The sequence below is a fragment of the Anser anser genome (genome assembly GCF_964211835.1).
Source record: "Anser anser genome assembly, chromosome: 6".
Taxonomy (NCBI): domain Eukaryota; kingdom Metazoa; phylum Chordata; class Aves; order Anseriformes; family Anatidae; genus Anser; species Anser anser.
The window spans coordinates 2,241,809-2,312,443 of record NC_139726.1 but is presented as its reverse complement, the minus strand read 5'-3'; the positions used below and the strand labels follow the sequence as shown (position 1 = coordinate 2,312,443).

Below are 70,635 nucleotides of genomic sequence, written 5' to 3'. Positions count from 1 at the left end.
CAAAGGACACCGCAAAGCTTTCCGTCTTCTGTCCAAAGCGTAATCTTAAAAATTAAGCAAGGATTAAAATGCAAATATTGGTTTTGGTGCTGGGTGATTTAAGGGCCCGGGCAGGGTTTGGGAAGCAGCCTGTGCGCTTCATTTCCTTTTCGCTAGGACAGCACATTGCTGTCAGCGTTGCTTTTATTTGCACATCTGGAACCAGTAAAAGCGCACAGCTGGGAAGAGCTGCTAGCCACGAGCGATGTTTTGCTTCCCTCTGGGGAGCTCAGAAAACGGCCCTGGCATAGGAGTAATTAGGCAGGATAGTTAATAAAGCCACGCCGAGACGAAACGCGAGCCGCGGTGCCACCAGCCTGGGCACACAGGAACCGCTGCCCACTGGGCTGCATTTCCAGCAGCGGCGATGTTTGCGTGAAGCAATCCAGCCAGCCGAGGCACCCCGTGTTGTGAACACGCAGCTTGAGCCGCTTCTTAGCAGCACAACACGATGCTGAGGCTGCAAAGCCACGCAGTAAAAGGGTGCCCACCAGAAGCCACCCCAAACACCTATGGGCGATGCATTTTGTTGCCTACGGGTGCTCTGAAACACGTGAGCGTGTTGCGGGTTGCAGCACATCGTGCGTGGTGTGCTGGGCTCCAGCTTTTAGTTTTCCCACTTATTTGTGCTCCCGTGACACTCTGTTATACAAGGTACAGGGCTCACGGAGAGGCTTCCTTGCCATTAGCAAACCCCAAATCCCTCCAGTAGCTGCGCTTTCAGCCGCAGTTCGGTTGTGGCTGTCCAAATACCAGCTCGAAAAGGAAAATTCTCCTCTCACCTCTCAACCTCATGTTAGACTGACTTGGGGACCATCCCGATATTGAATCCTGGCGGTGTGTGACCTGATGTGGCTGACGGTGCCCATGCTGGCGCTGGGCAGCACGTGGGGTGAAGCGGGGCTCTGGGACGCTCTGAGCACCGGGTGCCCAGCCAGCCCCCTGCCAAAAATGCTCCCCGAGAGCGTAATTGTCTCCTGTGTGAGACCCAGCCCCTTCCCAAAGAGGCTCTAAGGGTGCTTCAACCAGCCAGGCTCTGAATCACGCCCTGGCAATGCAGAAAGCCGGTAAATACGGACCCGAGGAGCGCTGCCAAACGGAGCCTGACGGACGGCTGGTGCCTGAGCACCGCTGCCTGTGAGCACAGCCCGGGGAACGGCCCAGCCTCGGGTCCTTCGAAAAGCCGGGGTTATAAATACCAGGAGATGTCAAATTCAGGAGGGTTCGGTGGCCTGAGAGCTCGTAAATCCATGTTTATGCAGGGAAACTTTCCTCAGGGCAGAGCCCCGACCAGTAACAGAAATACCCACACGAGCAACACCCAGGGGAGCCGGGAGAGGATTTGGCTCAACGGGGAAAAAAAAAAAAAGACAAATAAATAAATAAATAAATAAAACATCACAATAGCCAGGCAAGTAAGCAAAGAAGAAAACCAAGGTTAAAATATAGCCACACAAACCAATACCTATAAAACAGAAGTGCTGGGAAAGGATTTTTTCTGGTGGATTGGGAAATGTATTTTTGCGAGGCAATGCCTGCTCCTAGCACTGTTTTTTTAATTATTTTTTTTTATCATTTTTGTTTGTTTGTGTGTTTTTAAATATCTGCCTGGTGCAATGCTGGGCAATTAGCACTGATGAGCAGATCACAGCCGTCGTCAGCTGTGCTGCTCCTGCACCACGTCTGGGCTCGTATCTGCAGCGAGAGGGACAGCGCTAGGTTGCCAACCGAGCACCGAGTCATGAGGGACTGAAGCAGGATTAAGCAATGCAGCTAATTAATTGTAACAGCTGACTTCAGCAGGGCCTGGAGGGCTGCGCTGGGCTAACTCCCCGGCTCAGCATCCTGGGGCCCGCAGGAGGCTACCAAAGGTGCTCTCCGGGTGGCCAAACACGTCTTGGATCACCAAACTGCAGAAAATGCAGGTCGGGAGCATGCCAGCGAGGACGGCTGTGGTCATCCCGTGCAGATTTTGGGAACTTTCAACCCCGAAAGGGGCAGTGGGAGAAGGCTGAAGGAAAGCGTGGTGTTTAAGCACCTCCTGCTCTCAGTGCTGTTGTCGTTGGAGCTATTCCTGGCATCCTCTGCCTGTGTTTTTCAGCTCTCAGCTCCGGGTATTATTTTCATAGCTTCACCCAGGGCTGTGCTGCTCGGGGCACAGCCTGTCCCACGTCCCTGTGATTTCCCCCAGACCTCTGCAGCGTGACAACGGGCTTCAGCTCTTGTCCCTGGCTCAAAGCCACGCTCGAGAGGGCTGGGGAAAGTCATCCCAGGAGGAAGTTATTGCTCAGCATCTATCAGGAAACCAGAACTTGCTCCTAAGTCAACAAAAAGATGCTGGAACGTAACTGGGCATAGCTGCAGTGGATCGGGGGAGGTGATCGTTTCAGCTGGTGATTCCTTCCCAAACGGGACGCAGCACTCAGAGAGTGTCTGTGCGAGGTGGCGGGGTGGGCAAGAGGCTTTTTGGGGGGTGTCTTAAAGGTAGGAGTGACATAGGGTGGAAAAAGTATGAAAATAAGAGTCTGAGTGAACCCAGCACAAGATCTGCACACACGGCCTATTCATATCTGTGTTTTTAAGGGATTTATTAAATTTCTGGCAAATGCATTGTTTTTGTGAAGAACCACATGATATCTCCCACCTTTCATTAGCTGGAAAAGAATGACAAGCACAAACACGGTACCACCTTAAACACAAATAAACCTACATCCGCCAACACATCTCACATTGCTTTACAACCAAAAAAAAAACCCTGGAATTGGGCTCCAAACTTCTATTAGATAAATCCTGCTGGAGAGAAAACAGCTCTATGAGAAGCTTAAGCAGCTGACTGAGATGTATTTTGTTTTGTTTTGTTTTTTTAATAAAAAAATAAATTCCTCCTCTCCCAGGTCAGAGACTTCCCTGCATTACTGTTAGCCTTCACAGCCATTTCCATCAAGAGGAAAAAAAAGAAAAAAAAAAAAAGGAAGGAAGGAAGGAAGGAAGGAAGGAAGGAAGGCTCGGACCCTCCTGCCGGGGATGCTGATGGCCACGGCAGCCCCCGCATGCTGTGGGACACAGGGTGCCCTCTGCACCCTGCCATGGTGCCCCGGCTGTTCATCACCGATATTTGTGCTCAGACGCTGTGATTTGTTTTTTTAGCTCTGCCTGAGCAACAGGAAGCAGTTTGATGAAGTCTGTAGCGAACTCTCTTGGGGAAAATAAGCAAACAGCTACCTTCGCCCAGACGTGGAGAAACACTGTCGGATGGATTTTAATAATTTACCTCCGGCACTTGCCATTTCTCCAGGTACACACAAGGCACCAGGATGGGGAAGCTGCTCGCCTGGTCACTGCCCTGCGGTGAGGCTGTCGGGGCACCGTGTGTGTCCAGCAGGTCTGCAAGCCTGGGGGATGTCAGGGGTCCTGTGCCCATGTCACCTTCAGTCTGCACGAGTCCAGGAACAATTCCCCCTAAGGACAATTGCAATTCCAGTTTCTTTCACCCACAGGGACTCCAGGATGTTTGCTGCTCGCAGGTTATTTTAACCCCCGCTGGTGCGCGTGCTGTAATTTCCTTTACCACCACGCCGGGTTTGCCCATTGCCTATTGTCTGCCGAAGCCCCCAGGTGTCCTGAAACCCCACAGGGCAGCTGCTGGGGCTGAGGCCTGCAGGGCTGCAGTGGGATGCCTCTTTCCAGCAAGGAGGGAAGGTTTCCGTCTTGCAAAGTGCTCCCACGCACGATGCCATTTCTTGCCCCTTCCTCCTGCTTGCCTGGGCACACGTGCTGGTTGCACCAGCACCACGCTGCACGGCACCAGGAGCTCGCTGCCAAACTGCTCACTCATTGCAGAGCAGCCGGATCAGGGCAGCAGCACCATGGGGCTGGCACAGGGACCCCCCACAACCCCCCCCAGGGGCACAGGCATGAGGCCCCGCACCGCCTTCGGTACCCGATTCAGCCAGGCGACATTTTGTTCCCGAACTTCAACACACACACACACAAAAGAGAGAAAGATCTCAGATAAGAACACAAATGTTTTTCTTCCCCCGGCTCTGAGCGAAGAAGTGTTTTATAAATCATTTTGGATAAATAGACACAATCAAATCTTTGTTTCCAGTTCACGCTGGAGATACTGTGCAGGCACTGATAGCTGCGGCCTGCTTCACGCCGTGCCAATAAATCTGCCATTTGCAGCATGGGGTCTGCCAAGAAAATCCCCGTAGGCCTGGTCTGGTTTCAGCAGAGGATATATGAAAGAGACTGTATAAATAGTGCAGCTTTAGCCCGCTCCTTCTCTCACGGCTTTTGCAAACTCCAGCAAGTTTCCCCTCGGCACTATTTACACCAGACACGGGTGGTGGTTGCTGTTTGTCCATGCAGCCCACATTTCAGGTGTCTGTGCCGGTACCTCGTTGCTTTCCAGGCACCGGTGGGAGACGGGGAGAGGGGAGGATGGCACGGCACCGCCTCGTAGCTCCTGGGGACCCCCAGCCCTATTACAAGCACACCCACGGCGGTGGAGCCCCCCCAGCACAGCCCCTTAATGCTGCTTGGTCGCGTCCTGGCTGTGGATCCGAGGGAGTTATTGCAGTTATTGCACGCCCCGTGAAGTTATGCACACCCCATGCAGGTATTGCACACCCTGCAGCACCGTGCATCCATCCGTCCATCCATCTGTCCATCTGTCCATCCATCCATCCACCCACCCACCCACCCATCTGTCCATCAATGCCATGGCACCCTGGGGAAACCCAAGTTACTGCAGCAGGGGCCGACACGCAGGGATGGAGGACTCCTGTCAAATAAAGCCCCAAACACCCATTCACCACGTAACAGAGGCAGAAAGAAGGGAAACAACCACCGGGCTCAGAGCCGAGCTCTGTGTAATGCTCTGCAAGGCTCAGCACAGCCTCTCACACCGGTGGGGAGCCTGAGGGAACTGCTACCCCCCACCAGCCCTTGGGACAGGAACAAAACCTATTTTTTTTCCCCTTGAATTTCAGGAAATTAGCCGTTTTTGCTGCAGCCTTCCTGGAGAAACACCTGCTCTGGGAAACGTGCATAGCAGCTGCAATCCAGCTCCCCGGGATGCTCCCTTTTCATCGTGCACGGGCTGGGTATTTCGGTGGGAACTGGGGATATTTGGCACAGGGCTTTGTTGAGCTGCTTGACTTGGGAATGTGACCCCCCAGGGAAGGACGGGCTGAAGTTGGGTGAAATGTTTCCATCGTTCCCCTGGGAGCAGCAGCCGGGCAGCCCGCGACCACCTCCCGCTTCTTGCACCATCACACACCTGAGCACAGCCACCCAAACTGCAGACAGGGCAGGTCGGTCCTAAAACACTGCCGGGGAAAGGGCAGGGCTCGAGCCAGCTGGAACAGGGCAGGAAGGCACGGAGGTCGGCCTCTCTCCCCTTGCAGGCTTTGTTTTCACTGTGTTTCTACTTCTGCTGTTTGCGCCGGGCTGGTAAAGTCTTCTAGGATTGCGAGGGTAATAAAGTAATTTATTATTAATTGGAGCCTTCAGTTTTTAGTGTCTCTTTGGAGGGATTTGTAGCTCTGAATTGCAGGGTCTGGGGGCAGACAGGACCTGGGCAGCATCACCCTTCAGAGCTGTATCAGAAAAATGAGCAAAAAAAAAGCACTTGAGCCTCAAATTCAGATTTTTGTAGGGGATATCCCACAGTAAAAAAAAAATAAGAAGACAACACCGGACAGAGAAGTTGCAGCCCCTCTGTAGCGTGCAGGAGCGAGAAGCACAGCACCACCCCGGGGGGCCAAAGCTGCCGAAACACGTGCGCGACCGAGGTGCAATGTGCCATTATGTGCAATTTCCTTTTCAGGTTTCCTTTCTTAATAATTATTCCTATTATGTAGGTGGACAGTCTCTTAATACAGATAAAGACCTTCGCAGCTGCTCCACCGTCGCCGGCCTGGTGTTTAATATGCGCTCTGTAATTAGCCGGAGGGGGGGAGGCTCGGGAGCGTGGTCGCCCCTTTTTCTCCCCGACCATTTTTAATCTGCGCCGCGCTCAGCTGGGGAGGGCTGATAAGCGTTTCTGCACGTGCCAAAAGGGGCTTTCATCTCGCCTTTCGATTTCTAGTGCCCTCCTTGCACAGCTTTGCCCCCGAAGGACCCCAGTGCATTACAGTTATCCTCCCTGGGTGTCATTTTGGTGCCTTACGATGCTCAGCTGGCCGTGTGGGAAGGTGCCGTGTGCCAGTGCAGGGGGGCACCCGCTCCCCAATGGGGCAAGCACAAGGCCACCCCCAGAAGATGGCACGGGGACACCTCCCATGGCCATGGCCACAAGGACCACACTGCCCCGGTGTCACTGCTGGCTGCAGAAGAGAAGCAGGGATGATAAAAGGCACAGCTAATCAGCCCTTAACTCATTATAGTGGAAAAGGGGGGAAAGAGGATATGGGAATGGGTCTGAACTTTCTAACGAGGAAGGGAAAAATGTTGTTTGCTTCTGGAGAGAAAGGTGAGTGGGAGTAAAAGGGGTGTCATTGGTCCAAGCAAAAATTTTAATAAATATACCATTGGTGAAGAACTAACGAGGCACTGTGATGCCCGCTGACGGTTTCTTGTGGGTTTTTATCCATGGTGCCAGCAGCGCCTGGGCACTGCAGCCCGGGTAAGTCAGATTTGGTGATGGAGAAATACACATCAAGAAGCGTGCAAGGTGCAGCTGCAATAAAGGTGTCTTGGTGTGCCTGTGAAAGCGTCCCCCAAAAATGCCGCTTTAAATCACGATTTCCTTTGTTTCCAGCACAGCAATTTCCACTTTAATACTTACTGAAGAGAAATGGCATGGAAATGTAACAAAAAAGCACCAGTGGGCTCTTGCGAAATGCCAGTTTTGTGCAGTTTAATACCGACAGCCTTTAACAACAAATACTGCCGGTGCTTTTTATCCGGAGATTCGCAGAGCACCACGGACCATGCACACACCCTCACAGCCCAAGCGGACAGGAAAGCCCAAACATCGAAAAATTTGGGCAGTGCATGCGTGCAGCATCCTCCCGGCCTCACAGCTCAGTGGCTCTCCTCAGTGACCACGAGTGATGGTTTGCACGCATCCGCAGACTCCTGCTTTGACCAACCAGCACAGCACGATGCTGTAGATAAAAGCCAAGCGCAAATGGCCGCGTTGACATCTCCTGCAGGAAAAAAATATATAAGGATTAGGCTAGAAGTGATATTTTCCCGAGAGACGCCCTTGCTATTCAAGAAACCATATGTTCTGGAGGAACCCTCCGCGCACAGATTTTGACCCGCTCACCTCTCCGTGGAGATAAAGCCGTCGAGAGGGAATCCACTTCTGTTTGGTTTTAATTTACCGGGAATCAGGGTGCCTGCCAGCGCCCGACCAGCTGCAAACAGAGACGCCCGTGTCATCGCTCGCAGGAGTTTGTGACCGGGCACTCGGCGCTGAGCGGCTCTCGTCTGCTGTGCTGCCCTCAGCGGAGCTCTGCAGCCCAGGAAATGAACGTGATCTCACCGAGAGTTGCTCAACAGCACAAAGCCTTCAATTCAGAGAGTTTCAAGGAAACAATCCAAGAAAATGTTCCTTTCGAAACTCTTCTGTACAAGTACGGTCAGACAGTTTCGTGAACTCGCAACCGGCTACAGCAGTCATTTATTTCTGCATTTGCTCAGAAACATTTATCTGTTCATGCAAAACCGATAAAGGGAGACACTGCGGGGATGCCTTGAGTGGGATGATACAGCGTGGCGTTATCAGTAGCTCTTGTATAACCCGTTCCAATTTTAAATTTTACCCTTAAAATCCTTTTTCTTGCATGTTTCCAGAAGCAGCTGTTTTTTAACAGGAAGACAACTGCCGTCCTCTGCTTGCATTTGTCCTTGAGGAGACGTGTAGCAATCACGTGCGCTGAAGTGAGGGAAAACAAAGCTCTTCACCGAGGCTCTCATGGCCTGGGCAGCATCAGCATCTACACCGCAGTCATTCGTGCTCTGCTATCTGCACAACATTTCTGCATTCCTCAGACTACCAGGCCTCCGTCCGAAAACAAGGCATCCCCGGAGATCTGTTTTCTTCAGCCAGAGGTCACGTCCAAACCAGAGGCTCTGCTGAAATAATGGAAATAATCCCTCTCTTTGGGAAGTCTTGTGACTAAATGATTCAATCTGTTTTCTGAGCGAGCGCTTCCAAGCCTCCGGGTTTAACAACGCGCGGGGGCAGGAGCCCGATGAGATGCTCCTCCAAGGGGGAGAGCGCACCGTGCCCGTGCGGCGGGACGTCACGGAGAAATAAGCGACGCGGAAGATGAACGGAAAATAGAAAATAAATACTTGCAGTTGCAAACATGACTCGAAGGCCAAAATAAAATAAAAACATCTTATGATTCAACGCAAGCCTGGTTAACAAAAGCAGCGTTAGCTTACAATTGCCTTGATTGCTGCATGTGCTATTCTTGGAACAACAGACACTCGCGAACCAGGAGCTACCACGGCTCAGCTCAGCAGCATTACCGATATTCCCCAAAAACTCACTGGAGGTAATGAGCAGGTTGAAACAATCTGACGAGAATAATGCCAGCCTTCCTGCGGAGATAATGTGTCCCCACCGCGCCGTGCGCAGCCCCCCGCGGCCCTCGGCAGCGTTCAGCGGTGAGAAATTTCTGCCGGGGAAACCTGAATCCATCCCCGGCAGCTTCCTGCAAGGCGTCCCCAAAAGTGCCCCGTGGGACGGGTGTAGGTCCTGCACCCGTGTGCTGCACCCAGCTCCTTACTGCCTGCGGTCCCTCAGGACCACGATGCGCGCGTTTGTTTGCTTTTAAAATTAAATTAAAATGTCGTAGACAGTTGTCCCAGGCCGTTTTCTCTGAGGAAGCTTTGCGAGTATCTTGCTTCGTGGGTAAACGCCGCTCAGGTCATCTGGTCGGAGGCAAATTGCTTGCCTTTGACTCTGCCCTTGCTGGAAGATTTCTGTGTCATTAGCACAGTGTTAATGAGGCCAGGCGTTAAGGCGGGTGCTGAGCGCCAGCAGAGCAGCTCTATTAGGCCACAAATTGCCTCGTGCAGAGGGCGGCACCAGGCGGGTCCGTGCCCAGTTAACCTTTGCCCGCGTGTGCGGCGCGGCTGATGAAGCAGCGATGGCTAATGGCATTCACTGGGGCGTCTCCAGAGGTGGCGTTTCTGTCCCGAATGTAAATCTTGGTGGGCTCGTCACCTCCCCCATGCAGGGACGCAGAGTCGTGGTAAGTCAGAGGATCACAGAATGAAAGTCATGCAACGTCGTGCTACGGCAAGGAGCTAATCTACCAGCGCTAAGCAGGTATTTTGAAGGCAGTCGGAGATCGGGATGTAGGGTGGCTGTGTTAAAAGGAGGAGTTGGCAATGGGTTTCTGAGGATTCAGAGCGATGCCTGGTGCCCACGCGGGGCCGGCCGTGCTGCAGCAGGACCAGCCCTGCCTTGTGAACACACAAACTCCATCGCCCTGCCTTTGGGAGACGGCGGTGACTCAGTGCAACGCAATTTTGCGCTGAAGCAGTAGCACGGACACATACGAGCTGTAAAACGTGGACACGAGCTGCAGTGTAGACACACGAGAGCTGTAGGAACGTATTAGATAGGCGAACCTGGGGTGAAGGAAGAGGAAAGAAGAGGAGGAGCTGGAAACAACCCAGGGACACAAGAGCTGAACCTGAGCGTAAGGCTTAGAAGTGATCCCACTTTCCTTCTTGCAATCGTGAGACAAAAGTACTTGGGGGAAGAAAACGCCAACGGTGTGGATGCGGTGCATAGGCACCTGCTAAAGTCACCTTGCACGTTGACCCTGAAATTAGGCCTGGGGTCCTGCTGGACCTCTGCCGCAGCCCCCCTTTGCTCCGGCAGTGGAACCAAGTGCAGGTGACAGAGGTGTCCCCAGCCTCGGGGAGAAAGGGTGTGGGGAAGCATTTCTTCCCTGGGATCGTGAGAAAGTGCCACGTTTTGCAGACTTCCATCAGCCAAATATAAGAAAGGGAAGACAAAACAGCAGTAGGTGTGGGACAGGCATCGCTGCCTGGGGAAGCTAAACCACTGCCCCAATTGCTTTGAGCTTCTCTTCTCTGCTGATGGCTTTGTCCCCAGGACATCCAGGGGGACATCACTGCCCCGCAGGGCTGCAAACAGGGCAGCAGCTGAAGGAAAATCCCACTCCGACGGCAGGAACGTGCAGCTGTTTGTAACACTCCGTAAAACCCCAGCATCCCGTCCTTGGGAACACCGAGGGAAGTGAAGAGGGGGGAGGCTGTGCAGAAACCCACACCTTGGGGTCACCGGTTCAAAGCAATACATGCTCCAAACATCCATGGACAATTTTATTTCGTGTCTTTTGATGGGCTGCATCGGGTCGGGGATTTGCTGCTCGGGGGTCGGGCTGGCCACAAGGCAGCGGCTCCTGCTGCTCCTGGCCGCACTGACAGCAGCGGGGTTTCCCCAGGCTCCATTTGTCTCTGCTTTTCCACTTGCTCTCTCTCACGACGATGAGTGTGCTGTTCCCACCACCCTCCGCTCATTTTCACTGCTTTTTCTTTTTTTTTTTTTTTGGAAACACTTCTTATTTGGCAAGCCCTGCAACAGGGCAGCCTGTGATAAGAAGCAATCCCAGCGCCGTGCCCTCGGGGCTGCCACAACCTCGCCCTTCCCCATGGGGTTGTCCAGAAACCTCCCCAAAATGGTGAATTTTGGAGCTGCCAAAGGCAGGGGGCACCGGGCACAGCCCCCGTGGGGGGCCCGACACCAGCCCTGCAATAGGGTCCGAGATGCGGATCTGCGAGCTCCGCCTGCAGAAGTGATGGCGCACCTCGGCTCTCATTTAATCCCCTCAGCTAACAACTGATGTAGCAGCACCCAGCGAAGATACAAAATTCAAAACCAAACTCAGAACACTTTCAAGACTCCCCTGCGGTTTCATATGAGTGAGCCGGAGCAAACAGCGTGATGAGGAAGCAGCAAGAAGTTCAGCCGCAGGCAGGGCCGGGCTGCGGCCGCGTCCCAAGAGAGCCACCAGCCCTGCGGAGCTGCCTCCAAACTCACGTGCAGCTCTGCAAACCCCCCTTATCTTCTGTCTTCCAGGAAAAAAAAAAGAATTGCTCGGGGTTGTTTTCCCAAGGACCGTGAGCGCAGCAGCAGCAGTTTCCTATCCGTAAGCTGCAGTCACTGCATCTCTTCAGGTTTGCGCCGCACGTCCCAGCGGCTGGTATTTAATCTGTTGGAGGATGGCTCACGGGGAAATGCCATCCTCAGCTGCGGGGAATTTTAAACAGAGCCTTCTTTAGCACGCGGGATTCAGGAATTCAGCCCTCTGCCTGCAGGAAAACGTGCTGCTCAGTCCTTTCCCATCTGGTGCTAGGGGGAAATAACTCCCCCCTTAGCCTCGTGCCTGACCCCGGGTGAAAACCCTTGGGTTGGGGAAGGGCACGGGCCAATTCTAGGGGGCACAAGAGCTGGTGAGAGCAGAGGAGCCCCTTCCCCAGGGGCAGCTGAGAGCCCACGCGCTGGGTGGATTGGAAAGCTGACATTGCCCCTCACACCCCGTGCACGCGGGGGGCTGGGGCATGCAGTGCAGGACAGGAATGCTCGAGCAGCAGGGGGACGGTGGCAGCACGATGCCTTTGGTGCTACGTAAATTACCAGCTCCCTGTGAGCTCTCTGACAAGGAAATTACCAGAGGCAATAACACTGATGGAAACACGGTGACAAAGGAGCAGCAACTGAGCCCCACCGAGGGGGTGCAAGCCCCCCAAAGAGCCCCTCCCTTTAAAAATGCTTAAATATCGGTTAGGCTGAGCAAAAACAGTTCTCCTGGCACTTTTTGCAATGTTTTGACAAAAGTCCTTTGGCGGTGCAGGGCATGCGGAGGCTCCTGGGTGCTGAGAACTGACATTCAGGGGCTGCAGCGTGGGCAGAGCACAGCCCAGGAAGGGTTTATAGCTTAATGTAAAATAAATAGCGTAATATATTAAATAGCTTAATATAGCTTAATGTTTTTGACGAGAAACCCCAACAATTGGCAATCTGCTCTCAGCTAGCTCACGGAGAGGAGGAGGAGCCCACGTATGTTACATTCTGCAGTAGTGCTCCCCAGCTCCAGTTAAAAGGGACAATTTTCTGTACCGTGGGGTTCCCTAAAAAGGAGTTGCTTGCACATTTGTGTGCGTGTGTGTGTGCGTGTGTGTGCTGGGATGCACAGCCAGGTGGGATGGATGCTCAGCGCTGCCCTCCTGCTTGTCTAGGTGCCAAGTGGAGTCTTGCTGGAGACCTTTCCAACCCAAGCCTATAGCATTGTTCTCTCCCAATCACCAAAGACAGACAATTCTTCCCCTCTGGTCTCTGCTTTCGATGTATTCACCACTTGGAAATGTGTCCGGCTTCCCCTCTTGTCCCTGGGGCAGCCAAGCTCCCCGCTGGATGCAGCTGCACTTTCTGCAGCATTGCTCTGCTTTGAGCCCCTGACCATTGTCATGTAAATCCAGTGCTTCTGCTCCTAGTAAAGAGGATTAGAAAAAAAAAATCCTGATTTCAATTTGTAAAGCTGCTCTTTTCTTTAGGGTGGGGAGGTTCTTTTTTTTTTTCTTTTTTTTTCCCAGAAAACCAGGAACTTCTGAGGCCAAAGAGCCCCTCCAGAAACTTCAGCAACATGGCCTGGGCCTTTTGCGTTTGCCCTGCAACCACCTGCTGGGTGCCTAAGGACCACTCTGCTCTCCCTTGGAGCTACTCTGGGCAAAATGAATTGGAGAAGATGACTAAAAACATAAAACCCATCATGCAACCTTTCCCATCTGGGCCAGAGCAGCAAGGGAAGGCTTTTTTCTTCACTGTTAGCCCACCTATTTTCCGGCACCAGCCCCATTCGTCTCACTGTAGCTCAGCAGGTGCTTGTGATCTCTGGCCATAAATAATCTCAGCTCCCTGCAGGGCTGAAAAAAAAATATAAAAAATGTGAATGAAGTGCAACTGTGATAGATATCATCTCCTATACATAGAGATAAAATATGTACCGCCCCGAAAACCAAGGAGGTGTTGCTGCTGAAAAGCAGCAACAAATTTATTCATTTTTCTTTCCTTCCATTTCTGTGATTAAATATATTTAGGTAAGATATAGTGAGGCGGCTTGTAATACCCCCACGTGCCGGAGGTGCGAATGCCTTGAAAACTCCTTGAAAAGACTGGAAGCGATCCAGCAACGGAGCACAAAACTTCACGATCCAACCCACAGCAAGGATTCCCGAAAGCAACTGCTCGGGGCTGTAGCCATGGTGAACAGCCTGAGAAACCAGAGCGTGCTTGGGCGAAAAAAACAGGTGGGAGAAGGCAGATAATGCGGGCCTTTCGGCTCACCCCCATCCCTGGGGCCTGCTCCCCGGCTCGAGGAGAGGTTTGGATGCCGAAGGCTTGGCGGGGGGATGCTGGGGAACGACGCAGTGACTGGGGACAGATCGGTGGCATGGAGGATGATGGAGATACCGTGTGACATGGTGCTAGGATGACATGAACAATGCAGGAGACGCATCGAGGTGAGCGGTGTCCATCTGCGGGGATGCTCCTCGTCTCCTTCCCGCTGGACACTGGGCAGCAAAGCCCCCAGTGACTGCAGACGCATCCCCACCTGCCCCAGCTTGCAGGAGGAGCAGCGCCAGCGCTCCCTGGGGAGCCGCACGCAGGGAAACGGCCGTGGGCAGCGATGCCGACCTTTAGCGTCGAGACCACGGAAAAATAAAGAAACCAACCCAAACCATTACCAGGACCATTGTAGCATGAAACACAAAACCTTCCTCCCCAAGCAACACAAAGCTGTGTGTAGCACACCAGAGTAATTAATAAAATGAAAGCCCCCTTTCTTGCAGATGGATGTGTGGGGAATAAAGGAGCTACACTGCGCTGGGCTGTCATGCATCGCATGCTACATCTGTTATGGAAATCAGTGGTAGTGGGGCCTTTTGTTCAGGCGAAAGCCCTCCCAACAGGGATTTGGCTGAAGTAGATTTTCTTGTTATTAAACATGATTTCGAGCTAGTTGAGAGCAGATGCTCCCGCAGCATTTGGAACTAATAACCAGCCTTCAAGTGTGCAGCATCCCTTAAAAAGTCTGGGATCGCCTGAAAGAGCGATTCCAGCCCGGAGATAATGCGCTGCCCTGGGTCCCTGCTTTGCACATGAATGCTGCTGACACCAGATGAGCCTCCTGGCTCCCCGCAGCCCCCAGCCCCTGCACAAACACACACACACACACACTCGGTGCTCCCACGCTCAGCACACACCGAAGCCCCCTCCGGCCAGGCCTCGCGTTAAGCGGGAAAGGAGCAGCCCGGCTCTTTGTTCCCACACGTGCCAAAGCCCCTGGAATTATGGATGTAAGCGCATGAGGGAGGGACAAAGAGCGTCAGTCCTGGCCAGGACCCCCACGCTTTCAGCTGTGTGCAGAGGAGGACATAGTTCAGCAGTGTTACCCCAAACCTAGATGGAGACACACGTCCCCATGTGCTCGTGCACCCCTGGGTGTTTGCAGGAGGCGATGAGCTTGAGCTCATGGGGGCGGATAAATCTTCAGAGAAGGGGCATTTCCAAAGGAGAGTTTCTGATAGCTGACACCCTGTACAAAAATAGGAGCAGCAAAAACCCCACAAAGGGGCCGGCCGCAGGCCCCAGCGCCGTGCTTCTGCCCAGGCCCTGTCACTGCCACCTGAACAGCCGACGAAGGACACTTCCCTAAGCGCTGGGCATGCTCTGGAATAACTGACTCACTGCCTAGCTCATGGCAAGCCCTAAATCTAATTTGGAGCAATTATAACCAGGATACAGTTAGCGGCTCTGCTTTGAGGAGCTGCAAAGCAGCAGAGGGCCCTACACCTCCAAGTCCCCTCCTGCGGCTGGGGGGGGGTCTGCTTTTGGCCCCCACTTCAACGCACTGAATCGTCCCCTCGAAGCAAGCAAGAGAGCTGCCTGGCAGGGCCTACGGGCGTTCAGACAACGCGACCCGCACCGCTCGGGCCCGGCAGAGAAAGGTTTCCAGGCCGCAGCCCAGCAGCGGGGTTTTGGGCAAGCAAGGCCGGCAGCACCCAGCGGGCACAAGTCAATGGTTTCTGCAGCAAATTCACACCAACTCCATCAGCGATTCGCAGGAGAAAGCGATTTCTGGGCTTTGGGAGAGCTTTGCAGAACTCGTGCTGTGCGTAACGGCGAGGAGCTGGTTCAATGTTGTTGCAGCGCGCCGATCCGTGGGCCCAGAAACTATTTCCTGTTTGACGGCTGTGGGAGTGCTTCCCTTCTCACAGATCCCTTTTAGAATTGGATGAAATCTTTTCTTCTCGGATTGCTTCTCATCCCTAATCCTCCCAACTAATCTAGGGAGGAGTGAAAAGAGCCACTTGGCAGAACATTTCTCCTCGACGCTGAGCAACTCCCGCCTTCGCTGGCTCTCATGCAAGCCCATGGGGACGGGATCGGGGCCCTGAGTTGCCCCTCACAGGTTGTGAGGGTCTCAGGGGAACTGCAGGAGCTGGTCCAGCCATGGGGAGGTACAGGAGCTGCTTCAGCTTCCACCACATCGCCAGCACCTTCGGCACTCGGGGGCTGCGGCACGGCTCTTCTTCAGCGCCAGCGCCTCGGTGGCTTTTGCGGAAAGGCTGGCAGTCAGGAGAGATTTGAATGATGGAAAGACAGGGGAAAGGTTAGTGGCTTGTTTTGTAAGAAAGGAGTTTGGTAGGGAGAAGCCCAATGAGCTGGGAATTTGTAATTATTTGCTTTTATGCAACTAATCCCTCCCTTAGGAGGGCCAGCGCTGGTACGTGAGGATTAGACAACAAAATGCCACACTGACAACATCAAACTCCTAATTAGCCAGGCTTTTCTCCTTTCTCACCACAGAGCAGCTGCAAGAAGCATTCCAGGAGGCGAGGAAGGAGCTCAGGCTGTGCCTCGAGCTCTCCTCCTTCCCAGCTAGGGGGTCTGGGGGCCCCCCAACTGCACCCACATGCCTGGGACACAGCACTGCAGGTGTCAGGGCAGGCAGAGGCACCTGCACATCTCCATCAGCATCACTGAGGCACTTTAAACATCTCACTGAGGAATTTGTGGCGGTTTTGCTGCTGTTGTCCCCCTCCTTCCCACTGGGAAGGGCTGTGCTCTGGAGCCTTGTTCGCCCCGAGCGCTCCACCACCACGTCTCAGCGAGGCGAGGAGTTTCAGCTCTGCCGGAGCCCTGCGCCCCTTCACTTCTGCACCACAGCTCGCCCCACCGAGCTCAGCATTGCTCTGCTGGGGATGCTCGGGGTTGTCTGCAGGGGCTGGGTTGTTGCGACCGCCTCAGTTACAGTAAGTGGTTGCACAACCCCGTTGTGCAATTAAAAAAAAAAACAAAACACTGAAGTTAAATGTCTTTTTTTTGTTGGTTTTTTTTTTTTTGGGAAGTAGACTGAGTCATGGCAACCTGCCAGATTTATTTTCCAGGGATCAGATGGTACTCGAGAGAAACATCTGACCAAACCGCAGCCTACACACGAAAGCGCTTCCGATCCAGCACCTCGCTCGCGCAGCGATAGCGCTGAGGGGGTGACAATCCCCCAGGCACCAGCTCCTCGGAGGGCAAACCAAGCTGCGCTGTTTAAGCCAAGGATGTCACCTCAGTGCCGGCTTCAGCCACAGCCTCCTGGTTTTAGAGAGGTAAAGCCATCTCCTCTGGCTCACAGGTTTCAAATGCCACCAGCCAAAGCCGGTCAGGGACGTTTCACAAAAAACAGAGCGGTAAATCCGACCTAAAGGAAATGGTAAAACTCACAGCAATCACAGAAAAAGAGAGTTGGACTCTTTGGTGAGAACTCCTGCTCTGCAGCTGGGAAAAAAAAAAAAAAGATTATTTCTAATCATGTGATGAAGAAACACTTTCTGTTCCAAAGACACTCGGTTTATGCCCAAGCACTGGCTGAGCAGCTCTGGGATTTATGAACGCTCACTTCCCAGATGTGCTGGAACACAGGCAAGGCTAGCGGCTGCGAGAGAGCTGCCAACAGGCTTGTTTATTTTTGTAATGCTAAAAGGAAAACGTAGATAAATCAGGACACCTCCATCTTCCACCCATCTAGAGCAAAATAAATGACTTGAGTAAGGGGAATTTGAAAAGGGTAACGGGCAACTGGTGGTCAGCTGATGATCCAAGTGATTTAACTGGAAATGGATCTCTTTTCTGTAGGTCTGGTTTAGCAGTGCCTTTTGTAGCACCCTCCTAATCCCCACCATTTGGCCTGTGACCACACAGCATTTAGGTCCACAGCAGGAGTGACACTAAACCAAGGCTGCGGGCATTAAATGGAATGAAAAATCAGTTACAAACTTTGATGGCTCTCAGAAGCACAACGTGGCATTGGCATCCTCCGCAGAAGGCATGTTTCTAGCGAGGCTTCAGCACTGTCTTCTCTTAGTCCTAAAACACCTTACCAAGACCCCAAAAATGTTAGATCAGGACTGAAAATAAATAGCGGGATCTACAAAAGCTGGGAGAGGGGCAAGTTTTTAAGAACATGCAGCATGTTCTGCTCCAGCAATGCAAGCAGAACCCAGCTGTGTCACAGCCTGATGGCAGGAGGATGAGCAGCGAGCACCTGGGGGACCAGCTCTTGCTCCAGAGCACGCCCGAAGGTGGCTCCAGCTGCAACATGGGGCAGAGTGGTCATGGAGAAACCGGGGGCATACGGACACAAGGAGGAGAAAGGGGGAGAAGGGAGAGGAGAACACTGCTAGGGATGGTGGCATGGCCTAATGCTGCTCTCAGGTTATTCCGACAAAGGTGCCAAAAAGCTGAGCAGAGTGCTGAGGCAAACAGTTGGCTAAATATGCATTGCAAAACATCCTTTATAGCAAAAAATTCAAAGTCATTGGTGAAGGAGTCAATTAGTTTGGTTTAACGAAGAGAGGACTTAATGCATGACCGCAGCAACCTACAAAGCATCCTTAAATCCCATCATGAAGAACACGTCACTGACACAAACATACCCAGATGGAAAGCCGAGAGGCTGAGCGAGACAAACGCAGACCTCGAGGGAGATGTGGCTTTTTAGGCGAGGGCTGCAGCCTGCCAAGGCGAGCTCCGGCCCTGCCGCGTGCTGCCACGAGGGCTGCCCAGCCGCGTCCAGGCATTCGTGAGCTGCCGAAAGGCCACCTCCCCAGGGAGTGACAACCCGGCAGCGCCCTACCAGCGAGGGATGCCTTCTCGCACAGTAAATCATCTGCTCAGCTACAGCATAAACAGGGAACAAAAAATGCTGAGACTGTCATCAGAGAGAGGAAAGGGTGATCGGGTCAGCACAGGACAACTACAGGCGTTAGTGAGATGCTGGGACTTAGCGTGACTTTAGAAACGTGGAGAGAACATGCATGCTTTGCTAGACCCCAAAGTGAGAAACTGAAGAGCTCCCTGGCCTTAATTTTATGAGTTTCAGGGAGAAAACTCAAAAGGCAGTAAGGACTGCCCTGACTGCACTCAGAACTGCATCCTTCATATCCAAAAGGGAGCCTCAATACCTAACAGAGCCGCTTGCTAGAACCCCACTTCTGAGAGTCACAGCAGCCACATCCTAACAAGAAACTAGGCTGAGCCTGCTGCTAACTCTCAGACAGCACTCAGGAACAACGGCTCCTTGAACAACTTCAGTGTATGAAATCTTTTAAAAAGAACATTTAATGCTTTGGAGGCCAAAACAAACCACACTTCACTTGTTTGCTTGCTCTAGTTTCCCCTGCCTGCCTGATTTTTGGGGAAATGCAACTCCAATAATCCACACTACCTACTCAAACTCCAGAAAAACCCCAAAAGGCTGCTCCAAGCACCAGGAAGATTGATTTCTACTCAAATCACATTCCAATTCCAAGCTATGGCTGGCCTGCAGCTCAGTACGATTACGTCCACAACACATGCGCAAGTATTAATGAACCACCACACCAAGGCCGTTTCTGCTACAAGTCAATTACTTGCTTTTAATTCAAAGAAAAGAATGGTAATTTAATAAATACTGCAGAAACATTAACCAAACATACAAAGTGACTTCAACAATTAAAAAAGTAATGAATGTCCTGTTTTATAACAGTTATAACTTATTTTTTTTCCACAATATTTAAATACAGAAAGCACTTACCAGCTATTTTGTAATACTGCCCTAAGCGCACTGTTGCATCAGTCAAAAGCTTATTATGGTGGTAAGAATGTCATTTTGTGTGGGAAATAATTGGAATGGATTTTTTTCTTCTTTTATCAGATGAAAAAAAGTGCCAGGAACACACAGAGTTGAGTTTTAATTATGGTAATCCTTTACCCTTTGCAGAAGTCAACATGAACACAGCTTTAACACTTCAAAAATGAAGCACCATCCTTGGAAACAAAATGCTTGTTCTCAACAAGCTATAGCCACACTGGTTAGAGCTTACAGTATCTTCCTTTCGAGAGAAGCTATGAAGTTAAGTCGGTCAGTAAACAGTTGCAAACAATTTTAAAGGCCGATATATTTAACGTAACGATAGTAATCAGCAAGCAAAAAAAGAACTTAACCAGGTCACTGATGTAACGGTTAATGATTGCTGTCTGGATATGTATATATTAGTCCTAAAGACTAAACATAGTATCCAGTTTCCACTGGGGACCCCTTAAGGCATCACAGTTCTTCAGACTCCATTTCCTCACAGCACTCACCTCGAGCAAATGAAGTCTGCCGCGAGACACGGCTGCCCCAAGTAACTGTACGCGAGTGTCTAACAGAAGATAATCTGGCTCTGCTGGCTCATTTGCAGATTCTTGGGTTTTTACAAACACAGTTGCAGAGAACCATATCACGGAGTAGCACTTCTCCATAGCATTTACAGAGGGCTAGATCTTGGGAACCACCGGGCTCTTGACTCCTACTAGGAGCAGAGGAGTCCCAGGGCTTCCCCAGATGGGCAGTAAGGCTGAACGAACTATTATTTTTTTTTAAACTAAGGATCATTTGTCATCATAGCTCTTAGCACCTTTCAGTTGATTTTACAGCTGAACCTACAGTGAAATACCCATACAGTACACCAGAACTTGAGATCATTTCCACTTCAAATTACAATCACAAAGAGGAATGGAAAGTCAGAGTCCTGTAACAGGCAGGCAGTTTGCCCCCACGCCCCGATGCGATCCATTTAATTCTGCTGCAGCCGGGCACCTAAAATACTGGGAAACCTCAAACAGTCGTCTTCATGACCAAAGTGATAAAATTTAGCTTGCGTTGCCATCTCAGGAAGGCAAAACTCCAAACTTCTCACGTACAGTGTTTTCCTCTAGGTGACGTATAGGCCTTGGTATACTCTCCATCTCAACGACGAGCTACTGAAAAATTAGATCATATCCTTTGGAAAACCAACTACAAGGTCACAGGGATAGTTCCTTAAAGAGGGCATATTAATAATGTCATCTTTAAAAAAACATTAAAGTATTACTTTAAAGAAATCAAAGTGGTAGCATCCAGGAGCAGAGCATCAATAAAAGAAACAAGCACTGTCAATGACATCTCTCTTCTTCTCAGTGTTTTTTCCCCATTCACCCTCTCAGCACATTCACATGTTCTTTTTTTTTTTTTGGCATTTTCTTCCATGTATCATTTCCTGATGCCACCTCATTTAGAGCTATTTCTTCTCCCTGCTTGGTCTACACGCTCAGTTCCTAAGTACAGTCTCACACAACAGGTGAAGAGTCTCCTTTAAAGCACTGGCATAAGCACCCATTAAATACCACGTGGCTGTATACTTCATCGAGCCTCCACCTCTCCCGAACACTCTCTTCCTCCTGCTCATCGAAATCGAGGTCCTTCACATCACCGTGCAACTCTTTGCTTTGTCCTTTCGCAAGTCTGTAGCCACTGTAGAAAGTTCTGGCCTGCCAGGCATGTGTGAAATTCGCTTTGTTGCCCTCTGCGATTTGTTTCGTTTAACATTTTTATTTGTTTTATTCACACACGCCAAGGTGGCAACATGAAAAATGTCTCTGACACTGTTTTCTGACTGTAAGGCTGAGCATTCAATATACGTAGCTGCTCCAATCTGTTTGGCCATATTTGCACCCTAAGGGAAAAAAGAACATGCAATCAATACCAAGTTTCCAGCGAGCCAAAGCAAACCATACAATTACTTTTCAGCGCTGTTTTCCATACACAATGTTCTGTGAAAACCAAAGCTAAAGCTCAAGTATGACAGCCAGCAGCTAATTTTGCAAAATAAACAGAGCTTTGGTTCCAAGCTGCATTCACGCATTCTCTCACATACAGATAAATACCATTTGAAATGGAGACGATAAGCCCAGTGACCTGCAAATAACCGCAGCGACACAGGAAAGTACCGGTAGGACTTATTCAGGCTAGTCGACACGTCCCTGTCCTGGAGCACAGCACACAGGGAAAAACCCTTGTTAGGCTTCTGCTAGGGGACAAAGCTTACGGGGAGAAGAGCTGGACGTTTCTGGGCTCATAGCTAGGGAAGGGACAAAAATGAAAGGACTTCAGTGGCTAGACAAGCCCTTCTTTTGCAATGTTAAGTGTGTTAGAAGTCAAAGCCGAGATATTTGTTCTAGCAGCACAAGAAAAACAACAAGCAAAGCCAGCAGATGACAATACCCCAGGGTCCTACAGGAAGACAATACAATATCGTGTGAAAAAGCAGAACTGTTTTAATGGAATTTTACTTCGGAGGGACAATCTTCCTAGTCAGTTACTACATCCAAGCACATCCTTGATGATCCTCATGTATCCATGGGCCTGAGGTAGAGGCAGGCAGGACACGAGCCAGTCCAACCCCTCCTCTTTGCTCCCAGCTGTAACAGCCGGGCTGATGGCACCGATCCATCTGGACCCACATCATTATGCACTATTTGCCTTGCACTGATGCAGCTGCTTTCTTATCAGTTTAAGTGGGATTGGCTGATAAAAGACTTGGTTTGGACCAAACCCTCCCCACTGTTAAACACCTCAACTCCTACTCAGCTCAACCTATCTCAGTTCCTCAAAATTGTTTGCTCAGGTGTAGCTGACTGGAAATTATCTAGGATACTGGGGACAGGGTGTCAGCATCGGCTGAATTTATCCTCCAAACACTTCCTTATGCAGCTAAGAGAAACGAGGAAAACCCCACTGGTCTCTGATCCCAACTTGACTTAGCAAGGCAGGGAATCTAAAAAGAAGTTGTGTATCTTCACCCCAGAGGGCTGGATCCTTCCCTGAAAATAGCACAGGAGAGCCCTGGGTGGCTTCAGGCCACTGCTGTGCTTTGGCAACCACAAGACACACAACCACAGCTCAGGCTATGCTTTCCTAAAGTGCACACAAGATCGTGCGAGTTTGTTCAAGTAGGGGCTTCACTGAATCATGTACAATTTTCTCTTTGGCTAGTAAGTAAAAGTTTATGACTTTGCCCTTCCTAAGGAGTTGTGACACCAGGAGAGAAGGGAATCTTTGAATCTAGGTGGCAAACCCCTCTGTCAGTAGCTTTTCAATCACTAACTCTGAAAAAGGGTCAAACTTGACCATTTTATTGAAGAACCACAACAAAATTTAAAACATATGACCTTGGGTATGCCGTAAGTGGCAGACTATTTCCCTTCTAGAAAGGCACAAGAGCTGGCCTTTAGTTTCACTTAAAACTGTTGAAATGGAGAGATGTTCACTGAGCCAAGCACAGAAAAAAATACCATAACCAGCATAAGCCATCACAATAAAACAACCCGTGTTGTATTTTAATTAAGATACTCAGTTCACGGCAGCTCCTCATTTTCAATTTTAAACATGCTGTAGGAGGCTGCATTATTAGTAATCGCATATTAGGAGCTGTTGGTTTGGAAAACCTGAGGTTTTGGATAAGACATCAAGAACTGTTTCATAGTGCAGGATACACGGGCCAGGTAGAACTACCTATGCAGGTAACACTTGCACTCTTGCACCCTGCGGGGTGTATATCTGAAACCACTACTGTGATTCAGCTGCAATGCACTATATACACAAGTAGTAAGGGGAAGTTTATCCTAGATCTTAGTTTCCCCCCTGTTCTCTGCCTCCTGTTCTCCCATGGCCTGGTTTCTTTCCCCTTTTTCACCTCAGTGTCTCTATCTCACGATGACTGGCTCCAACCTTCTCACTTCCCAACAAGAGAACCACTGCCCAGGATTAAGATGCTTTCTGGATTTGCTGCCACCTTCACGGGGAGCTACAAGGTGATTTCAAGCAGTGGGACTTTAAAGAGGTCAGATTACATGAAGTAATTGTCATGATGCTTGAGTCATATGTATGACATTCAACTCAAGCGTGAAGACAACGATTTTATCACCAGTAAATGAACAGGACAAGCCACACCTCGCAGTTACTGCTCTGGCCTCTGCAGGCACAGAAAAGCAGTAAGCTTATTCTTTAATTCACTTAAAAGGCTCCTCACGATCAGTAAGGCTACGCTCTATGATGCTTAAAACATGCTTTGTGGGACTGCATGATTTTCTGCTGCATCTACTGCATAGGTAGGCTTTTCCTTTAGTCCATGTATCTGCCTTCTGCACTTGTCAACAAGGAGGGAGAATTTGTTCATAAAGATGGCTACAGTGACAGAGAACTGTCTTATCCTCCACCCCAAAGGACAAAGAATGAGATGGCACATACCTGGTCATAGGACACGGGTGTCTGCCTGTGATTGGAAAGTTCTACTAGTGTGCTTACATCCGTGCGCAGATCCGACTTGCAACCAACCAGAAGCATTTTGGTGTTTGGACAAAACTCCTGGATTTCACCTTTCCACTGTAAAATATTAGGTTGTTGTTATATTTGCATAGTTGAACGCTTAAATTCAAAGAAGCAATGGATACAAGATGGAGTTTAATAAGTCATGACATTTTATGTGGAAATACTCTTACATAATAGTTGCATTTACCTTCAAGCTAATTTCTGAAGGCATTAGTTCCAGCATTATCTAGTCAAGGATAAAAACTTACAATCTCCTACACTCACTAAGTCCACTGACTTAGTAATCGAGATTGTTTGCCTGCATGAATAAAGGTTTGCAGACCTGTCACTCCTCACAGGCAGCAAGCACCTAGCCACAGCTGCGTACAGAGAGGAACCAAAGCAAGCTGGTGTTACCACATCCAGTGGTTCCTCAAGACTGAGCTAGAGGCCCGGCCTCTATGACCACAAAGTACGTGTTGCTATGTATTTGCTATATCCAAATATATACAAATCTGTCAAGGGTCCAGTGAGGAAGTCCTTCAAACAGAACATGTATCATATTATTTTGTTTTCTTGCCCATAACCCATACATGGTTAACTTTGTGAATACAAGAAAGCCAACAATTCTGCAGCCCAATCTGACCAGATCATACAATCCCTAAAATTTAAGAATATAATTTGGGTTTAAAAGCATATTAACAAAAATCTCTTCTCAATTAAGCAACAGTACAGTAACCAACAGTAACAGTGACAAAAAACAAAGACAGCTCTAGATGCTTGTTGGCATAGTAAGCAGAGAATAGTCTGAAGTACTTTCTGTACATTATTCGCAGCACCACATGCCGCTTTATGCCCCAGTGAAACAAGAATCCCTGGCCCCAGCTACAGAGCGAAAGGAACTTCACATCGTTACGCCTTAAAGACGACACCACAAAGTTTGAGTCATGCCCAGTGACGGCGGGGAGGGCCAGGACCACCTTGTGAACACAGAGCTCAACTCTTAAACAAAGAGATTTAACTCAGGGGAAGTCAGGCTCTGATTCTTGGGTCACTGAGTTTCTGAAAAATTCTGAAGTTTGGTGCAGAATTACATTTCTATGCTATTGCTAGGTTTTCTGGTGTCTCCCAGAGGCATTTGTTACTGGCTCCTTCTAGCTTAAGACTGAGGAATTATGTAAAGCCATGGCATAAGTCCAAATGCTCTACAGACACTTTTAACTGTCTCCGCAACACAGCAAAGTTTCTCAGTTCTGTTTTTTATATGAATGTGACATGAGAGACAGTTTCTTGCTGCACCCAATGCCACCCTCAACAATTAATTGGTGTCTAAGGGCTGAGGAATGAGAATTTACTTCAACCCTGGGGTTCCATTACATGGTGTGTTTATTTTTTTTCAGTTAACATTAAATCACTTCCAAATCAATGATTTCAAATCCTAGCAGTGCAGAGCACAGTCTGGTCTTCTTTCCATTAAAAGAAAAAAAAACACAAAACTGAAACTTCTAACATAGGAAACAGCACCACTCTTCAGAGATTTAAAGACAAGCTACATATAAACAGTTCTCAGATGTTTCTTAAACACTTGCCTTTTTTAACACACTGTCAAGAGTTTCTGGCCGACTAATGTCAAAGCAGATCAAGACGGCATCAGAGTCAGGATAAGAAAGCGGACGGACATTGTCATAGTAAGGAGAGCCTGCAGGAAAAGAAAACACATTATTATCAGTACATATTCTTCGCTTTCTACAATCAAACATATCCAGAAAGTTTTGAAAGGTTTTCAGCAAAGCTCTTAAATATCACCTAGCTACCAGCTTTTCCTCAAAACCACTCCGTACTCCCAAAAGACAAGATTCTCAGTTCCCCCGTCCTTTTGCTTCTCACCTACAAAAGCAACAGCTTTCCCAAGCAGTTAAGAGGGACGGCACCCCAGTGATTCATCTCCCACTGAAAACTTGTGATGCCCCCAGTAACCAAAAAAAGCAAATAGCATCAGCCCAAGTTTAAGTTCCAGCAATAATCTGCAGGAATTTGACTTTGAGGGGGGAAAAAAGCATTAAAGCGTGTCTTCAAAGGAGATTTTCCATAGTTGCATTTTCATGTAAAAAAAAAAATCAGTAATTTTGAAATCAGCTTTGAATTTTTAATTTAGAACAAAGTTCCAAGTGCAAAAAGCATCTTCAGTTGTCATGGATATTGGTAATTTTTAGAAAAAAAACCTCTTGCTTAGGTTGAAAGCAGTTGTTCCAGTACTTGACCAGGAAAGAATTCCAACCCTGCAGACAGACACGAGTAAGTTATCTGTCACAAAGAGGCACTGATTTGTAAGCCAATACACGCCTGTAGTAAACTTTTATGTATAGCCCATAAAACAAATTTTGATCAATGAGATCAAAAGCTAATCTGGTAATCTGAAGGAACATAAATAGGTCCAATGTTGCATGTTACAACTGTTTTACTTCGAGAGCTATTAAGGGATATGACGAGTTTAAGACTTTTCATGATGTGCAGAGTTACAACTTCATCTGCAGTCAGAAATCTCTTTTTTAGCATCTGTTGAACCTGGAAGAACATTTGGGGGAAATCTCCCCTTTTTCTAGAAAGTTCCATTCACTCGGCCACCACTTGGTTTGGCCTTTAACTCTGCTGAAGCTTCATTTACTGAGCAGAATGCATTTCTGATTCAGAAGGGTACTTAAACAGTTAAGTTGTCCAACAGGATCAGGGCTTGGGCTTTGAAATGCATGCCTGTAACTTAAAATGCACTAAGGCATATATTCTTATTCAGGTATTTGTCTTTCACAAACCTAAAGTCCAGCATCGAACATACGCAACAAGAATGCAGCTTTCAAGAGTTAGCAGGCATGACTTTTGGGGTTATCAGCCAATTATATCTCCAATTTTCAAACTACCTAGAACTAATTGTAAGGTCTCAGAGGCTGAACAGAGACTATTAACTGGATTAGAGAAATTCCTCGAGTTTTTAACTGACAGACAGCTCATGCTGCTGCACAGAGCAGAGCGGGGAATGGTGTGAACGTATCACAGATGACTTCAGTTGGACAGCTTAAACTAGAAGGAAGGAGTCAAGAATCCCAGGAATGTTGTTTTTGAAATGAAGAGTAACACATGGGGAATGAAGCATTACCAAACTAGGTAGCAGAAGGTAATTTGTTGAACAAGACTTATTTTATTCAAACGCTCATCTTCATAAATGATGTCAATCTAACGAAGAGGCAGCTGTCAAAAACCACTCTTTAAAAAACCAGCTAGCTGTCTTCGGCAGTAAACGACACGTCAGGAGGAAATCTAAGCTGAGCTGACCAGAAAAGCGCTCGCTCTGAGCTAAACCCAGCTTGCAGGACTATCGGTACGGCCTTCCCAGCTGCCTGCAGCACCGCTACCCAGCTCAGCACCACCTGAGTGCCCCCGGGCCGAGCTGCTAGCCCTGGGCCACCAGCCGGCACCCTCGCTAGCCACCCCTGTGGCCCGGCACCTTCAAACAGGCCGCGGCGGCAGCGCCTCACAGCCAGCGGCCTCCATGCCTCCCTGCCCAGCACGGGCAAGTCGGGGCAGGGCGAGCTGCCGCCTTTGGGATCCTCAGCGCTCGGCCACAGGGCTGCCGGCTGGAAAGGAGGCTCAGAAAGCCTCACCCAGAAACTAATTCCGTAGACACATACCTAACTTCTCACTCAGCAGCCTCCAAGGACACAACGCACCATATATGTCCATCAGCGTGTATTTATGTATACACACCGTCACCACCTTCAGACCAGAGATTCCTCTTACTGTGTCAGCTGTAGCTGTGTTTGTTTTGAGGGCTTTTCTTTTCAGGTTTTCCTTCTGAACCTCTCGTATTAAAGATGCCGAACTAGAATACACGTACTTTTATAGGCAGTCCTTCCGTCCAGATGCAAGCGAGGAGTATTTGACACATTTTTCTCCTCAGGGCGGTGTGCGGCAGAACAAACTGGAATCGTTTAAAGTCCTCGCGCGGCAGCACCGACAAAAGAAGCTTCCTGGTCTCGTTCGACAGCAATAACCGAACGTTTATTATTTCGCAAATAAAGAGCAGCCCCGGTCCTTACCGTGGCGAGGCTATTCAATCTGGCATTTCATCATTTCACCCAGAAACCCTCAGAACCGAGGAATCTCAGGAATGAGGCTCAAGTCTGAACAGACAACTTGAACACAGCCCAGCAAGGCTGTTCAGTCTTTTTCAAGTTAGTCTGCAGATTTGAAACCATGCCAACCCTGGAAAACAGAAGGAGAATGCAAGGCTACAGCTATGGTATTCGTGAAAAAAATAAGCCTGCTTGTGTTTGCGATTCTGCTCTTACAAAGTAAAACATTTTTGTCAGGGACAACATGAATGATTTATCAGTTTTATCAAGGGATCGCTGATAATGCTGTAGTTCATCTTGTTTTGTGGTGAAAGTATATTCCAGTTGCAATCCCCGATTTTATCTGTTTGGCAGCTTAAATAATCTAAGCCAAAGTAATTTACACAATAAGAATGCTCTACTTTTCAACTCCTATGCTTCATGCAAAGTACAGCACAAGTTCAGCTGTTAAAGCGAATTAAACCCCTCCCAAGCAGCGTGCTTGGCTTCAGTCTCCAGAAGATGCCAAAGCTTAGGCTTAAGCATTGCTACGTTAATAAATGCCAAAATTATTCACATCATTGAAAGTTAAAGCATGCTATTTTTTTTTCCTTTTGGATGACTTAGCGCTGCCCTAAGCTGCTAGACCCCGGAGAGCTGAATGCCTGTCACTGTGGATGAGGAGGCTGAGCCCCACGTCCTGCCAGCAGCACGGAGCTGGGCAGCACCGGGCTACTTGCACATCGCCACCGGGCGCTCCCCTCCGCTGCCCTTCGGACTCCGGTCACCTGGAAGAACGACAGACAAACAGCAGCCTTCTCACTCCCAGTTCCTCAGGCTTGCTGATTATCAGCTAGATAAAAAGCTCAGCAAACACTGCAGCGGCAGCTCCAAGCAGCTGGCTCCCTGCTACGGCCTTCTTCCTTCCCAGCACACCTCGGCCATTTCGGGGAAAGCACACAAATATCACTCATAGCACCGTGCGTTTACATTTCTGTACCTCAAACAGAAAGCGGGACTTTTGGTCCAGTTACCAATTCTATTTTTTCCCCTATATAGGGAAAAAAAAACAAAACTATCAGGACTAGTTACTGCTACACAGTCACGAAAGAAAATCACATGGCTCAACACAGCCAACTTGTAAGTGAACTGGAAGGCAGAGGCAGAAATTTGACATTTCCTTTATACCACTTACTGCCAGAGAACTCAGGAAAATAGGAACTTGACTCCTGTATGTTTCAGACACCTTCTGAAAGATACCTCAGCAAAAAAAAAACTTTATAATTTAATATTAATTTTTTATGTAGATGCTGAATACATTGTGCACATTCAAATCACAGTAAAGCTAATTCGATTTAAAGCTCTAAGGCCCTTCTGGATTTAATTATATGCTAGTCCCCAGCAGCGCACAAGTATTTCTGGCCTTGCTGAGAACTACCGGAGTGTCCAGTACAGTTTTCCCTCTTCAGCCAATACAAAAGAAACTCAGGAGTTGCTGGAGAGGCAGATATGTGTACCTAATGAACAGCATGTGATTTCTGTACAAGAAAAATGCCTATCAAAGTAGTCACTTTTAATGGAAGAAGGCAAAACCTCAGTAAATGAACCACGTGCGTGTTGAACAAAGCTGTCTCAATACACAAGCATTCTTCATGGTGTCCACAAGATTACACCATGAAGCTTTAGCCTGAAGAAACTTCTCTCAAATACTGTACCTAGCAAAACGTGCATACAGCTGCCAAAGAGTGCAAGACTGCCATACTGTATTACCACAGAACAGAATAATTTATGATGTAGTTATATTGCAACCAGACATTCCTGCTTTGAAAAAAAAAAGGGGGGGTTGGTAGTCCAAAAACCGATTGAAATTCAAGTTGGCAAGTGTTTTCCTCAATGCTGTGGCTAATTTAAATCCTTATAATGACTTGCAGAACTAGACAGTACCAGAAAATATTTGAATAATGAACCTTCCCATTCCACTCTTACTTGTGAGCATGTTTTATCCCAAATTTCTATGGACATGCCCAAGATACTACAAACTTCCCAATACATATACAGCTGCTTTTGACGGTTCAACTATGCGATGCTCTACACTTTGCACTTAAAGATTCCTCTAGTAATAAGCGTGTTATTTTATAAGGGACTATTTCATAGGTAAAGCCAAACCATGACAGCTGGGCCTGTTTTCACTCTAACATAAGGCTTTTAACCAATGCCTACAGTTTGGGTTTTCTTTTTATTTTCTCAATGAGCAAAAAAAAACCACTCGGAGTGGCTGTACCTTCCTTTCAACGCATTCAGTGGGAAAACCAGCGTTTAAGTTAAGGTATGGACTAATTTGAGAGGTAGCCTGAGGCATGCTCCCAGCTAGGACGCAGCTGGAGAGTAAAGAACGGATATTAAATACCGATAAAGTCATCTTGAAATACATACAGTATATTGCAATCAAGCCCTGCTAAAGAGCATCCGTTTTTCACCCTCCCCCCTCAAGAAACGCAGAAAAGCCCCATGACTTGGGCCATTACCTCCCCCAGCCCATGCTGCGATGGACATTACCCTCCATTAGCATTTGGCAGCTACAAATCATATTTTTAAGTTAACTAGATCTTGTCCTGCTTTAAAGTCATTAAGACATTTATTGTAATTCAGCAGAGGACTAGGACAAAGACTTGTAAAGAACTAAATTACCAGGAATTTAAGATAATGCTAAAACGTTATCTTATCTCCCGATGTCTCTTATCTGGTGATGTGATTTTGCATCGGGTAAATGGGCTCTGGGCAGTTTTTCTTCTGGCAGTCGGCAGGAAGAGCTGTTTGCAGAGAGCCTTCAGCTGCAGAATCCCACAACCAGAGGATGTGCTGGTCGGTCTACTGTTAGACCGAGCACCCCATCTTTCCAACGCTTCCTCTCTAGGTTCAGATTGCAGACAAATTAGCCACTTGTCCTGAAGCTCCCGACTCTGCCAGACCGCCTGTTAGTTCCAGGACGGGCCTGGAAGCCTGGCGTGCACAAGCAAAGGCTGGCAGGTGTTTGTTCCGGTGCTGCCATCTTTTGAAGTGCTACAGGATATTTCATTACAAGGGTGTCGTCAGCCTTTGACATACAGATTCCAGGCCTTCACATGTCAAACAACCCGCGCGCTGCATTTTAATAGCTAAAGATAAAATTTTCCAGAATACCTTTGCTAGCTATTAATTTTTAATAAGGCCTTACTCCACAGAGTTTCTTACAGCCAGCTTAGTAATCAGGATGAAAGCTCAAACCAGACACACTCAAGAAGCCTCCAAGTCTTATTTGGCATGAGATGAAAAAAAAAATCAGTTTAGAACTATGCTGATACCGAATGTGGGCACAGAGACTGCCTTTTCCCAGTAACTGTGTTGCAAGACTTTGGAATCATTTCCTGAACAGCAAGAGGAAAACCAACTCAAAGCCCAAATTCCTTTTTGGAAAGGGATTAAAATCTTAGTTTCTGGTAAGAGAAGCGATTTCATATTTAGACAGATCTGATGGGTCCAAATACAGCACATACAAAGCCTGCCTAACAAAGACAGGGCTTGCATACTCTGTCAAGTATTTCCAGCTCTTTCTTTTCAATCCCTTCTGCGGAGTTAATGTTGATCCGCATCTGTGTTAATGGTTTACCATGTCATGCACCCCCACCGTTTCTCCCAGCGCGCTCACTTATCCAGAGGAGACTTGCCGGCTGCCCCCGCTCCCCTCCAGCACCGGCAAGCTCGGGGCTGCACCCGAACCAGGCTGAGCCTGTGGCCGTGGGGATGACCTACAGCAGGATCCAGAGGGGTTTCTGGCCTAATGTACGATTTGAAACAGACACAAGAACCTCAGCCTCCGAGGCATCTGAGCCGGCGATTTTGAAATGGCCACTGAAGGCACGCCTGGAAGAGCCGCGGCACGCATCTGCTGATGCTGGCGTGCGAAAAAGGATGGTTCCTAAAAAAGGATGGTTCCCCCTGCATCTTCGGAGGGGAATGATGCCCAACTTCCTAGTCTTTCTTGACTTTAAAACCTCCCTAAAACGTGAAAAAATTACCGTATTTTGTAAAAAGGAGACCCCAAGGAGCCTGCAAGGGACTCAAATATCCCCTGACTCAATTTACCACTAACATCCACCAACACCTCTTCCCTCTCCTGCGAGGTAACGCAGGGTTTTGTGGCAGTGGAGGTGCAGAGGGCAGCTCTGCATCTCTTCGGGGAGCTCTCCCCGCTCAAGCTAGGGAAGACACACACCGCTGACCCACCTGCCCTCTCCGCAAGCCCTCCAAGCCCCTACCGGCGGAGCTTTGCCCTCCTTCTCTCCCCCCCAAACTCAGGCACGTCCCCCAGCACCCCGGCGGCCCCCAGCCCCGGCCAGACACGGCCGCCACCCGCCCCGGGGCGGCCCCCAGCAGCGGGGGTCCCGGGGGTCCCGCAGCCCACCCCCCGCCCTGCCGTCCCCGCGGCGCTCACCGGAGGTGTCCCAGAGGCTGAGCTCGATGCGCTGCGTGTCGATCTCGAAGCTGGCCGTGTAGTTCTCGAAGACGGTGGGCACGTAGCTCTGCGAGGGGCAGACAGCGCAACGCGGTCAGCCCGAACCCCGACCCCCGGGACCCCCCAAAACCCCCGGCACCCCGTCCCCCCGAACCCCATCCCCCCGTACCTCGGGGAAGCAGTCCTTGGCGAAGACGTGGAGCAGCGCGGTCTTGCCGCACTGGCTGTCCCCCACCACCACGATCTTGCACTTCACGTTCTGGTTGGGATCCATCACCGCCTTGCTCGATAACTTCTGGCTCGCTCTTCTTTCCTTCATTGATCTCCGCTTAGTCCCCTCGGCCGGCCACGACGAAAAAGGAAAACCACACCCGGCTGCCCCTCCTCGCCCCCCGCCCACCCCCAAAAATAATAATTAAAAAAAATAAAAAAATAAAAGTAGCCCGAGGAAGCCCAGGTGGAGTTGGCAGAGCCGCGGGCGCCCCGCCGCCCGCCCGCCGGTCCCGCGCAGACTGCTTTGTCCCCCCGCCGCCCACCCCTATTTATAGGTTCGCCGCCGCCAAGCCCCGCCCACCGCCGGCGAGGCTCCGCCCCCCGGCCGCGCGCGCTGCCGGGGCGGGGCGGGGCGCCCCCTAGGGGAGAGGGAGGGGCCGTGAGGGGAGGGGGAGGGCTGGGGGGGGGGGGTCTGGCGGATTGGGGGGGGCTTGAGGAGGGGCTGAGGAAGGGATGAGGAAGGGGTGAGGAAGGGCTGAGGAAGGGGTGAGGAAGGGCTGAGGAAGGGATGAGGAAGGGATGAGGGGCTGAGGGGCTGAGGAGGGGGCTGAGGGGCTGAGGAGGGGGCTGAGGGGGGGGCCCGGGGTGCACGCGGCCATCCTGAAGGTGAGGCGGTGGCTCCCCAGTGAGTCACCCAGGCCGTAAACTCGCCCCGTGTCATTTCTGGGCCCAAACACCGTTGGTTAATAAAGTCTTGCGACACCCTGACGTGGAAAAGCTCCGCTACCTGGTGTGTTTAACCGTAGGAAGGTGCCCCGGTGACGCGGGCAAGGCAGGCTCCCGAGCGTGGCGTTTCTGAGGTGCAGCGCTAACGTTCTTCATGTTGTTCTGACGTGTCACGTTTTTCAGCCGGTCAGATTGCTCATCTTTAATAAAGTTTCCAAAGAATTCGAGATTTGGTTTCTGCTTGGGAATACCGAGCAAAACTGAAATTTGCAATGTGTGCAAAATGATTCAGAAGGCCTTGCTGAAAAGCTGGGGCATGTAGATTTCCACCCCTGCTTTTTTTCGATGAAGAGCTCATTTCTTGCAGTCCCCATCCGTCCCTGCTTTCCCCACCAACACTGCCTTGGCTCCTTGGATGGATGGTGGAATGGGAAAATGCTGAGTAAGCAGTAAAGAACTTGCTGCTGGTGTCAAGCTGGGTTCACCTCTTCTATTCAAACGCGGGTATTTTGAACAGGAAATCTTAAAATTATGGGTAAATTCAGCTGTGTTTTCATGTTTTCTCCAGAGTGCAGGGAGCCCTGTTTCTTCGTTCCCCTCCACTCTTTTATTGCACCTCCATCCCCGCACCGAGACCCAGCAGCCTCGCGGGCAGAGGCGGGTGGGACAAAGCCGCGGAGGTTCAGCCCTGGCTCCGTGGTCCCGCACTCTCCGTGAGCCCCATAGACCAGCTGAGGTGTATCTGGTGCGTATGTATGAGGGGAGAAGAGGCGGCTGAACGAGCTCTTTGTTGATCTCGAGTGGGAGCTGGATGGAAACATCTGCTCCCTGCCAGCTCATCAGTCACCTCCGTGCAGATGGAGGCAAGATGCAGCGAAGCCGGTGCTGATGCCCCGTTCCTCGGCAGTGCCTTGTCTCGTCCCTCTGGACGCGAGGGCACATCCCCGGCACAGCACACCGGGCCTGGGGGGCTGCTCCCGCACGCGGCTCGCATGGAAAATTCGCCTGCACCTAGCTATGCGAGGAATGTGGAAACTTTAACACACACCACTTACTCATCCTGACTTCCATCGGCATGCCTGGCGCTAATACGAGAAGGGGCGGCTGTTTACATGCTTTGTTTGCTGTTACAGTTGCTGCCGGGGCCACCCAGCTAAAAACCCCGGCTTTCGGGCCGCCCTGCGCTGCGCATTGCTCTGCCAGCGAGGAAGCAAAGGAATCCCCGCCGGGGCTGCGCACACCGAGCCGAGGAGCTTCAAGCCGACAGCCTGAGCTAATATTAGAAGAGGTCGCTTGGTGTTACAGAGCACTTGCTGGTGCAGAGGCTCTGGGGCGGAGGAAAAGGGCCATGTGTGGCTGCACGGGGAACCGCCTGCACGGGCATGGGATTCCTGCGAAGGGAAGCGTGGGACCTCGCAGCTTTGTGCACTTGTGACAATCAATAAACGAGGGGGCTACGAGACGTGCCTGCCTGCTCTGGAACAGCTTGTTTGTTGTCATTCCTTGGGGAAACTGTTCCAGATATGTTAATCCCTGTAAAACTATTATTCATGTCGTACTATTAAGTTTAATGCCTTTTCACATATCTTGATAACTAGGGGGATAACACAGCGGGGTTAACGTTTCCATTGGTATTTTTCACACGCAGTCTGATTTTGATTTATAAGGCAGAGTTTCTTGCTTTGCTTAGTTCAAATTCCCCATTTTTCTTTAGGTCTGATTCCTTCCTAGACTTTCTCAGTTTCTCTGCTTTCCATCCAGGAAAGTATTATATGTATATTAATACCATATAAATAATCCAGTGTTATCTGCGGTAATGACTGCTGATCGAGTGTAAGATTTTATGGGGATATCAAGATACATTTTTCTCCTCTCACAAGTAATCAGCTTGAACGCTTTCTGTGACTATAATAAAACAGTTAAGGAGAATGCTTTTAGTACCGGGATGATTGCTTGACGATTTAAATCCAAAATTGCCAGCAGAATACCTATCTGCAACGCCAGCCACCAAAGCATCTGTGGAAAGTATTAAACAACATGCATAAAACATGAACCTTACAAGTCCCATTCCCTCCTTTCTGTGTGTGTAACTAAAAGGGGCGTGCATTAAAAGAACATTATTAAGGTTTAAGGTCAAACACTCGTGTATTAGGAAATGCGCAGTTCCTGTGTGTCGGAAGCGTGGGCTCCCATGCGAGCGTGCAGTGATAGCCATTAATTTCAGGATCACGAATTAGGTTTTCCTGAGAACTTCTTCAGCCCACGGAGCGATGTTGTCACCTTAATGAGGTGTTCAGAAACACCCGTACCCCTCACGGCTCCATCTGCAATCCGTGCTTCATTTAGGGACACTACTCAAACCCTTCTCCTCAACACATACCAATTTATTATCTCTTTCCTCTTCTCTGGTACTTACTACTGTCATACCTGAGTTCTTAACGGCTGAAAATAAATTATTTTTCATGGGTACCTCGTGAGATGACGTGATCAGAGCGTGGCTGTTTGACAAAAGAGAAGCAGTGAGGTCCCCAGTACCCGCTAGCTTTGGCTGAACACACAGGGCTTGATTCACGCAGAATACCTAACATCACGCGGCCCCTCAGATGTTTTGGTACTTACTGTTTCTGTGAGTAGCGGTCAGGACTTAAAATCAGGAAGCCCCGAGCCACGTTGCGTGCGTAGGAAAAAAAAAATTCTCACTTAGTGATTATCTGTGAAAAAATGTGGTCCGAGCAGCTCGACTGCCATCACGTGCGGGAGTGTTTGCTGGCTGGGGTTCCCAAAACCCGTGGAAATCGAAGGGTTGGGACGTGCCCGGCTCAGTCACCGTGGAGGGACTGGGGTTGTGGCTGCCTAAACCAGGACCACATTTCCTTCTCTTCCAGTGGGGGCTTAACATTGAAGGCGGTACGGAGAGGATGAGCACCTCAGTCCTGTGTCGTGAGGGTGGTGTAACAGCTATGTGGGAACAAAGGCAACTGTGAAAATACAGATAAATATAGATAAAGAATTAGATACATTCATAAAATTAACTGGGGACATCAGTACCTCTCCCTCACTTGGCTGGCAGCTCGCTGAGTGCTAAGGCGATAAAGCTCGGCCATTCCAGCTTTCAGGAGCTGAGGGCAATGCTTTCTCAAAGTTATAAGCACTCTAAAATGATTTTTAAATCCCTTAATAACTTAAGGGAAGATGTTAAGACAGAGAGCAAGGCATTTCACAGTGCTGACCGTGCTGTAATTAGGAAGATGCACGTGGGAATCTCACATCTCGTGCAAGCTGGGTCAGCCTGGTGCACCTCGGGGGCTGTTTTAGGGCATTTGTTCGCAGAGCACGGCAGGATGCCAGGGGTGTTGCCCCCTCCCATTTGCAGGGAACACGTGGGAGGCCATCACCCCTCTCCCAGGTTCGCTGCCTTCCCATCCCACCGGAGATGTTCCTGCGCTTTTTGTAACGTCTCGGAGATACACCTTAACATTTGCAGTTTTCATCAGAAGTTATGGGAGTTATTCACATCTATGTCTTAATCCCGTTTCTGGAACGTTTTGATAGTGGGGCAGTGCAGCTCGCAGCCGTCTCATGCAAATGCAGCGGCGGCTGCTTTGCTCTTACATTATGTATGATTTGTTAGTGCTGGCGGTAAGGGCGGCCCCGGCCGGGGTGCTCTGCCAGCCATGAAATCGCAGGCATCTCAAGGACGTTTCCCGGGGTAGGGTGGTGTACCAAACAGCTTCCCACGGGGAGGAAAACATGCGAGAAGCCAAAAACCAGGAGTCAGAAGCCACAGCTTTGGCTTATTTTGTCTAAATCCGTAGCGCCGTTCTGCAGTCCTCACTCCTATGAAATCAGCACAAGCATCTTATAAAGCTCTTCGTATCCACCAGCATCAGAGAGTGCAAGTGCTTATTCGAGGTGACGATATAGGATTCCATTTTAACAGGAAAGAATAATTGTTTTGAGATTGTTTTTTTCCAAATTAAAAAAAGAAAAAATCCAAATCCAAAGTCGCATTAAATTTATTTGGATCCGAACTCTGATCTGAACTGTACCGATCCGAAGATCCTTTGAAATGTGTGGGGAAAATCCTATTGAGTTTGCTGAGCTTTGGCTCAGAGTGAAACGGTTTCTAGCTGTTGTTTGAGAATACCCTGCAGACCGAAAGTTTTCGTTTTCAGTTCCTGGAGGTTAATTATGGAAATTCGTTATAGTGGATCAGCAGTCCCAGTTGCTGGGGAGACGGTAAAACTGTTTGGTATGAAATTCTAGCCCGGAGCTGGATAGAAATTTTCTGACAGAATGGTTTTCCATCAGAAATATTGATATGCCGAAAGCAAAATGTTTTGCAAAACTGCTTCAATTTCACCAAAATTTTGTGTTAGGAAGTTTCCGAGCTGGAGCTCCCTGATAAGGTCGCCCTGTTCTGATTTAACCTTTTCTTCCCGAGGCGTTCGATTCCAAGCTTTTCTTTCTGTCTTTTTTTTTTTTTAATATGATCTTTTTGATGTAAGTGAAAGGATGGATTTCGTCTCTCAGGGAATTCTGAAATCCCGCCTTTTCGTGGCGTTTTGGGGAGGAAAAAGCAAGCACACTGCGGGAGCAGCTTCCCCGGGCCGGGCGAGGGAAAGCAGCCTCGAGTTACTGCTGAGGAGCAGAAAGGACTCGACAGGAGTAAATGTGTTTTTGTTCTGGTACTGCCAAGTCAGTTTAATTGTCCCGAGGAAGCCAAAAATGCTTCTCCTCGCCTCCAGGTGCTCCCAAGCCGCACCAAGCCTCAGGCGTGCACAGCCGCGGCTCCTCTGGCACTCGCCAGCACCCGTCCCGCACTGCAGCCCCGACGTGGGGGCAGCCGGGGGTCCGGCACAGGCTGCCTCCCCTGGGAGAAAGGCAAACGCCAGGCGAGTCGAGCTGGGGTGGCTTCGTGCGCTTCCCATCCCCAGATTTCCATAGGCAGGGAAAGTGAGTGGCTGTAATTAAATGAGTCAGAAAGGAGTAACTGCTCTTCTAACGCATTTCGTGCTTGGTTTTGTAGTAGGGTGCTTCCGAGGGAACAGTTCACATCTGTGAATCTTCTTCCTGCACTGCTGTCCACTCAATAAAGCAAATTTCAGTGGAAGGCATTGCAAGACTCCCCTGTACCAGCCGTGCAGGAAACCAGCAGCAGCCGCGGGAGCGAGCCCGGATCACTCCAAAACTCTCGCTGCCTATATTGGATGCATCAAAAATTAATTGCTTAGCTTTGTTAATTCATTTTGAAGGCAAGACTGAGCAATAAGAACCAAATCCTGTCCTCAGATAAAACCATGACATCAGCAGGCTCCTCTAGGAGCCTCGAGCTGTGCTTTCCCTCTGCACAAGCCCGTGCTCAGCACATCTCGCCGAGCGGGTGCACGCGCTCCTGTGTATATTAAAGCACAGGTCGGATTTACGCTGGAACATGTATTTGCAAAGTCAAAGGAAAGCCTCATTTTTTCGCCATAAAAGGTAAGGAGCAAAATTCCAGCGCTGAATTTACTTGTCTTGCTGCTCCTGGACGTGGGAAAAGAATGCTGCTTCCTCCTACGGATCTGCTTCCCAGCCCGGGTCTTCCTCCCTCCGAGGCTTGTCGGTGCAAGTTGCACTCCTGGCAGGAGCCCACAATTAGCTGTGAGGATATAATAACCTCTCAGAAGGAGAGAGAATTGCAGGAGCTGGGCCTGCTTCCCTCCATGCCTGCGCAGCTTTCCTCCCGCTGCATTTGCCACGTGGATTGGGGTGACCCCCAGTTCGGGTGGGCCTGGGGGGGACACCTGGCACGGAAACCTCTTCCTCCCCCTGCCCAGCACCTAGCGAGGGAGTGGGGGCTATCCAGCAGTGCAAGGGTGATGGGGTTCCTCCTGATGGCTGGGAATCAAGCCTGGAAAATTCCCCATTTCCTCAGCCTGTGCTCAGCAGCAGGCACCACCAGGTTCCTCCAGCCTGCACCAGACTTTCGGCTCTGACGGGGAAGCCCCTGGCACCCGGTACCACGGCCACTGTACGAACACCGAGGGGATTTTTCCCACCACGGTGCTCGTCAGGGTGGAGAAGCCGGCTCCGTTTCTTGTGAAACCCCACTTGAAGTGTTCGCAATGGTACAGGTTGCTCCATCGCCAGGGCTCCGGCCAAGCTCCCTCTCTGCCCCCGTGCTCCCGGGTGCCGTGGCAGGAGGGGCTCGGTCCCTGCCTTCAGCGATGTCCCAGCCCCAGCACTCTCCAAAATCAGAGGCGCACCCCTTGGGGACCACATTCCCCACTTTCAAGTCCCCGGGGAACCCCAAGCCTTTGTAAGGGACGCTGCCCATGGCAGCGGGATGCCAGCAGCAGTAGCAGCGCTCCCATTTATTTCGGAGACCGTCCTCTCCGAGCGCAGCACAGGCAGGGACAGCGGCTGGGGCCGGGGGCCTGGCTGCTTCCCACCTCTCCTGTCCTCCCCACGGACACTGGGAATCCCCCCCCCAGCCCCAAAACGGGCGTGATGCCATCGATGACATCAGCATTGTCCCGGGGCGCGCTGCCGGCTTCCACTGAGTCACCCTCCGGCACACGGGCGCGATAAGGAGGAAGGTGGCGGCGCTCCAAATAGCGCAGATGCCGGCTTATTTTGAGCTGCAGAAGCAAGTTCTGCGTTCCGGGGGGGGGGGTAGCAGCGCCTCCTCCCTCCAAGGGTCCTTCTCAAATGGGAAAATGGCCCCGGGTCAGTTTCGGGAGTGTTTTGGGGTGCGTAGCACGTGGTGACGGCGTGGCCGTCCCCTGTTCCTCACTGATTTCCTGCAGCAGCGCACCTTGCTTCGAGTGCCCTCGCTATACGTGCCCCTAAAAACAAGGCAGGGCCAAAGCAAATATTTGGATCAGAACCCAATGGAGCCAGAACCCCAGAGGGACAAGAAGAGGTTTCACTTTTTTTCCGGAAAAGCAAACACCGTCTTCACCAGCACACGCTGTTTTCCCTCTCGAAATCGCATTATGAAAATGAGGCCAATGTGGTTTTCATTTGCAACGCTAATTTGATGAGCTCCGGCGGGGTAATGATGCAGGACTTGCTGCATTTCATTAAAGCAGCCAGCAGCCTCGCTGGGCCCTGTCTCCCCTGCAGGTGCCCAGCGCCGCAGCCCTCCGGTCCCTTCCCCAGGTGTGGGACCAGACGTGCGTGTGGCACTTCGTCCCGTATTCGCCCGGCAAGCCTCAGGGCTGGAGCTGGCTGTCACCTGAAAGCCTCTCCAGTGCCTCAGCGCTAAATAACAGGCTCCGTCCACCCCGGGACAGCATCCCTGTCGCCCAAGGATGCGCTCGGGGCCATGCTGGAGGATGATGCCCCGCGTCCTGTAAGAGCCACGCTTCATTTTTCACCCCGAAGTTTTCTCTTCCTGCCCCTAATCCCACTGTTATGTCACCCAAGGCTTTGGTTTTGGGGTGACTCGTGCAAGGGCACGCCAGCTTATTTAAGAAAAGCAGACGTATTGAAAAGGGCCAAACTCAAACAACCCCACAAATGTTTGTGTGTCTTCAGTAAGCCCCAGTAGGGCTGTGCCTTGGCTCAGCCCCCCAGCACCCGAGGACGTCACCCAGTGTGTGATGCTCAGAGCAGGGCTGTGCAAACCTCGAGGCACCGGCACGCTGCAGCCCCCGGGGGTTTTCCCTTCCAGCACCTTCAAGATGAGTTTCCCTTGCATTAGACAATATGCATTCGCATGTATTTAAAGCACCCACAGTCTCGTAATTGAATTTGGGAGTATTTTAAGCGCCTCTCGTAGCGCTGTGCAGCTCCCCCCGCTCGGTGCAGCATATGGTGCTGTACGGCAAGCCCGAGCTCCGACAGCTGCGCGTGGGAGCCGCGTGCCAGCTCCATCCCTCCTTGACGTGCACGGGCACCACCTCCATGGAAAGGGGTGGGGGGAAGCATTTTGGGGACCGTTCCCTTCTGGGTTGTCCCCTTTTGGTTGTCCCTTTCTGGGTGTCCCCTTTTGGGTGACCCCTTCTGGGTGTCCCCTTGCAGGTGGCCCATGCCTGTGCTCAGAGCCGCAGCCTCTCGCTTCCCTGCAGGCTCGGTGTGAAATTTTCCCATGCTTTTCCAGGAAACTCATCCTGTGCCCTTTTTCCTGGAGCGGGCCGTTAGCACGGAACGGAAATCCACAGGCTCGGAGCCAGGTTGTGAAACTCCCCCGGCAGTAGCGTGGGGACAGCAGTATTACATCGGAAAAACAAACGTTGTGCAAAAACGATAACCTTTGTGCTCCCGGTTGTACAAACATCGCCTCTCCTCCGCTCTGCACACAACAAAAATAGCCCGAAGAAACCGCGGGAGCACGGCCAGGCTCCAAGTGCCTTCGTTAGCTAAATATTGGCTGGGGATTGCCGGCGGGGAATCGCTGCCCCGGGGGCTGGGGATGTCTCTGGGACGCACTCCAGCCATCCCCCATGGGCTGGGCTCTCCCGAGGAGAGCTTCTGTCTGCTGGAAGGGGGAAAGAGACAAAAAAAATATCAGCTTTGGGAAAATAACGTGGAAGAAATGGCTGTCAGAGTCTGAGCCCGCAGTGAAGCCCCGGTGCTTTGCGCCAAGGTGAGCGGCGGAGGTATGAGGACAACGCAGCCCTTCAGCTCCGCGTAAAGCACCCGCGCCTTCCTGTCTACGTTCAGCGGTGACTAACACGGCAGTCAGTGTTTTTTTCCCGGTCACTCCGGCATGAGGCCACTAAAAAAATATGTGCCGTGTTAACCTTAGGAGTTCGTGTCCGGTGTGTGTGGCCGGGGAGGAGAAGGGCTGGGCGCGCACCCGGACACCTGCGTGTGTTCTCTGCCTGCCCCCTGCCCGAAGGGGTTCCTGCGTCTGCTTGTGGGTGCGCTGCAGGGCACAGGACCCGGGCTGCCTTCCTCTGCGGGCTGGTTTGCACAAGGCTGGCAGCAGCCTCCACTCGTTTTGGCAGCAAAATGTCTGCTAATGGGAGCGAAATGCCTACCGGGGCGGCGCGCCCCGCGCTCCTCCTTTAAATAACCGGCTGCTGGAACGAGAGGCAGAGAAGGAAGACGTGCTCTAGTTCTGCCCCGTCCCTTCCGTTGCAGCCCGGTGTGTATTTTGCATCCACCGCCAAATTATTCATGCGTTAGGTATCCTCACCACGCCAGCTGTATGACGTGCTGATAAAGCAAACAGATTTCTGTGCTTAGTGCGCGGCGTCGGCGCAGCCAGCCAGCACTTCGCCTGGCACCGGCTGGGGCTTCTGCTGCAGAGCTGAGCTCCTGAGAAGGGGACACCGGGGATGGGGACGTGCCAGGGCCCCTTGTGCATCCCCACGGCCCTGGGAGCTGCAGGGAGAGCGGAGGTGTGAGGGGAGCGCCCGGCCAGGAAACGGCCTGGGGGGAAAACACCAGCAGGAACCGGGAGCTGGCGACCGAAGGCAGGGCTGAGTCATGAAATCTGACGGGGGGGGAAAACGCTGACAAAGCTCTTTCGGCGTAGCAATACGCTAGCTGAAATCCAAGTGTTTTGCCAAAATATCAGAACAAAATGGCGCTGCTTGGATGCGGGCCCCTCACAAGGGCTTCCAGGTGGATGCTGAAGCGCAGAGGACGGGCGAGCAGGCAGCAGCCCCGCCGCGCAAGCAGCTGAGAGCCCGAGGGCTGGCACGAACCTCAGAGTGTTGTTCTGGGTCTCGTCATGCTGCCTGGGCTGGATCAAATGGGATGAGCATCCCTGCGGGGGGAGGCTGGGGGCCTTGGTGGCTACTGACAACGGCAGGTCCAGCCGATGCTGTCGGCACCGTAGTCAGCGAGACTGGAAGCAGCCCAATTCTTGCTAATCGCGCCCCAAAACAAGTGGATGCTACTGGATTAAACTGGGAGGCATCGTTCTGCTCCCCTGGTGCTAAGTGGGATTTGGCATTTTACTCGAATCTTACTTTAGGTTTTGCAGCTACCAACCCTGCTCTCACTAGGCTCCTACCCAAGACATCAGCTCGCAGCTTCAGGAGCAGGGTACGCGTAGCGGCACCGCTGCCGGCTGAGCCCTGCTCCTCGAGGGATCTGCTGGGCACCAGCACGGCTGCACCAGGTGGAAAAATAAAAAATAAAAAAAAAAATCCCTCTAAGTATTGAAGCGGTAATTGGAGCTCACCACGAAACTCAGCAGTTGGTTTTGGTTTTGAGACACGCACGCAGACGGCCGGGGACGTGCCCAAAGCCAGAAATATGCAGGCTGTTTGGTGACACACGGGAACGAGGAACGAGGAGAGCAACGGGAGGGCTGCACTCCTGCCAGCAATGCGTGGGGATGCTCCCGGGGCATTCACGAGGCTTTTTGTGTCAGCTGGTGCTACGGCCGTGCCCGCTCCCCCTTCCCTCACCAAGCGGAGCCATGGGCACGAGGCTGCGCTGAACACAGCTTGTTTTTACTTATGGCTAAAGGTAAAATGTGAACTCAGATCTCCAGAGGTGAAAATACTTATTTCTGGGTATTTTACGTCTCCATTGAAGAGGTTTATGAAGCATTTTTCCCTAAGCCGCGGGGAAGAAATACGGCGTTGTAAAGGGGAACAAAGAAGTTCAATCTCAGAAGATTGACGAGCATACCCAGAACATTATGGGTTTATCCAGGTCACCTTTTTCATTCTCACCCAGTAAGGAAATTAATGAAGCTCCTGAAGTTATTACCTCTAATTCATAACCTACTAATGGCAATAAAGCTTTAAGAAAGCACAAGAAACGTTATTCTGAAGGGCAAAGGAAACACCGGAGCGTGGTCCTTTGTGGTTTATCTTAGTGATTTGGGATCCCCCTGGGGAGAGAGGAACTGCGGGGCTTAGTCCCTGCCCCAAGGACTGCTCCTGCGTTTTATTGGCGACCAGCATATGTGATACTGACACTTGAGAAAAATGGTGATTGGATAATTAAAGGCCGACTAATCTGACTTTATTTAAAAAAATGTATGAAGGAAGGAGCCATTACGGTTACGGAGGTAAATGGAAAATGATATAAAACTGGAGCAAAGGTGAAACAAAGGTTAATTGTGCCTGACTTAGCTCAGATAATGGATTTCAGAGACAAAGGGAATGAAGGAGATTGCATCTACCCGGACTTCAGTAAGAGGGTTTCAGCGGTGTCCCAGGGAGGAGGTGGGACAGGGGGAAGATTTGGGAGGGAGGCGAGAACCCGGGCGAGGGCAGGTGGCAGCCACAGGAGCCATTTCCTGAGAGGTCCACGCCGAAAGCAAAGAGTTTGGTGTTTTCGCTAATGGTCATTAAAATGGGAGCAGGGCGATGAAATCTGCTGATGGCACAAAATTAAGGGGAAGCATCAATAACGAGAGGGCCTTTGGGGCTGGAATTAGAAAGGGGAGATGAAATCCAATAGTGCCTGGGATCCCACAGCACAGACACGGAGTGCATCGGTTGGGAATGGCTGGGAGAGGAGCTCTGCCCGGCCACGGCGGGCTTAGCCCCCAGGAGACACACGGGGAGCCCACTGGAGCTCACCTGGGAGGCTGGACACAGCTCTGATGGGGAACACTCAAGAAAAGCCAAGCTGCAGGGGCAGGACAGACGGCAGGGTGCATTTAATTCGCCAAAATCTCAGCACAGCGAGGCAGGAGATCTGACTGCCCTCCACAAAGACGTTTAAGGGCCAGTTAGGCAGAGGCAGGTAACTTTCCCAGCCACAGGCAAGTGCAGGAACATGACGGGAACTGGAGGAACCCTGCAAGATCTGACATAAAACCATTTCTGCACAAGGTTTGGAAGCCCAAGACGCTGTCTTGGTGGCCGGTTGTGAAAGCTCAGGAGGCGGCGGCGGGCTCCTCTCCCGGGCGGAGAAGGAGGCTATTTGATGTGGTGCCTGCAGGAGCAGAGGGCTGCGCGATAAACCTGCGGCTCCTTCAGGTCCGACCAGAAAAACCTGCGATCCTGCCACCCACCCTCGTGGCTGATCCGATCGGTGCCTGCGATAAAGGACGTGAGAAGGAGGGGGAGTGCACAGACCGCCCCGACGCTCTCGGGGATTTCTTTGTTCCCACGGTCAGCCGGATGGGGACGGGGTCGCCACGGGGAAATGCGAATCTTCGTCTTGCTGAGCCTCCCGTAAGGGACACAGCCTCTTCCTCCTCCTGCGGCAGCATCGCCGGGTGCTGTGGGTATCGAAAATCGCCTCTTTTTGGGGATTGGGAAGGAATTAAAAAACTTATCAGTGATAGAACAGCTAGCGATCACTTGCTCTTTTTCATGTTTTCCAGCGGCAGACGACTGCACCAGTAAAACCACGTCTTCCCTCAAATACATCAAAGTGTTTAATGGCTGGGCGTGTGTTTCACCACAACCCCCTTCCCTCCCCGCGCGGGCTGGAGTGGGAAAATAAACACCAGCCAACGTATTAAAATGCAAAGTCAAACGAAATCCTCTGCTCCTTTTAGCTCTATTAGAAGTGCCTTCCATTTGGCAAATTAAGATGAGCCAATCAAAACTGCATTTGCAAAACACACATTAACAAATCAGTAACTGTAAAAACAGCCATCAAAATAGCTTTTAATGTTTCCAAATTGACTGCAGTGAATGCAGATCATATGGTGCTCAATTAAGTTTAGGAATGAGCTATAATTTCTGCATATTTATATACCAACAGCTGAATTGCATCTTTCAATTTTTAAGTCTGTGGCTTTCAAGCCACAATAATCCCGGAGCTGCAAGCCCTTTGATTCAGCCCGTGACAATGGTGGGCAAAGCATCAGGCAAGCCTTTGGCTCCTGCGGAGAGCGGATTCCCAAGGGCAGGAGGGAGAACAAGGTTTTGCTGCCGGGAAAATCCCTCCCGTGCTCTCCGTGATGCTCCCGCTAAAGGAGCAAAACAAATGTTGACGAACGTGTCCCTTGGTTCCAAGGCAGGGCGAGATTTTGCGCTGGCTGTGCAGTGCCCGCGGTGTCCTCCTGCAGCTGCAGGTGGGGAAGGGAGCACGGGGACCTACCAGGGTCCGCAGCCTTTCCGAGTACAAGGTCAGGTTCGGACAACCACTGTCTGATCCCGCACAGGCAGACACACGCATGCCCGAGGAGTGGATTTCTGCATATATCTTAAGACTAAAATAAATTGAACAAAACCACCTGGACGCAATGATTCTCCGCAGCAGAAACATACTTGCTGTTCCCCAAAGTGTTATTCGTCTTCCTCGCGCAGTCCAGCCTGGAATAATAACCATATCAATGATTTTAAATTAAGATACATGCACTGTCACGCTTGATTAACAGAGTGCACGGAGCGCCCTTTAATTTGGAATGAGGAGATAGCCCTAGCACAGGGATGCCGACAGGCCTCCGTGAGGAAGGGATGCTGCGGAGCAGCCGTGGTGGTGGGCAAAAAATTGCCTGCACTGCCATGTGCTGCTGCAGGGGCCCGTCCTGCAGCGGGAGCCAGGTATGCCCAAGGCTCACAAAGCCAAAAGCTACACGTGGTATTGTGCTGGAGGTGCCCAACCCGGCTGCTGCAGCACCGCCAGGGACATCCCTGCTGCAGGAACGTGACTGCGGTAAAACCGGAGTGCTTTGCCAGGGCAGCCTGGCAGTCGGGGATTTTCACATTGTTCGTGCCCATTATATCCATTGGCACTTTCTTCATAGCCCATTCTCCAGCTGCTAGTTTTGCCTGGTGAAAAAAAAATTAAAAAAAAAAAAAATGCCATGGAACCACAGGACCTCCCTCAAGGGCAAGCAGCACACCGTGCTCACGTGCCGAGCAATGCACCGCGCTGGAACCACGTCGGTAGCTGTGTGTGTTGGCTCACACCCAGGCGCGGCCACCAGAAGCTGTCACAGATGGAGACGAAAATGGGATTTTCTGGGATGCACGAGGCACCGCTGGGCCAGGCTTCCAGCGCAAGCATCCGGCTGGGTTTGCCCATGTGCAGGCTGCGCTTCCCTCGATGCCCTGTGCTTCTCTGCGCCGCTTGCGGCTCGCAGGGTACAACTGCGGACCTGGGCACGAGGCCAGGGGCTAAAGGAAGCCCCTGGGTAATGAGTGGCTTTGAAGGCACGGCCTGCACAGCGCCAAAGGGAAATTAACCTGTTTCCTTTATGCCTGAGCAAGCTGAAGTAGTACAGCTTTCTTAAAATCCCCTTGAGTATTGCCTGTAGGCTGCATTTAAAACCGGCACCTTGAACGCAGCTTGGGGTCGCGGCTTGCGCTTTCATTGCACGCTCCGTACGTGGGGTGTCCAGGAAGGCACCTGCGCTGAAAGAAAAACTGGTGTCGTCTCTGGCAAGTAGTGCAAATCACGCAGATAATGCAAATAGTGCAGACGTGCACTGCTGTGTGCCCACCAGCTGTATGTGCCATGCGTACGCTACCGGCACAAAAGCACCACGAGCGTCCCGGCACAGCTTGTGGCTCCCGGGGCGGTGCTGGGGGCTGACCCCGGCCGTGCTGGGGTAACTGCACAATTTGGGTGATTCCCAGACATTGTCAGCATGCTTGCCCCTGGACCTCCTATTTTGCAGAGGTGTCTGAGGCATTGCTGCAGAATGGCGTGAGAAGTTTTTATATTTTCCGAATACCCGATTTTTGCCTCCATTACAACCACTTCTTGCCGCGGGACTCGAAGCGGTCTTTTCAAGTCCACTGAAAGGGTATTCCTCTGAGAACTGCAAATGGAAAGGAGAATAAATTTCTTAAAGGAGAATCAAATCTGCAGCTCAAAGGGTTTCCAGTTTACAGCCCCCGCCTTGCACCATGAAAATAACTGGTTGCAGCCTTCAGAGGAGGGAACCTGGACACTTCTCCAACGAGACCCTGATCCCCGACACCCAACAGGAGACACACGAGGCAGGGGTAGAGTAGCACCCAGCCATCTGCGGGCCACTGATACAGCCATGCAGGCAAGGAGGAATTCCCCCAGTCCCTTCAGGACTGCAGGGCTATGGCCATGGCTGGTTCCTCCTGCCTCCAGCCCCACGCACCCCGATGGGCGCCGCAGACGTAGCCGGGACGGCGTCCAGCCTCCAATTGTGTGTTTGCTCTCCTCCGCTCCGGCTGATGTAATCAGGCCAAACGGCCCTAAACGAGGTTTGGAGATGCAGGCTATTAGATTAGAGGCTATTAGATTGAATTATTATTGAAATATTATTCCATTATTGACATAGGAAGTGAAAGGTATAATGAAGGCATCAAATACACGGCGGGCGGGCGGAGACGTCCTGCCCGTGCCCAGAGCCACAACCGCTCTGGTTAAGGACGCCGTGGAAGGAAAAATGTTGGGAAAAAAACCTCCCTCCAGGGCTGTGTCAGAAGCCTTGGAAGAAATATCCCTGGGAAGCTCTTGCAGTCCCAGCCCGATGCTCCAGCTCTTGGTGAGAAAATGTTTTTGCAATGTTAGACTGCAGTGACGCTGTCTTGCAAGTGAGAAAAAAAAAAAAATAATAATCCCCTCCATGCTGTCGCACACATTTGGGAGAGCGTGGTGAGGAGCCAAGTCAAAATATTAGGAGCTTTACATTATGTGACCTATTCGGGCTGACAGATTGCCGTGAGATGAACGTGACAAGCGGCGTGCCTGCCCGTGCAGACTCATCGGCTAATAGCGAGGCGTTCGCGATGAACCAAGGCACCAGACACCGGAGCACAGGCGCTCCTCTCCGCGGGTCGCACGTCGCCCCATGCTGATGGCGAAGGCGGCAGTGGCACAAAACACCTGGCAGCACTTGGTGGCCCACACGAGCCCGTGGTCCTTTGGCTGGAGCCCTCTCTCCGTGCGTGGTCCTCGCCCCCTGTCCCTCAGCCCAGCCGAGGTATCCGCGGGACGGGACACGGCCGGGGGAAGCGAGGCGTGGGGGGGCTTCTCTGCAGGTTTTAATAACGGAGCCCCTTCGTGCCAGAGAGGTTGTTAATGCTTTTCTTATTACTTCAGGAAACTGCAAATACTTTCCTGGCCGGAGCCCACTGAGCAAATAAGAATATTAACCTTCCTGGCTCTTTCCCCTAGAACCTCCCCGTGACTTCAGATAACCCAGTACTGCCTCCTCCGCGTTTGCTTGGAGATCAAAATAAATAATGAGAAACATTTTAATGTAAGGTTTGGGAAATGAGGAAGAATCGAGCAAAATGCAGCCCGGAGATCTTCCCTGCAGTGTAAGAAGCCACACATGGAGTGGGGTGGAGGTTTGAGAAGAGGGAGAGCCTTGCTCGCTGGTGGGGGAAAGCTGTGTCAGCCCTCACCACCCGGCAGGGCATCCCCGAGCTCTGCTACCTGGCGCTGGTGGTCAGGCTGCTCACTAGGGTCTGCTCACGTCCAAACCCTACATCCCACGGAGCCAGGGAGGATCCACTGAAAAAGGGAACCAAAGAAGGAAAACCTCTGCCTGCCCCCATTCCCCTCCCAAAGGGCCAGGGTGCTAGCAGGGACGGAGAGGGGACCCTGTGTGCGAACGAAGGACGGTGCCAGAGAGGAGGAAATCATTGCCTGTGGTCGCACAGGCTCCCTGTTACCGGGGAAAAGGGGAGGGGATTATGAAAGCATCGGTTTACCGATCAGAAATCCTTTATCCAAATAATAACTGAAGGACGAGAGAAGAGACACATGCGTAGCTGGGAGCCTGGTGATGGCATCGCAGAGATGGGATCTGGGGAGGAAACGCTTCTGTGCCTGGGGAGCAAGCAGGCTCAGGGACCCCTGGTCCTGCCAGGCACTTCATCACACCCCTCGGGCAGCTCGCTTTGGGCTGGTTTTGCCCGAATTTTACTGACATCACGTAGAAGAAGAAAGAGAGAAGGAAAAGCAGAAAAGAAGGAGGTAATGTAATCAGGTCATGCGTCTGGTTGTATTATCTCTAAGTATTGGCAAAGCTGAGCGTAACTGGTTCGGTTGTGACATTTTTCTGCACAAATATAGAAGCGCTGCCCTTGGCCACGGTGTTAAATATTTGCCTTTCATTAAATGGGAACAAGAGCAGAGCAAAAGCCGACTTTTTGTGGCAAACCAGTCTCCAGCCAGAGAGCTGATTTAATTGATTGCCAATTAATACAAGCTTCTCATCACAGCCTCGGGTATCAAGGAAAAGACAGACCTGAGTAATTAAACATTTTGCTGTAAGTCCGAGGTCCAGGTGGGCATCTCTGCCTGCTCAGGGACGGGGAAATAGCAGTGGGGCAGTGTGTGACAGCGGGAGGTGTCGGGGTCCCATCCCACCACCCGGAGCTCACAGCGGGTCAGATAACGCGGCACACCAACGGTTGTGTTTGCGTTTTGTACTCCTGAATCTGTTCTTAGCCACCAGCAGTGGTGTCCGTTGGTACATCTTTGTAATAAATGTCCTGCTTTTTGGGGGAAGAACCCTGGAAAATGGAGCGCAGCTGGTGGGACAGAGCAGAAGCATCCTCTGTGCCGAGGCTGGTGGAAACTGGGTACAAGGGAAAAACTCTCCCACACGGGATGTGGCCTCATTGCATGCGCAGTTGCGCTCTGCCTGAGCACATCAGAGCCACAGATGGGTGCTCCTGCTTTTTTTTTTTCTCCCAAAGCAGTGCTAAAAGGGCGCCCTGGCTGGCTCGGGGCTGGGTGCCTGGTGCTGCAGGTGAAGGAAGGCCCCAGCGCATCCGGGAGGGGACGTGCTGCGCGCCGTGCTTATTGCCTGCTATCGATCAGAAGCACTCTGATACGGACACCGGCCTTTCAAACAGATGGTCCTGCCTCATTTCCCGAGCGGTCAGCCCGCAGAGGTCGATGGAAAAGCTTTCATGGCTTTAAATGGGACTTCAGTCAAGCCCTTGAGTGGAAGGAGCTGGACCTTGGGGAAGGTTTGCATTTCTGCACATCGCCGCTTCTGCCCTGCGCCAGCCCAGGGAGCGGTGGCTGCATCCCGAGCCCTCGCTGGTCAATGTGGCACCAGGCTCCCGAGCTAGGAGGGGAGCCCTCACCTCCCCCAGGAACCACCTCCTGTTGCTGGTAATGCCTGGCCTCGGGAAGTGCTGCAAATTGCTGGATTTAGGTCAGTCAGGAGGCTTGCTTTGCAAATTGTTAACTGAAAAATGCCCCTCTCTTTTTTTTTTTTTTTTTCACAAAGTTGAGCGACTAAAAATTTCCACGCAAGGTCTCTGAGAAAATGATCGCATGATGACTGGCCTCTAATAGCATACAATAATACATAAAATAATAGACAGGGTATTAAATCCCTGTAATACTTTTGCCAAAGCCAGAGTTCTCTGAGAATTTCAGCTTGGAGAAACCTGAAGCTATTTCCTCGTCTGAATCAGAGCCTCAGGGGAAATTCCTGGCTTTCTGCAGACTGGGGCTTCTTGCCTCCCACCAGCTCTGCTCAGCCTTATTTCTGCCCTTCGCTAGTTGTGAAACAGCTCATTAAAGGCGTTTGGGGAAAAAAAAAAAAAAAAGAAGAGTCTGCAGGATCTCAGGCAGACACCAGGCTTTTGTCGCTGAAGAAGGCAGCCGGGAGCGGCGCAGCGCCAGGCTGGTCCAGAGCCACGTGTGGGTGGTGCTTGGTGGTCCCGCTCCCACCTCTGCCAGGCAGCCGCGGGCTTTGTGACACTTCAGAGCAAGCTGCCCGGCTAATCTTTCCCATAAATTTCTGCTAGGATAGGGATTAAGGGGTATTTACTCAGGGGTGAGTGAATAATGCTGTCAGAAACACACATTATTCCCAGCTGAATGTCTCCCTGCAGTTGGCATGAGAAATCCGTGCTTTGTCTTGGTTGTCTTGGGCTTTGGGCTTTATTTTAATTCTTCTTCTTCTTTTTTTTTTCTTTTTTTTTACTTATTGCATGGTCTCATGTGTTTTATTTCTTGTAAAAGATGCCCTCAGGCTGTGAGGACAGGAAAGTTGCACAACCCAAGCGAAGTGCTGTTTTTTCCATTTTTTCCCCAAACTGGGGCAGACCTGACCTCACCAGGAGGATGCCCTCTGCAAACCTCCTGGCAACTCGCGTGCAGCTCCTGAGGGGTAGGGATACCTCCAGACGGGATAACTCTCAGTAATTTCCAGCGTGGAAAGCTGAGAACCACAAAACCATGGAAAGCTGGGCACATGCCAGACATAAGATGGACACACCAGCTCTTTGAAGCCTTCCCAGCCTGGTGGGAGCAGTCAGGTACCAGCACTCCCACCCATGTGCACTGCTGAGAAGATGCTAACCAAGGCTCATGGTACAGCTCAAGCAGCTAAGTCCCCTTCTCCTCCCAGTGAAAGCAAAGATCACCTTCTTCAAAGGACTGGGTGTAAGTAAAGCCTTGGGTCTATACCTGCAGGAGGGGTGTGAAATGCACAGAATCCATCCTCCATTTCCAGGATGTCACTGAGAAGGTGACAGATGAACACCATGGTCGAGAGCTTCATCTACAGGTCCCCAACACCGAGCATTCCTGCAGGCAGGGCTCTCCAGCCTGACACCGCCACCCTACATGGGGTACCTAAAGAGGCCTTTGGAGTCTCCGTTGGGGTCTCTATTGCTTTTTGCCTCAGCAGCATGTTTAAAATTACAAGGCTTAAAGCCAGCCCGTGAAATCCAGAGCTGTAAGGCCACAGATGAGGATGAGGACTGCTCCACGGGATGGAAGAATGGGCTGCCTGCATGCTGCTCCCAGAACAGAAGGGGCTGAGGGGTGGGAGAAGGGAGTGAGAAGGTGGGAATAAAATCAAATAAAAAAAAAATGAAATGAAATGAAAATAATAATAATAATAATAATAATAATAATAATAATAATAAGCAAAATATAGACTGATCAGGGAGTAAAAAGATACAGCCTCAGGGAAATAATAGAGAATATCTTCTGCTTATCACAGTGGATTCATGCATCACCTCACCCTGAGGGTGATGCTTTATCCCTGTCTCTCCCACCCCGACCAACATATCTAATTGACATCTGTCTAACTGACATCACCTGTTTCTGATAACGGTTCAGGGGAAGCAGGGCTTAGCTCTCCGCTGGATGTTTTGGGGGAAGGCTGCTGCTTTGCCTCTTCTTGGGCCTGCTTGATGGCTGCAGCCTCTTAGCAGCAAAGAGTGCATCGGTGCGCTTCCCATAGCAGTGGAAACTACACAACAGCTGTTGCATTTCAGCTTTCAAGGCGCAACTGAAAGTTAATCACTGAGGATATTTTATAGAATTCACCTTTTAAAGGCCCTAAGGACACTGCTGACATCAGATCCTATGGATGCCTACAGAGAGCTGGCAATCACTTGGGTAGTAGGTGGAGATGCTTAGCTTTCCCAAAGCTGGCATGATGTGTTTGACAATATATGGCTCGATGGTACTGATGAGAGGCAGGGGAAATAGATATAGCCTGCGTTAACTTCAGCTGCTCTTTAATTATCCACTACACAGCCTAAATTACGTATTCTTTTCTCTTTCCAGACTGTGTTACTCTAGATTGAGTGCTGAACAATATGAGTGATTTAACTCATTCATTTCGCAGTATTTTTATAGGGGTGGATGTGTAGTATTTGGGGTTTTTCCAAGAAGGATTCCTGTGTGGTGTCAGGACAGGGCCATTGAGAGGCTGTCCTGTGCTTAATATGTGTGGATGCTGAGAAGCAGGAGGGTTAATATCCGATCCCCACCGTGCTATTAAGATGATGTAAATCAGCAGGTTTGGGTCATTCTTTGAATTACTTGGGTTTTGCCTTTCATAGAAAACAGAGCATTGCCCTGGAGCCCCAAGCTTTTTATCCTATCTGCCATGGTTGGGTCAGTGGGGGCCGTGCAATGGATTCAATTAAATCCATCATTGTCAGTCGGTGTGATGCTGAATTCACACTAAAATTCCCAAAGAGGCTGAACCCAAATCCATTTCCACAGTCAGCAAAGCTCACCAGTGTATTTTCTAGGAAGGAGCTGGGGGACACCTCAAGTCTTACTCAGGGAAGTCATATTTCCCTCACTGCCCCCTTGTTCTGTGCTCTTGAACTCTCTGTGGTTGCATTTGCTGTCAGCTCAGCCTCTAACTGTTCACATCACCAACAGTGTTGAAAAACCAACACCCGGTTTGCGTGTGCTAAGTGCCTTCACATAACACCAGTGTACGTTTTTACACCCCTCCACAGTGGTGCACGTGCTGTGAGAGGAGAGCGCGAGGAGGCAGATGCGGGGCACGTGCGGAAGTCAAACATGAGGTGCCATTCTGGGCCGCGCGTGGAGGCGGCCCGGAGATGATTTATATCTTCCCACATCGCTAAATGACCTTGCTGATAGCAACCATTAGTTTTACAGTGTTAAATTGCAGCAGACAATACATTTAACGCCGATGCGATGGGACGTGCTGCTTGTGCTGCCCTAAACACGTGTTAGAAAGGAGCTACAAGAGGAGCGGGGACCATTTTTCAATCAATGAATCCAGCAGATGCCTGGTGACTGAAAATGTGGTATGTAAACGGCTGCCATGGCAGAAAGCAGATGTGGGATATTTAGGAAAACTTTTTGCAATTTATAACCCAATGAAATGTTAATTTACATGAGCGGTTTGCGGATGCAGTCTTGCATGCCCGGGGGGGGGTGAATCGAAGTAGGTCCTTCTGCGAGTTTCTGTCGGCTGCGCAAACATTCCTGAGCAACTTCGGGCTTGAATTTCTGGAATCGAAAGATAAAATGGAAAGAGTTCATCCCCCCGTTAGGTATGACTGGTGCTCAAGGAGATGGTGAGTGGGAGACCCAGAGCTGCCCAGTGGCTGTGTCCTCTGGAGCCAGTCCCCAATGCCCTCTGCCTGCACTTGCAGCATCCAGGCCCCTCCACTGGCCTGGCAGCGACAGCTTTTCCATAAATTCCTGGTGTTTAAGGCAGCTTTTTCTACACCTTAATTTGGCTAGCTCTCCTACCTGATTTTGGATTGCATTCACTGTAGTATCCTCTCTTTGCTTCCGCCATGTGTTACCACATGTATTTTTCCCAGTATTTTTTTTTTTTTAACTTAACACCAACTCGTATTTAGAGCATTTCCAAAGTTTGCAAGGAAAACATTGCGCAGGCGGCTCTCTTCCTCTCGGTGTTGCAATCTGGCGGCTCAGCGCTCAGTAAAAATAGGGCCGGTGTCCTGGCTGCCGTGTTGGGACGTTCCCTGCTCCTCGCTGCATCGCTTTGTCTCTTGCAGAAAATAAAGGCACAGTTAGCTTGGCTTTGACCTTAACTAACTTTTTTTTTTTTTTTTTAATAGGAAGTCATTATAATCATGCAACTGGCAGGTCGGACAAACATCCCACAGCTGGAGGCTTGCTTGACAGGGTTATGAATTGCAGATGTTGCCCTTGTGAGGGATTGTGTTTCGGAGCCGGGAGAGGAGTCCCTGGGGCGCGCTCTGAGGCAGCGCCCGCTCCTGCACGGAGTGAGAGCGGCTTTGTTTTCTGCTCACTACGAGCTTTTACCCAGCCAGGGCTACCCGTGTGTTGAAGGCCACTAACAGGACTGGCAACAGGACAGCCAGAGCCTCAAGCAGCCCAGCCACACGGCAGCTCCCTCTTCGTGCAGGGCTCCGGCCTGCCCGCAGTATGGCCGGCTCAGGGCGTAGGCCTCTGCTCTGCCCAAGGCACTGCCGGAGGCCAGGCTGCCCCCAGGAGCCATGGGCCGGAGAAAGCAGCAAGCCGAAAAGTATTTAGTCTGTAATTGTTGTAGTTAAACCCATTAAGAATAAAAATAACAGTGTAAAATGTTGAGTTTTGGTCAAAGTTTACAGAGGCCAACTGTGCTGCAGCCTTGGAGCGAAACGGCAAAGTCCCCGCGGCTCTTACCAAGCACATTTTTTATGGTTTGTGCTCTGGGGAAAAGAGGTGCCATTATCTGCATGGCCTTGTCCACAGCTCAGCATCGGTGATAAGAACTTGTTGCACCTGTATGCCACTCGGTTTTTAGAAGAAAATGCTGTATTTATTTGGGTTTAATTTTCATGCATAAATGCTTCTTATTTTTCTACCTGTTTTACCCTCAGAAACCAACTTGGACTTCCAGAGATAATTTTCTTATTCAAGAATGATTCAGGAACATCCATGGATGCACTCCACTGGATGTCCTAACTTCTGATGTGCCTTCCAGTGCCTAATTTTTGTTTTTTTTTTGCTCCTGATCCCTAGTCCACCTGATGTAAAACATGTAAACCCAGTCGTTGTGACAGAACTTGTATATCTTTAACACTCGTAGGAGCTGGAGCACATGGCAGACATGGGACCTGGGTTTGCTCGGCCTGAAGAAGAGAAAGTTAAGAGAGGGCGGAGAGCTGAAGTTGTCTGCTGAGATGTGGCAGTGGTGAGGGTCTGTGAGGATGTTGGGACTGACATGTGTCCCTCGTGCCCCCCCGCAGTCAGCCCAGCCTCTCCTGTAGGGACGCAGGGAACATCTGCTCCTTCCATGAAGCATCAGCTCTGGCAAAGCAGGGCATGGGTGCAAGGCTTGCACAGCCCATAAGGTGCCTGTCTTGCAAATCTGCTTTGGGTGGATATGAGAGCTGGAAACCTGGATGATAAAAGGGCAGCGAATGTCCCAGGCTGCCTTATTCTCTGTGCAAGGCTGGGAAGCAGAGCCACGGCACCATCTTTGCCTTTTGCTCCTTTTTCTACAACCTCCTCCCCAAGAAACACCGTCTACTTTCCCTATTGCCCAACAGCAGACAAGAAGTTTACATTTTTCAAGAGAACAGTAAAAGCAACCATTTCCTGTGCTCTTATTACCCAGAGACCTCGCACAGCGAGCCAAGCAGATTTATGAGTCAGGGCAAGCTGCCCTTCCTCCCGCACCGCCCGCCCGGGACCTGTCCCTCCTCCCAGCCCTCTTTAAAGTGTGAAGACCTCATTAGCCGAAGGAGGAAGGAGAAATAATGAAGTCTTCACACTTCAAATATTGGGCGCTTGAAAAGGAGGGGAGCCGAGGACACAGCGAGCGTTGTCTTCAGGAGACGATGCTGATAATTGTTAGAGAGCAAGCTGTGTTCCGCTGGGTTTATTACGAGCTGCTCACACGAGGGAAGTAGCTCCCTCGGCTTTGTTTTGCCAGCTGCTTTATAAATGAAGCCTCCCTGAGCTAGGTAGCTCAAAGGCACGCAAATGAATAATGCAGAAAACTTCTCAGGACCCTGCGAAGGCTCTCCGGTATTATTTCAAGAGATCTTTTTGAAAGCCAGTCGGGAAAAGATGAGTGAGAAAAGCCAGTGCCAAAGCGTGATGCGGAGAACAGCCTTCTGGCGAGGCGGGCGCTGAGTCCAAGCACAGGACCACCCATGGGGAGGTGGCCGGGGGTGCTGCCAGCCCCTTCCCAGATGGGCATGAGAAAACATGGGGCTGTTTGCAGCCCAGAGGAGGTGCCCACCAGGAGCTGCAGGAATAGCTGGTGGTGGAAGACAGCCGCGAGCCCAAAAGCAGAGCAATGAGATGCCCGCAGGTGATTCAGAATGCTCCGAGGTAGCGCACTTCTGCTGTTGATACGGCAATTGCTGACAATTGCGAGGCAGCAAGGAAAAGCTCTCCCGGTCAAAACGCCTCCCACGTGTATCGCTGGATGCTGATTCCTGCTCTTACAAAACTCACGAAGGAGTTAAAAGGAGAAAAAAATATCATTGCAGCTCGAGGTGTGCAGCTGGAAACTGCTTTGTAGCAGGAGGACGTGGGCTCCTCCTCCAAACCTTTGCACTTCATTTTACCCCAAATGATATTTTCCCAGAAATTTTTGTTTTGAATGAGCACCCCTCCCGCACCCCTCCTGCCACAGGCACTGCCGTGCTGCTCCTTTGATGGTGGCAATGACCTGGCCGGCAGAAAATATGTGTGGGGGCGGCTATGGTGGTGGACTGGTAGGGAAGTGGTGAGCGAAATTGCGGCAGGAGGGTGGAATATGTCTCAAAGGAAAGAAAGCCAGTTATTAAGCAGTGTGACAGGGGGCCCCTTCCACAGCGGTGGGCCTGCTCTCTCTCCAGCATCCTGACTTCAGAGCCCTGCCGCCACCAGGCAATGCTGCGACCGCAAGCGAGGGCGCTTCCAGCCCCCTAAATGCTGCGGGAGGCAGAGCCAGCAGCAAGCTCGGGGCTGCACGGAGCTGACCCCAGCGCCGCCGCCTTCAAAAGAAGTAAAACAAACAGTAAATGGCCCAGACACAGACGTGGGTTGGGTTTTTTTTTTTTCCCTTTAACTCCATTCCAATTGGCCCGGAGACCACTGGCAGCAGCTGGGAACCGAAAAGGTTTTGAGGCATAGGCGCATGAGCCCCCGACGCTTGGATTGCTGGAGCACTTCGCAGCGATTAGCTGTGTCACAGCAAGCGGCAAGGAGGATAAATCACGGGGACCGGACCTGGCCTCATCCAGGCGGGTGCACAGCAGCAAAGGACGTGCTGGGGACCCATGGCTGAACGCGGTGCCACCCGTGCAGGCGTCCCACCAGGAGCAGGGACCTTCCCTTCCAGCACCAGCCTCCCGTGCGGCTACAGCGCAGACGTGCACTTGCCCCATCCAAAAACTTGCTGGCGGAGAGGCGGCGCGGAGATGAGCCAGATGTTCCCCTTCTCTCAGAAAGTCATTAAGCAGCTATTTTTACCAAAAATAAAGCAGCGCGGAGGAGCCATCCATTTCATCCGTGCTGTTTGCACAACTCAGAGTTAAAAATGAAGAAAGAAAAAAAAAAAAAGACAGTATATTTGAGTGTGTGTGCTTTCTCGTCCTGTGCTTTTTGATCCAACAGCTCCTAACAGGGGGAAGGGGGCTGTCGGTGCCGGCCAAGGGACCCCCTCCAGGTGTGACCCTGCCCCTGTGGACCATCCTGGAGGTGCTGGTGCTCCCTGCCCTTTGCATGCCCTGGGCAGGATGAATGCCGCCCGCTCCCTGCAGGCTGCTCCTTAAGGGAAGAGCTGTGACGAACTGCTGGTTTGGGTTAACATCAGGAGGAAACCATCTCTGGCCTTCAGCTGTCCAGGGTGGCCCGAGGTTCACTTTTATGAGCGTTTTCTAAGCCCTCTGTCATTGTTTCCATGCGTTTTGCTCTTATTACACGCAGCATAAATACAGCATAGCTCTTCCTTTGCTCCTTCAGGCCCGGTCCGTAGGGTTTTCACACGGCCACGTGTAATTCTGTTCAGCTTTGCCTCTGCACTATTTATAGCTGGCTGCAGTGCCTCTGCCTGCCGCTCGCTGCGGTGGCCAGCGCCGTGTTTTTTCCTGTGCTTGTTTACACCGTGCTCAGCGGCCACCTCTCCCCACGCTGCGTGTGCCAGGGGACGTCACCGTCCTCGCAGAGCCGCTGTCAGCTCCACGTTCGCCTGCCGCTGCCCTCGGGGTCCGCACGCTGCGATGGCAAGGTCTCTGCTCGCCCGCCCCCGTGCAGATGTGTCCCTGCAGCTCCGTACGTTCCCTTACTCAACGCACGGAAGACGTTTGGGATGTAAATCGCGAGCTAGGAGATAAAAGGCTCCTCGCTGAGATCATTCCCTTTACCGTCACTGCTGGACTTTGAGAGAGTGGCACTCCCTGTTTCTGCTAAACAAAGCCACGCGAGAAATGATAATGTACGGCCAAGGGAGGTGTTTGAACCCCATACAAACCAGCACAAATAACGTGTTAATTTTCCCAGGTGTGGATCACCGGTACAGATAAATGGGTCCTTTAGGATCAAACTGGGGGGAGAGCAGCTGGGGGTTTGTGCAGGTGACTTTTAACACGTGTTTACACCCCCCTATTTATTTCAAAGTAATTTCAGTACATTCATCGGTGCTTTTGCAGGCAAGATCAGTACCAATGATCCCAGGTACACAGATGAGCTAAAAAGCCCAGAGCCTACAGAAATGGTTTTTTATACAGAAATGATAGTTATTTTGCCTCTGTCATGAAGATACTGGATTTGCCACAGATCTGGGTCTTTGCAAATCTTTTGGAGAGCGGAGGCCAAGGTGACTTGTACCAGAGCGTGTCACTCCTGGCTCTGGCCCATAAGCATGGCTCGCTGCGCTCTGCAGCAGCGCCAGCCGCAGCAGGCGCGGTGGGCAGGGGAAGAGATTAACTTAAAGAATTAACTTAAAGGCAATGTCTGTCATTTTTAATAGGGTGCTGAGACACCGGAGGTGACCTGGATAGGAAAAGCAAAGATCTGTATGTGGGACACAAGTTTTGAAGGATGGGCTGGGATTCAGAGCGCTCGCTCCCGGGAGAAGCCTTATTTAGTTCTGCAGGACTCCTGTGGGCCTCATCCACACGTCATTCCCACGCTGGTTCTGCACGATTCTTTTCATCCAGCATGAAAAGAGAGCACGGAGCTCTATATTTACAAAGGGCGGCACTGAAATGTAAGAACTTGGTCGTTTCTGCTGATGAGACCTACATTTCTATCGAGAGGACATGCAGGGACGAGGAGAGCCCACAGGTGCCTGTGCTGGCATCATTAATTTTGGCAGGAGACGAATTTTGGTGGGGCTGTGGTCCTGGTGAGGGATGGGACAGGGCATGGAGACCCCACACCGGGAAAAAGGCATCCCCAAAACTGTGCCAGGCTGGGGCATCGTCCTAATGCCCATCCTCTAAACCTATAGATATATGTATATGTGTATACAGGGAGGTCTGCCTGACCATAAAGCACGGGGCTTTACTGAGGGTTCCTTCCTCACGGGAGCTAAATCCCAATTATTTTATTTACTCGGCGTTATCTGTCATGCTTAGTGCCTGGCGAATCGCAGCGGACCAGGCTCGTGGCATTAGCAGGCAAATAACAGCAGATGCTTTAATAATGATATTCCCCAGCAGTGGCGATGCAGCGGGGGAGTTGCTGTTATTTACGTAGGGAAGATTCTTAGTGGTCTCAGTGTAGAAAATAGCTGGAGGTATCCAAACGTGGGGAGTAGGTAACCGGGATTTATCTCTCTGCCTCTGTCAGCCCGGCAGAACCTCTCCCAAATAAATCCCCATGGATATAGGTGGTGATTCACGCCGGAGGAAATGATGAATTTTAGGCCACGCCGCGCACTTCCCCTGGTCCTTTTTATATCATTTGGTCAAATGGTTATTCCATATTCTTTGTCTCAGCTGCGATGAGAGAATAATAGGTCATTGAATCATTTCCCCTTATCTCCAAGTTATCCCATTAAATGCGTGCTCGGGCGGCTCAGAAATGACTTACTGCATCCAGTTATTGTAAGGAGCGAGCCACGGCAGGCCGTGGGTGGCTATTTCGGTACATGTGGGCTTTCTCTGCAATTCTCCATTGCAGACACCCTGCCAGAGCTCCGGACGGGAGGAGCCCGAGGATTCCTGTTTGCAAGGACTCCTACGGCACTTGGTGCTCAGCTGGAAGAAAAAAAATGACCTCCTCGTTCTGCAGCCTTACCCCTGAAGGTTTTCATCCCTGCCCCGCCACAGCCAGCTCGTCCCTGCGCACACTGCTCCAGGCTCCGGGCTCTGCCCCTCCGAAAGGCTCTCCTCTGCCGAGAAAGCCCGTTATCATTCCTGCCTTCCTTCTGCATCCAGGCATTAAGCTAATTGCTGAAATTATCCCTCCACAGTAACAGCCTAATCCTTTCCCTTATCAGCACAGCAGACGCGCTTTCCCATGCGTGGCTCGCCCCACGTCCTCCTGCTGCCTGCACGGAGATGAGCTTTGTCCCCAGATGAAGGTGGCCGCAAGGTTCCTGGCAGCAAAGCCCCACGGTGCTGGACAGAGCCGGGCGCTGTGCTGAACATCGCCTGCCCAGCAGCGAGGGGCTGCCTCGTGCTTCCTTCAGCCGAGCTCTCCCAGGCAGGGCGAGCGGCGACTTCCCTTCCTTCGATAATTACAGCAGAGCGCGAGAGCCGGCATATTTCTGCCCGGCAGCTGCACAGTTGGGTTCAGAGCCTGCAGCCTCTTCGCAGCTTAATTACAAGCAAACGAAGCCGTTTGTCAGCGCAGCACAGCGCGGCTCTGCTTGCGGTTCTTTCCCTAATTCGCCCTAATATCTCCCACTCTCGTTAGCCGCAAGAGGCCGGCGCATGCCGCGTGCCGCTGCCTTGCCACCTGCCTCGCCAGCACGCCGACACCGAGGGTGTTTTATTTAAAACATCACCCCCCTGAAAGGCCAGAGCTGTCCCCTCAGACTTGTGCCATTTTACGAGGCAAAGGAAGGGCCCTGCTGCCCAAATCTGCTCTGGGTTGCCCAAGTTTTACTGGGGCAGCTGGCCGGGGGCAGGATACCTGGCCATGGGAAAATCCCCCCCGTTAGCACTGCCCCTGTTTGTGGTGAGCAAGAAGTCCGGGTGGATTTTGTAACTTCAGAATTACCCCAAATGTCAGAAATTTCAGAGGCATTTGATCAATTTACATCACTCTCCCGCGTCTCTCTGTGGTCAGGGAGCGCAGTGAAAGCCCAGCCCCAGGGCAGGGCAGAGAGATGTCAGGAGTGCTTCTGGGGCTTTCCAGTGCCCATATTTCAGATAAACTCCGGTGCTCGGCATAGTTTGCTCCGCTGCTGTCTACAAAAGAGCCCAAGCTCCGTCGCAGGTAATTTGGGGACGTTCAACCAAGCCCATACCAACGCATAAAAGTGAATGTACTCATCCCATATAGATTTTTAAATACTAAATTAAGCTGCTGAGAATGGATTATGCTCCCGGAAAGCAATCTCCATTTCTCTTTAACTAACTGTTAGAGTGGGAGATATGTCTCCAGTGGGGGGAAAAAATCGATGTCTCATTACCAGAGGGCCTCAGTGCCGTGAGGATACTTTTAGGCTCCTGACACCTCATCAAGCTTACTTAAAAACAGCACACATCATTTGCCTGTCCAGCGCAAAGAGAAGTTCTTAAAATGAATGCAGGAGAGGGAAAAACAAAAATAGGTATTTAACACTGGCAGGAAAACACACAACATGGAAATGCAAAGTATGAAACGCTGTAGACAGTGACGACACGGAGCAGTGTTCTTCACTAATCCCTTTATAAATTACACAGTGTGTGAGCATGCAATTAGCCAGCCTCCCACCCAGCCGTGCTGGGCATTATGCACTTTCTGCAGCTGTTCAGAGGCCGCGGTCTGACTTCTTCAGCCTTTTTTTTTTTTTTCAATAAAATACAGTTCTTAATATATTTTAGCTTATGCGGGTGACAAATGTTAGCTTTCTTTATCATGAAAAGTAGCCTGGGTAATGCATCTACCATGAACACTTCTTGTTCTCTAAAAATAAAATCAAGTCTTCGGAAGCACCCGATTTTGTGGCAATATGTGCCTACACAAGTGCTGGCCCAGAGCAGGCAACGGCATCCCATCCCCGCATTTCTGTAAAGCACACCTGACTCGTGCAGAGGTGGGGAACACCTCCGAGGCTGGAATACAATGGCTTTTTTGGCTCAAGAAAGCTAGTGGGGAGGACGTGTTCGCTTCAGAGAGCTGCTGTGTTCTATATTATCGCATCTAAAAATAATGTTTATGCAACCACCCAGCCGGAGTGTTCGCATCAGCAAGTGGCCAGAACCTCCTTGCTCAGCTGTATGAAAACATGCAAGCGCAATGGGATTTTTGCAGATTTTGTTTCCCGAAAAAGAACCGCGTCGCTCACCCCCGAGGTGCAACCGGACAGCCAAAGCGGTTCTGCGCTTCTCCTTTAGACGTGAGGCAACCCACCTCAGCTCGGGGACAGCCGCCGGCCTCGCACGCTCGGGTCCCCGTGTGACCACTGAACGCCCCGCTGCACGTCCAGCGTCACGCACACAGCGAACAGAGAGGCAGCGACAGCTGCCCTGCAGCAACGGGAGAAAGCGCCTCAAGGCAGCCAAAGGCATCAGCCCGCGTTTGCTTTCAGGCTTTCGTCGCCCACAGCAGCAAGTGGCACAACCCAAAATTGCATGGGGTGCCAGCGAGCCCTTCCCGGTGCAGGCAGCCCGCACCTGCAGCTCTCCCAGCGTGGGGCTGGTGCTTGCCTTCCTGCTTTTTGTCCTTCCCTTTGTGCTGTGATTTCTGCTGTTGCTTTTCTTTCCTTCTTGCAGGGCCGTTCCCAAATCTCACGTTGCGTTCCCGAAAAGTTTGAAAACCAGACTGCACTGTTTTTTTTAACACATAACAGGGGTGCAGGATGCCCAAAACTGCTCTCGCACCGCTCACCCGTGCCCTCCACCTGCCCCGGGAATGAAGGCTGCTCATTAGGCTAATTGCTGGGTGGGCTGCGGATGCTGGGTGCAGGCTGGCTGGGGGGGCAGCCAGGGGACAAACCCTTTCTTTCTTTCCATCCTGGCCAAGTCAATGCCTCCATCCCAGGAAGCATTTGCAAAGAGCTGACGGCCACTTGCATGTGGCTCATCAGCATCTGTTGAAGGGAGGGGGCTTAGCTGGGTCTAATTTCCCTCCCTTTGGTAAAAAGGGAAGCTGGTACCAAAGCTCCTAGGTTGCTGGGTTGCCAGCTTTAAGAAGCATCGTGATATTTTGCTGGATGTTTTTGCCTCTCGACGCAGCTCAGATGTTAACCTGGAGGTTGAATTTAACTTAGCTCCGCCACGCACGTGCTCTCCTTGGTCATTCTCAGCCTCCTGCAATTCCCCTGTGCCGTTACCTGACGTCTGGTGGCACTGACTACCCATGGCACTCTGCTCATCCCATTTCCAGGCTTCCTGAGCACCACTCGGTGCCGGGACGGGTCCCACACTCATGCAAACATCTGTCTTTTTTTCTGCATGGCCCTTGGGATGGGGCAAGCAGCTTCTGGCTTTCCATTATTCTGTGTCTAAATGAATCACGGACCATAAAATCGGCCACCTTTTATGTAATAAGAAACAAGAATGTAAAAATAGCGCTCGGGGAGGAGAAATTTCATGCTGGGTTCTCTGCACAGGAACTACTCAGGCATCACGCTTCTTCCTCCAGGCCTGTAAGATGTGCATTGCTCTTAAACACGGAAAAAAAAACTTGAAATTGTCTGTCTCTTCGGGTAAGACTTCTCCTCTGGTGGGGAGCAGTCTGCGGGGAGCAGCCTGCCTGTTTGGTTGGTCCGGCCGAGGCAGGACCCGGGCATCCCCTCCCCGCCACCTCTCCCCTCACCTCTCTGCCCAGGGGTGGCCGCGGGCTCCCCGCTCCGTGCTTGGGGCCAGCCGCACGGCTGAGGTTTCCTCTCCGTCTCCTGCATGCCGAAATCTTCCTGGGGTGAAATTCCTGGCTCGGGGCTAGAAGTGAGCTGCCCCTGGCAGCGCCGCAGCCCTCGCGCTCGGCGAGCCCCCGCAGGCAGCCCCGGGGCTCGGACGGCCCCGCGGCCACGACGCTGCGCTTCGAGCGCTGATTTATGGCCTCTCCCAAAACGGCCCGGTCCCGAGCCTCACCGTATGCGAGATTAATTTATTGCACCTGTCCAAACAGCCCGCATTGCTATTTCATCTGCATTACTGCCTGCCCCGCGGCGTGATGGAGAGGTTTGGGTGCGCGCGCCCGGGTGACCTTGGTGCATCCCCGTCCCCTCCCCGTCGTTCCTGGCCAAGTCCGAGCCCCGCAGGTGATGCTCCCAGCCTGCCTGGGGGGCACCGAACTGGAGACCGAGCCACGGGACGGGTGTTTGTGTCCGCGCTGAGATTCGGCCAGGGAGCTCGTCAGCAGTCTGCTGCCCTTATGTGGGCTGCCTCGGGGAGAGTTTGATGGTGGTGTGCTGGAAAGGGCCTCGGTCCTCTCTTCTTGTGGGGGGGGGGAAAGAAAATGAGGTGATCCCCCTGAGGAGGGTGGCAGGCTCTGCTCCCAGCCCACGTCAGCCCCTTCTTGCCGGGAGAAGGAACCAAAGCGCTTCGGAAATGACTGCGGCAGCTAACGAGGGCCACGGGAGCCCTGTAAGTGAGAGGCAGTCCTAATTAGCTCCGCGAGAGAGCAGCCTGGGAACGGCCGGGCACGGCAGCGCCCGATCGCTTTTTTTTTATTATTTTTTTTTGCCAGGTCAACAAATCAGAAATTTCAGCCGGTATTTCCAATCGAGGGGCAATTAGAGGACGATGAACCTCTGGCCCTGCAATTACACGTAGCAGCAGTATAAACACGGCCCTCCTAGCCAGCAAAATCGCGGTATTCTGCCCAGAACGACATTAGCAAAAAATCTTAGTGAAGCCCAAAGTGGTGCTTGCCAGCCCGGAGCAGGTGAAATGGAATAAAACATTGCCGAGGGGCTGGTTTGTTGAAATCCTTTGGGCACCATTTTCAGCTGGAGCTTGGCTCTCCTGTCCCCCGTCCTGACCTCTCGGCCACAGGACGGTTCTGTCCCAAGCAGGTGGCACCGCGAGGGACCCTCAGCCACGACACCTCGCTGGAAACACAGCTTACATTAGCTGCGAGCACAGGGTTTGCTTCATTTTCTATTCAATTTCCGGTCTTTTTTTCATTTAAATTGGGAAAATACAGCGCTGAAGTTAGCCATGACTTTCCGAGATTTTTTTTTTTTTTTCCGTCCGATTTGTTTATCAGCAAGATTAAGATTCCTGGCTGTGGAATAAAGGGATGTTTCACATTTATTTGTTTCGGGGCATGTGGAGTGCATTTGTTTCCTAGGATGCAAATTCATTGTTCATGCTCTGAATAAAGATCCGTGCCAAGAGACTGCAGTCAGATTCGGATCTCTTGGCATCATTTTTGTTATAACTCCGTACGCAGAGCGGAGTTTTGGTTTTTCCCAATATTTTGCCATTATGTTTTGTCTCCAGGGTCCCTTCCCGATGTGTTCATTAAACCTCATGTCACCTGATTTTTCAAACACCATCCCTGGTGCTGGTGGAGCGGCTGGTGCCGGATTTGGGGACGGAGGCCTGTTGCCTCACCGATGGATGCAGCTGACCCCAGACCTGACGCCTACCAACAAGCCACAGTGTCCGGGGGCACAGCTGCTCCGTTTCCATTTCGAGCAGCTCTCCCAAAGCTCCTTGACCATCACTCCGACGGCTTGCCCACACATTTTTTCCCTGGGAACAAGTTTTTCAGCAGGCTGTCTTGCAACCACAGTGATTATCAGGGATTTTTTATATGTGTATATATGTTTTTAGACAGGAAAAAGACATGGTGCCGAGTGGAGGATGGAGTGGCAGTGCTTGGGAAGGCTTCCTCCCCCATCCCAGCTCTTCCCATCCCCATCTCCACCACTGTCACCCCCCCCCACAGCCACCTCTGGTCCCCTTCACCGTGGTGGGACAGGGCCAGGCACCAACCCGGGGCTGCTTGCGTGGGGCTTGGTCGCACGCGGGGCTATCCCCAGCACTGGCAGCAGGTCTGTTTGTCTTCCCTCTGCCTGCTACATGAGCCCTGGGGATTTTTCTAATGAGCAAAGCAAGCTGTCGTTGGTGGGTTTTTCGCGTTCTCACAGCTTTACAAATTACTCTGGCTCTAGGCAGCCATTCGTAATAATCAGCTCGAAAGCAACGCTGGCGTAAAAATCCCAGCACTGTCAGCAATACACCTCCTAAACGCCGCGCTGCCGTTCGTCACAGGTCCCCGTCACTTATAATTTGATTAAGCACGCCCCAAAATGCGGGGCTGGAAGCGCTTGTCCACAGCGAGTGGGTTTGTGTTTCCCTCTGTTAGATGCTGTGCGATGTGATTGAACCACTGCGAGCCCCCATTTCGGCAGGCACGTGCCAAGCACGCCGGCCCATGGGGTCTCTGTGCCTTGGCGGTGTTATCTGGTACGGATTTGGGGTAGTTTCTTGGCAGATACACCCATGAAGGGTGTAAGGCAGGCGCGGGGTCCAAACCAGCTCTGCAAGAGGCAGGGTGGGCGTCAGGGGGGGGCTCCAGATCTCAGCTTCGGCACGGTGCCTGCAGCACCTCCAGCCAGAGCCCCCGGGGACCTGCCCTGGGCCAGGGAGCACCGAGGGTTTAGGCACCAGAGGTGATGAATTAGGGACAGAAAGAGCATCGCCCACACCGAGAGATGCCAAATGAGGGACAGAAAGATCATCGCTGACATGAGAGACGCCTTGCCATGTCCTGCAGCATCGCCCAAAACACGCAGGCAGCTTGTGGGAGGGCGGCCTGCGGCAGAGCCAACCCCGCCGGAGCCATTCGGAGGCAGCTTCTGGAGAGCCCCAGCCTCCTCCAGCCTCGGCGTGGCCGTGGGGACATTCCCCTAGGTGACAGCAGCCGAGTGTCCCCGGGGTGCCCCCGTGTCCCAGGCCCTGCTCGCCTGCTGAGCACCGTGGTGCTGGGTGTCAGGGTGCAGGGAGATGTCCCGGCTCCCGCAGCTCCCTGCATCCCCACGGGCAGCTGTTGGAGACACCGGGCTCATGAATGCTAAACAAAACGTGAATAAAAGCAAGAAAATAACACACGGAGGACAGGCGGCATCTTTTCAGCAGAAGAAATGAACAATGGTGGCCTCACAAAGGGCCCATTTATCCTGTCTGGGCGCCGCACGTCGCACTGGGAGCGCCTCAACCCGCGCCGCATCCAACCCTCCCGCCGCCGACACAAACGCCTTTGTGTGCCGGGGGAGGAAAACAGCAAAATTGCAGTTGAGCCCAATTACTTGGAAAAGATCGCAGCACAAGCAAGCCAGAAAGCTAAACGGTTTGTTTTTCCTATTCAGACAGGGCCCGTTAGGGGCTGCTGACCACACACGCCCTGGCAGCGCCGCGTCAGCTCCCAGGCATCCCGGGCTGCTGCCGCCAGGCTGAGGTCCCCTGGCCAGGACCAAGCACCAGAGCCTCATCTCCTGCTTTTATTGGGAAAAAAATAATAAAACAAAAAATAAAAAGGAGCAGGCCAAGAAACAAAAAAAAAAAACCTGAGGGAAAAATCAGTTTACGACAGCGAATGACGTTATTTTCGTAACACCGAAACCCATTCCGGTTTGACTTCTGAATTTACTTTTGTATAGACTCCTGTATTGTTAAGTGCGGCACATATGCCTTCATTAAATAAACTATAGCTTTTTCAGCAACATTTTATCACAGAAACCCAAACAATTTGTCCTGACATCATTTAACTTATTCTTCTTTCTTTCGCTTTTTCTTGTCAAAATATTCATCCGAGCTGGCGCATTCTCACAGAGTATTTAGATTTTGGAGACATTTTTACAACCTATTTGCATTTTTATGGAAAACTGTTCCATCTGTTTATTTCCCTTTGGCAACCGGCTGGGATGGCTGGCGGCAGGGATCAGGAAAGGCACGGTGAGACCGGGAAGCGCCCGTCCACGGGCACCGAGGCACTGGAAGGTTATTTCTTTGTCAGCCCACAGATCCCAAATGCCCAAATAAATCGTCTCAGGTGCCCATTCTCTGCAGGCTTCTCTGACCAAAACTTGGCAAACTGGCTGCAGAGTTCAGCCCTGCCTTCTCCCACGGGCTGTAGATGCAGCTGAATGCAAGCAGCACCGCTTTCAGGAGCACTACCAATATCTTCATTAAATACGGGCTACTTCGACAAGCAGCGCCTCCTTTCGCCTGTTTAATATTTGTAAAGGAGTGTGTTATGGAGAGCAGGGGATAAAAGCAGGGTGACCTGTTGAGGCTCTGTGCCCTTTGCTTGGAGCAGATAAAGTTTTTGAGGGTGTTTCTGCCCTTCTCCGTGCATTTACGCAGTGCCAAGCAGCAGATTTTACCGTCGGAAAGGTGGCTGGGCTTCAGAACCAGCAAAAACAGAATATTTAATGATAATAGTCTAAAAAAGAGAAGCACATCATTCAGTTTAGGGGGTAAATTACAGCCACGGTGTACCAAATTGTGGGAAACCCATCGGCGACTCCGGCTGCCGCGCAGCGCCGGCACCTGCCCGGTGCCCCCGGCTGTGTGCCGGCTCTGGCAGAAGCGGCACCAGCCACGCTCCTCGCCCTGTTAGGTGGAATTTGGGGGGCTGCGGGCAACCTCGGTGGCCCCACTCCTGGCCCCGAGCCCCCAGGCACCGCGGGCCCCAGCTGGTCCCCATTTCCGCGCCTGCAGCAGGAGGGGCCGCGAGAGCCAAGCCCCCGGGAGCGCCGGCCGCGTGCTTGGCTAATGACCTCTTCCTGAAACCACTTTAGACTTAACCTGATCTTGTTTTTCTTTTCCCTTTGGCATTTTGTTGGAGCTTTCCCAAAGGAAAGCCCTTGTTCCTAGCCCTTGTTGCTAGCACATACACGAAGAGGGCGGCACGAGCGATGCTGTCGCGCTGTGCTCCCCGGCCCCAGTGCAGAAGGAGCTACCCCACGTCTGTGCAGTGACCGTGACGTCCACGTCTGCACCGAGTTTGAACGGGAGGCAGAGCCAAATGCGAGATTTAACCAAGCACTGTCACACAGAAACATCATGCAACTTGTGCTTGCAGCTGGTGGCACTCGCGGACCGGGAGGCCCTGCGGCCCTGGCGCGATTTATTTTGGGGTATCCAGAACTGAAAGCACCACGGGCATTTGGCCCTTGCTTCCCAGGAGGGCTCAGCAAAGGGACACCAAGGCCGGTTGAGCAGGGTACTGACGCGGCACCACAGCTCCGGGTTCACCCCACGTGATAGAG

The 70,635-nt window shown here is 51.4% G+C and overlaps 1 protein-coding gene and 1 long non-coding RNA gene across 2 annotated transcripts; one reads left to right on the top strand and one right to left on the bottom strand.

Moving 5' to 3' along the window:
- Nucleotides 1–18,987: 18,987 nt before the first annotated feature.
- Nucleotides 18,988–32,860, bottom strand: RND3 (Rho family GTPase 3). Its single transcript, XM_083842682.1, has 5 exons — nt 32,515–32,860; nt 32,325–32,412; nt 25,337–25,446; nt 23,688–23,822; nt 18,988–21,114 (listed from the first exon to the last, which is right to left on the bottom strand). The coding sequence occupies exons 1-5, from the start codon at nt 32,662–32,664 to the stop codon at nt 20,863–20,865; spliced, it is 735 nt and encodes a 244-aa protein (XP_083698808.1). The 5' UTR covers nt 32,665–32,860; the 3' UTR covers nt 18,988–20,862.
- Nucleotides 32,861–53,472: 20,612 nt separating this feature from the next.
- On the top strand, nt 53,473–56,646 carry LOC310901499. Its single transcript, XR_014585866.1, has 2 exons — nt 53,473–54,637; nt 55,424–56,646. It is a non-coding gene; the product is annotated as an uncharacterized lncRNA (long non-coding RNA).
- Nucleotides 56,647–70,635: the final 13,989 nt, after the last annotated feature.

Coding starts and splice junctions, on each gene's coding strand:
- RND3 (XM_083842682.1), bottom strand. CDS start 32,664: ATGAAGGAAAGAAGAGCGAGCCAGAAGTTATCGAGCAAGGCGGTGATG. Junction 32,413..32,514: donor CCAAGGACTGCTTCCCCGAG/GTACGGGGGGAT, acceptor TGCCCCTCGCAG/AGCTACGTGCCCACCGTCTT. Junction 23,823..25,336: donor TTGACAGTGTGTTAAAAAAG/GCAAGTGTTTAA, acceptor AATATTTTACAG/TGGAAAGGTGAAATCCAGGA.